Genomic DNA, 72,089 nt, shown 5'->3' on the forward strand with positions numbered 1-72,089 from the left:
TCAATCCTATATTGAGGTAAAATTTAATGTACAAAAATTTTATTTCTTATATAGCGTGCGTGTATTTACAACATAGTCTATTTTAACTTCAGTCTGATATATTTCATGTTCTTAATATACCATCAACTAACAACTACTTTTCCTCATCTAAATCGCATATTTGTATAAAACTTTATATCAATCAGTTGAAAATAAATGTTTTAAAATTAATTCAAAAGTTTGTTCCGTATCTTTGTAAGCATATAATATTGAGAATGATATAAAAATTTGCGAAATAATTTACTGCTGTCAAGCGATATCAAATAACTATTTGCCATAGTAATTTGTAGACAAAAAGTATTTAAACTTAATGTATGTATATATCATTACAAATAACATGACTTAAGCTATGGTCCAAATTATAATATGATATAATCTGTAAACTATATAGGTTCATGCAAAGAATAAACTGTTAATATTCCAAGAACAGAATATTACAAAACTCTAGAAAATAATAATATGTAAACGTAACACGTGCGAGTATAATATGCTACCTTCATACCATCCGAGTAACTTGAAGCGAGTTGGTAAACTCTCATTCGATAGACGCTCTAAGCTTCAATTATCGTGTTCTCATATACCAATATAATTCATATTCTTCACAAATTATTTAAGATTTCGTACAATAATCGATACGTTTTAAGATTTTTGATGCTATACAAATTTTCTGGTACTAGAACTTGGCGTTAACTGCAAGAGTGGAGTCAAGTAGATGGTAATTCTTTTGTTTTGAATGCATCATTTAAGGTTCTTGCAGTTTATGTACATCGTCCCACTCTCTTGAGGCTACGAAAGAGATCCCTGCTTCGGTTTTTATCTACTGTGTTCGTTTATTGTTCTCGGTTATTGTCTTTGTTTCTTCAATAATTTTGATTAAACTCCACTTAAAGTTTGTTTCGTTATACAATTCACCTGTAACAGACCGATTTAACTTTGGTTATAATTTTCTTAGTGACTGTGATAAAAGTTTAAATAGCTTTTGCTAGAGTATTTATCCTTTGGTTAAGTTTAACTTGATACTAGTTTTTATTAACGATGTCGTAATGATGATAATTAAAAAAAAAAGAATCGTACACATATTTTAGAAAAAAATATTGAAATAGAATTAATATAACTAATAAATTAAAAATATATTTCGTTAAATATTACTTAAACATGATAGTTTTATTGAAGGGTTCTTAAAGTATTTATATAAGTAGTGTAAATTTTGAGTCTTCGACTTTTTTAATTATTTATCAAAACAGAAATACTTTAAGAAAATTAAAATATATTTTGTTTTTAATACTTTCAACTTTTAGTACTGATTAAGAAATTATATTTATGTAAACTGATCAGAGGTTTTTGAACATATAATTTAACCTAATTTTTCTACATCATAAGAATGGTAAAGTATATATATATACAAAGATGTGTTTCAAAATCATTCAGTGTCTTTAAATATTTGGCTCAACAAACCCATCCCGTTAAAATAATACCTGCAAATGTAAAAGAAATGTCATCTGAATAAAAATATGAAATAAACTCACCTGCGAATTTGCTTCTAAAAGTTTTATTTCAATACTGTGTGCGGTATTTCTGCGATGTATTTCCATTATTTCGAGGCCAATGTATTGCATTTTAAGCTCGTACGATAGAACGCGACCTTTTGCCTTTGGTGTGCACTAAGCACAATAGGACGACAGGACTTTTCCAACGATACAAACGGAATGCGAAATTCACATTAGGTACTAACTTCATTCAATATTCATACATTGGCACTACAATATCAAATATATATTGAACCCTATTTCTTTAAAGTAAGAATACAATTTTAAATGTTACTCGAAGGAAGTTCAATGTTTAGACGAATTCTAACAGGCTAGCTGGAGGCTGTAGTAAGGCATACGCAAGAAGTCGCTTTTACGTTTCGGTACCAAGTTGTTTTCCTTTTATTACAATTTTAAACGCGAGATGTTATGTAATGTCGGTTTTTCTCGCGATTCAAAGGCAAAATGGGATGGTTATGTCAATGTAACCATTCCGTTTTATGGAGCATGTTGTTTTATTGAATGAACGAGGTTATTTTATTTTCGTACACATTACAGTATTTAATTCAATTTTACTTCATTTTTTATTTTCAATGAAATATCTATTATGAATATTGTTCGTTCATCCAATAATATATATTTTTGATAATGAAAGTTATAAAAAAATATTTGTGTTATAAATTGGACTCGAATCTATTCATCCGTCTTTACCTTAATGAGTAATTGATCCTTACGTTTAAATTTATTATACTTTACACTTTGCTAAAAATACCATTTGTTTAAAATATCATTTTTCTCAATTAAAATGTACTTTATACAGAATACTTTTATAAGATCGTAGAACTTTTTGGACTCTAGAGTAGTGAGTAAAATTTGTATTAAATATCCTTTGTTGTTTTCAATATTAAGTTTAAACAATAATCAGACAAAGAGTTTTGGCAATCTTTGTATTTCTACTTAACATTGAATTTTTTAGTCATTAAAATAAAATGAAAATTAAGAGCCAGTAACAATAGAATTTATAAAAATAAAAAATAAGAAGAAAAGAGTCATTATGAAAGTGTTTAGTTTAAAAGAAAGTATATTAATTGCTTCAAAACCAGAGTCGAAACTTCTTAGCATTTAATGAATTCCCCGTGCGGGTGCCGGGTCCATCGCGTTGCAGGAAGAGGAGCTGGCTGGCTGGCTGGAACAGTGCCTGGGACTTGCGATCCAGGTGTAGGTTTAAGGGACCCCTAACCCAATTTGAAAAGAACCTACTAGGGCAGCCCTCGAAGTACGTTCCAAGAATGAATTGATGTGAGTTCTGGACAGGCCCAAGTCTTTTAGTAGGTTGTAGAGAGATTTAGCCCTTATACCTCTCGCTCCTGCCTCTACCGCGTAAAAATCCACGACGAACCTATTTCGAGTGAGCTCGTTAGTGAGTAATATTTGTAATATTTGTTGACCTTGATGGTATGGTCTTTGGGGATGTTAGTTTCCCAAGGAACCGTAAGGTCTATCATGACAACGCGCTTTAAAATTCGCGAATACATAAATATGTCTAGTCTGGAGGCCGACGCACAAATATCCTCTGGGGTTTTGTATTGTTTCTCATACGTACCCATCATTATAGTCCAATCCGAGGCCGCTTAAAGGATAGAATAAGACTTGATGGTTTATTTCTAGCCCTAGTGCCTTCTTTCACAAAACCTACCGATCGCTCGTTTGTTATTATTTCCCTTTGCGCTCTGGCTACCGAAAGACTAACGGCTAATCAAATATCTCGAAGATCCTAACCCTACTAATCAAATATCTCGAATAGGCTAGCACATGGTTAATTGATTTCATTTATATTTTGAATGTTGCAGATACAACTTTGACTTGTGTCGAAGAATTTACTTATTGTATATCTTCCAAAAAAAAAAAATTCGTTAGAGTATTTTTTTGACTTACGTATTTATGTAGTCAGCCAAAAATCTTGCGATAAGCTATTAATATTTAAAATCATTGTTCTCCAATGACTATCGTAGGACTTAAAAGCCGAAGTCGGATGTCGAAAAATGTATTATAAATGTATGAAATATTACGGTTTGAGGGAAACTGTTAATCAAGTTTGAACACACAAGAGTAATGAGACCATATAAATTAATTATCAATGTATACTGTACTTGTAAACAAAAGGTTCCATTAGAATAACGGTCATTAATCGTTAATAATTTATAAATACTTAAATTCTTCATTTTTTTATTTTTTTGTACTAAGGTATATAATTAAATTGCATTTGTAGTTAATATGTTTGATAATTTATCATTAAAGCAATAAAAATATGTACTGCAACTGTATTATCTCTTAGTTTTTCGAATAATTTCAAATTATATAGAATAGAATGGGAATTTAATTGTATTTTTAATGTCTAGATATACAAAACTAGCATATTTTTTTTGGTATAAACTTAGTTAACTTCATGAGCTCAAATAATGTGATTTATTCTCATCAAGCCGATGTTAATTATGATCGTAATCTGATTTAGTAAGCCGGTCAGGGCTAAGTACTCAAAACAGCTTCTAAGACGCTATGTAAACAGCTGGAGGTGGTTTGGCGTACACACAAATAGGGAGAGACAAACTGAAAAGCGTTCCGGGAACATACAGTGGCTTTAGACGAAACATATTCACAGAACCTGAAATGACTTACGTATATTACCAACAATGTAAATTGAACTTAAAACCATTCTATCAAAGTACTGTTTTCGATGCGTTTAAATAGTCTTAAGACGTTTTGACGTTGTAACACTTAACCCATTGTTTCAAAATCACCAGCGCCTACTTAAGTTCTTAAATGTACTGAAATGTTAAGTACTTTAAAGGTACATTTACTTTGACACATTTTAAAAGATTCTATTAGAAGTATTTTACCTATCAGTACTAAATTTATGTAAATGAAATAATTCTTTTTTTTTCGCTTTCATGTCTTTTAAAGGATTACACTTGTACGCTTCAAGCCCTACCCCAAATATACCTTTTATAATTTTTTAAAACCAACTAATAGTCTTTCACTATTATCCAAACCTAACTAAAAATTATCGCTAGAAAACTGGCTTTAAAATAAAAAAAGCACATCGAAATCGAATGATCTGTTTGAGAGTCATGATGCTACAAACACATACACACACGTACACACTTACACCGATACCTATTGCGTCGGAGGTTAAAATGTACCATAGCTTAGTATGGAGAACCACCAGAAAATTTGTCTATTAAATAAATTTGTAATTGTAAAAACACTCCATATAAATTTATACACTGAGGTAATTTCTGAATGTATAATTTATAATTAATCAGATGTTTAATAAAACCAGACATAAAAAATTAAAATGGCTTTACGATATTGATTAAATCTAAAAAAAAACATAAAGACAATACAGCCGATTTAATACTTTCAATAATTAAGTAAGAAAATATAATTATATATAAATAAAACTTTGTAATAATCTTCACTAAGAATTATTCTCAGAAAATTACACTACTGAATTATATTTAAAGCTATCTCTTATAAAAATTTATTAAAATAACATCTTTGAAATCATTTTGATGAAGGCTACGTATCGTAAAGTATGTGATGTTAAATTCATAAATACAACAATTCCTTTATAGCAAAAAGTCTCAAGGCGAACTATAACTGCACTTCCATTCTATATATAACTTAGACAAATCTTCAAAAGGAAATTGCGTATGTATTTTCAATTTGACTCCCTTTGTGCAGATAGCGCAAGGAGCCGGTATTATTGCCTGATCAGCCAATAAGAAACGTGTATTGTGTTCTTGATGTACGTCTTCTTATGCTGAACCTTAAAGACTTTTGTAAAATTGTATTTAAAACGTGACATTAAATATATGGAAAAGCATAAATCATCTTTTTTATTAATAAATTATACATTTTTCATTCGGTTTTTGAGAAATACATTAGTAATGCTTTTTATTATAATTATAAAATTCTTAATAGAAAAGTTGAACGTGCGTTCTGGTTTGATATTGTGGTGGTAAGTTCTGGCGTGAAATTCAAATTAATTTTCGTTAACAAGATAACAATTGATAAAGCCGAGGTGTTTAAGTCGTTCAAATTCTCCTTCAAACCAGACAAACACTATTAAGGTTCCCAAAATTTAATCGGACAAACGTCGTCGCCTATCATTAAGCGTTAAAACCACTTATCTGGTCTCAAGGGTACAGTAAAATTAATTTTACACGAGATTTAACTACCGACGATGTTGTATGAACTATAGTCATTTGATTTAGCCTGTTTTATCATTGTCCCTGATACTTGTTGAAGTTAAATAACGTATGTTCTAAAATATTTAATTACAATTAGTTCAAAGTATGGAATAAATATATAAAATACTTGAATTATACATGGAAATATTATTCATTTCAAAAAGAAAGGGCAATTAACTGCTCAGGTAAATATTTTTATTGATATTAATTCGCTGTGCAATCATGTTTTAAATTACTTACTAACATGCATTGTTCACAGTTAAACAAAAGAACCTTTGATAGATAAAGTATAATATTTCTGATAAAAGTAAATGCTAGGACCATAACCAGTCATACGAGATGAAATCCATTATGGCCACGTTTTTTATGAGTATGGTAAGTGGTGCAGCAATTTTATGGGACTTTACCTGCATTGTTTCCTCGTTAACGATGGGTTGATGGAAAGTTCTGGAATAAGCTGGAATGGAAGCGTTAAAAAAAAGTTCACAAGTCATTTTTATATTCTGCGAGTTAAATCAACATTAAGACACAAAGAAATTTAATAACATAGAACAAAACATGAAAACAAATCAAATGGAATCACGACATTCTAAGTTATTATGGCGCTAAAATAAAGACAAAATATTCCTGAATTATATTTAGAAACAGCAAATTATGACAATGGACTTTTGAAATAGCAATGGTGCAACAAACTATTTTTATCTAAAACGATAAAAACACTCGACGAACTATTAAGAGTAACACAAGTGAAATATAATAATCTCATAACGTTTTTAAGAAATACATACAAATGAACAAGAAGAATCACCCGAATGACATATCTAGTTACCGTCATCAGTGTAAATCCCTTATAAAGGTTATGTATTAGTGAATAAAATCTGCCTCTGGAGCCCCCGGAGAGGAGGCTTAACGTCCAATTTATTATAAATTCATATGCTTTCGGACCCTTTTGTCCCGCCCCGTATATTATCCTGACCGAATAATGACGGATTTGTTGAAAACCTTTGGGTAACAATTGATGGGATCTAACTTATCATATATTATCATATTGTTTTTATTTTATTTCGTTTTCAATTCGATAAGAATTCGATTAAACTCAGTAACAATATACGCATTCAGATATGTTGTAAAATTTTACATCTATCGCCTCCAGTAGCCTATTAAATGACAAGGTATGGAAACATAACGAGATTTTGAAAAATATTTAAGTACTATCACAATTACAACATCTTTTATATCATTATATTTTATAGCCTTTTCAATTTACTAATAATAAAATCAGCTATTAACGTCAAAACAAAACATTAAAGTCTGAGATTATCAAAATAACAAAATATTTTCAGATTTTCGCCGCGAAATAAAAATCATTACAATATATTCATTACTTTCAGCTTTTATGAGGTTATTTTGATTTAATGATATTATAAGCAACGCACTGGAAGATAAGCTCAGTAAAGACGCGATAACTTCTCGTGCAGCCGACGGCTTAGGCGTTTAACCGGGTTTTACAATTTTACACCCAGCTTAATATAATTTTAAAATATACGATAGTTAAGCTGCTTTCAACTTTGTTACTCGCTAGACTTTATGCATTTCACTAGTTATTCCGTAAAAACTATGTAAGATGATAAATGTAAAAATTCTGTAGTTTTCTTTTTAGTAAAATTAAAGAAAATAATATTTAAAAAGAGACAATATAACAAATAATGAAGTGCTTCATTTAAAATTTAATTCGTTTAATGACCTGCATTTTTTAACATGTTTTAGATAAAATATTTTTCTTTGGCCAGCGCGCTCATAAAAAAAAGTTCAGTTTTAGTGCTATCTGTGAGTAGCAGAAAATCTCAGTGACGTGCAATTGGAGAGGCCTATGTTTAGCTGTGGACCAATATAGGCTCATGATGATAATGATGATAGTGTGTGAACCTAAATTCAACATTATCTTTCTGTAACCAGTCTTGCATCTCATTCCAGTATTTATTTCATTTTAATGGTATAACCAAATACTACAATACTACAAATATATACTTATAATAAATACTACAATATACTTATATACATATTCTATATAATTCTTGTCAGTTTTTAGTTTGAACAAACATTTTTAAAATTCTAATAAGCATTTTTAACTTGATGAGATATCGGCGGATCTATAACAGTATGTTATCGGAACGTTGGTAGACCGCTCCATAAGTCAGTGTGAGTTTACTACTCCTGTCTTGCCATTTAGCTGCTATAAAATTCAATGTATAACAATAACATGAAATTCACTCACGGCGCACAAACCGGAGTGGCGGCCAAATCCATCCACCTACAGAATTCTAAAGATGCATATGGAAATTATCTCTACCTTCTACCTGGCTAAGAGACTTCATTTGGCGTTAAATGTCGCCTGTTTCTTCCATCCATGCTATGACATACTTCCGACACCAATCTGCCAATCCACCAATGTGCTTCCTTTTTAAGGCACCTCTTACACGACTACATTCGTCCTACAGTAAGTAATGTGTGGAAACTTAATGGTTGTTACAGGGGCGGCCCATAAAGGTAGGAACCTGGAGGTCAACGGGATTATACTTTTAAAGATCACCATTCGTGGCCTTTTAGAGCAAGACTATAACGCAGAAGAAAACCCCGACATTCCAAACCATACACTTACTGGACTTGTAATGGAGACAAATACGGGAAAATATATTAGTGATGTAGCTACCCCTCCTTTTTTAGCGGCTTAGCCTTCCCTGGCAAACTAAAATTAGAATTATTAATTTTATTTTATTTTTTATTGTGTTCATCAAAATGGCGTAGACATTCCATAAATTTTATATGATCTAAAAATTTACAGCAGTATACGTACTACTGATTTTTTTTATTTTGTTTTGTTACACACAAAAATAAAACTAATATTTTCGGATTACTACGCATAGTAATCCGAAAATATTATTTTTATTTAAATCAAAACTCTTAAAAGTCTTAGATCTTTAAGCGTTATACATGACTATATACAAATAATGTGCTGAAGAGAACAATATTACATAAGAGTAAAATAATATATAATGATGTTTTTCTTTATAAAAAAATTCAAATCGGCAAAATAATTTTATTTATACAAAGAGCGATACGCCGTCTGGATATGTTATGAGAAAAAACAGATGAATCAAAAAATAATCGGTGAAATATACATTACTCTATTATTGAACCAACAATATTTTTCGAACCCTTGCAAGAGTACGAGATGTTTATTCAGACAAAGGCCTTCTTTCATGTAAATCATTATATTTCTTACATATAAAGGAAATTTTGAAGGCCTATTGAGTCAGATATTTAAAATATCTCACGAGACTGGGGAAAAAAAATATTAACGAAAGAAAAATACTATTCTCCCTTACGACCAAACGGTATAAAAAATAAATCTTTAGAAAGCAATCTTATATAAACTAAATTTTTAATCATATCAAGAATCACATAATTCGACTTGATAATTCAATTACAAAAACTTGTTTTCTTTTAAAATAAAATCATCATACATAAATGTATTGTCAGTAATAAAAGCCTTATCCATTGTTTGTTATGCATTCTAATACTTTTCCGTATCATTTTATTCAAATTGCGGATCAATAGATTAACAAATATAAACAAACCCGAAACAAATGATTGCCTTTGGTATTTGTTAACAATTCAATTTTACTCGGAATAAATAATTTAACACATCTAAATCCCGATTTTGATAAGATAAACTTAAAATTCTGGAATGATAGAATCTTCGTCAAGTTTTTATCCATGAAATAGGTTTTTTACCTATTGTTATGGGTGAAAAAAATAACATTCGCTTAAATATATATGTATATAATATATTATTTCTGGCACAATTCACATATTTCATGGATTACTTAAGTTCACATCAGATAAAGCTTTGAAAAATCTGGACCTAAAATGTTTAAACAAATGTGCTCTTAATTAAAGCCTTTTCGAAATTTCCTCTCTGTTGAAACAATTTTTACACCTAGTTAATTAATTGCTGGCAAAATTACTAACTGTTTGTAACGTCATTGTTGATTTACAGGTTTGTTTATTCATTTTATTAATGCTTTAAATATTGTTTTCTCGCTATTAATATAAAAATAAATAATTTGATTCAATTTTTTATTCTTAACTTTTGTAAAAACTTAATATAATTTTGTAGGTTTCAAAGAGAGCAACAAGGATAAGCCTTTATTTATGGTATTTTTTATCATATATTTGTTAGGTTGTTTTACGTAAAATTTTTATTGTAGATTTATAATAAAGTACATCATGTTTTTGAAATACGCAGCTTATCAAATAAAAATGTCAACTGTTTATCTTAAATCTACAATCTCCTTGAAAAGTCACTTAAAACAGTTTCTCATACATTTTAATGCAATCGAAAAATATACTTAGTGACTTCTAGCTACAACAATATATGACTAAACAATTATCTCTACCCGAATAATCAATATAAACTAATAGCAGCAAAATATTAAAAAAAAAAAAAACAATAAAATGAATTAATTTACTGTTTATTTTTTTAAATAAACCATCACTCCTTAAAAAATATTCGTGTAAGCGAATATTATACAAATACTACAATATTTTATTATAAATAAAAAAATATATATATTTGTAAGGATTATACTTGATAGTCCATACAGGAGAAACGATTTTAGTCTTAATATTTACAACTCTTTAAAATAACACAGTTGATACAAAGCGTATTTATAAGAACATTAATTCTAAAGGAATAATTCAGTTTCAGTTTATTATAAATAAACGGTCAGAATGAATATTTTTTTTTTCTTAGAGGCATTTTTCGAACAAAGTATCAAAATATAAATCGCTACATAATATGAAATTATATTAATTAAATATATTATAATATATTATTAAATTATTGAGGGAGGCTAAAAAAAGTCTCACTTTTAGTTTGTGTTAATACTATCGATGCATTCAACAATTTTTTTAGAAATCGAAATACCCTCATAGTTCGATCTTTATGTCGTAGAAACGATTCAGAATTTTAGTTATTATATATTCCCTGAAGGGTGTAAGGCTGAAACTAATGCCTACTAAAATTACTTTTACTAAAATAACACTTACAATTATAGCCATACTGAATTCTTTAAAAAGGGCAAATATTGTGAGTGGAGATTCATTCTATCTAGTGCATTAAGTGAGAGAACATTGTGAACTAAGTTGTGAAGTTTAAAGATATTTTTTTTAATGTGAAAGTCTGTGTTTATTTAAGGAATCAAAAGAAATGGATCACAGACATAGTCCCGACCTCGCTCCTCCAACATATACGATGTAAGTGTGAACAATATAATAGTTAGCGAAATTATAATACTGGCTTTAAATAATTTATGAGTTATGATTGCTCCTTTCCGTTAAATGTACAGTGTTGGTTGGTTTTATGGAATTCTACATTAGTTAACGTATCGGCTTACGGCGAGTAGCAATTATAAGAATTAAATTACTGGGAGCTAATTAATGATTATTTATAAATTTACACATTTGTTTTTTTCCAAGGGAACGTTACATCGACTGATTTCTTGTATTTCGGTGAGGAAAATCATAATAAAGAATACAATTCCTAAGTAGTAATTTAGCACTATTAACAAATGTGCATTATTGCTTATTTTAGAAATCAGCTTTTAAAGAGTACGTATGCATATAACTTTGATTTATATGTAAATAATAACAAATAGCTAATACATTATTAACAGTACATAAATACTTTCATAAAAGTATTTTATTTGCAAAGCTCCATCTACATTCCATGAGAACATGGTAATTCGATTCGTATTAAAATTAACATGAAATTTAAATTCAACAAATAATGTTAGGAAATATGTTTTGAATAAACCAGTTTGTTTGTGAAATAGGTACGTGTGCTTTGTAAAATGATGCCACGTTTTAGTTTATGATGCTGCATATTTCGGTTGTCCTCGTGTAGATATGTAGGAATATTAAATAAATATAAAACAGAGATTTATTGCAAATGATAAGTTTTTTAAATTCAGCAATAAAAAATAAGTTTTACAAAATATTATTCTGAGATTTATGACGCTTAGCTTTAAGCTTTTCAGAATAATCATCATTCGCCTTGTGGTGGGCATTTCCTCTATTTATTTTGGTCATGCTAGACTTGTGTGAACTTCAGCCTAGACTAGTCACTAACTTTACAATGCCTATGACCCGTCAAATAAGCTACATCATCAATGACTTCCGACTGGTATATTTTATTGTATCAACTAAGTAAATACTAATAATATGAACGATTGTATAAAAAAATATGATAAATTTTATAACTCAATAAAAAAATAAAGAAAAAAGGTTAGAATTTCCTTCGTTATAGAAGAAATATTGAATGGAGTATTTCTTGTTCTGCGCCTTTGATCATGTCGACATAGGACCTAGACAGATTCCGGATACCATACATACAATGCAAGAGACATACATAGCTATAGTAACAAGCGAGCAATCACGTTGACTTATAATCTGACTGTAATGGCAAAAGTATTAAACATTTAGTAATTCGTAACTGTTTTGTCATTAAAAATAAATAAAACTTCCACATTACATACTATACCAAGACATTACTGAGTATTGTTTTTTTCTTAAAATCAGTATTTAATACCTTTTCATTTAATACAATAATTTACCTTTATATTTCAACGAAGAGAAAACAATCCTTCATAATCCTTTTAAAGATTATTAATTTTTTAAGTATTTTTAAAAATGTTTTTGTCAAATAAGATATTAATGGAAATCTAATATATAACTACTATAAAATAACTCGTGAATTTTTCAGTTTTAATGGCTTCATATATTATTATATTTTATTGCAAGAAAAAAAAATCAAGTTCACTTTTCGTTACTGCCTTCAAATTAAAAAAATAACTAATATTACTTCATTCATGTGACAAAATTTCTTATTAGACTAAATATAAAACGATATTTGTTTAAAAATAGAAATTAGGATATCATGTTTTTTTTTTAAATAAAGCACATCTTTCCTAAATATGTTCTCATTTACTTAACAGGCTTTTATGTCATGTTATATGGTTCAGCGTTTCAAACACTCATAAATAATAGTTATAATTTTTTTAACACTGAATTTACTAACAGGTAATAATTAAATAATAGTAAAATAATTAAATTAAAGTATATTCAAATCGGATTGGATTTTATATATTCAAAGTAGTCTTCACCTCTTACTACTTCGCTGTAGTCAATTAGTTCCCACGGTTGTTGATTGTAATAATTAGCGGGAGGAGTAATTAGGACGTTGGTTCGTCAGCATGAGTCAACATATCGTCCATTATAACCCTTACTATAATAGGTTACCTAATTCTGAGCATATATATACTAGCTGGGTCAGATATGTCATGTGACATACGAAGTAATTTATTTAATTGTAAGTCGGCTTATAGTTTTTTATTCGGCAAAATTTTTACGTGAAAACTTTAGTTTTATATTGATATAAAATATTTGTATGTTTTGAATAACAATATACATATGTCAGAAAAACTCTTTTATATTTCATTAATGCGACGGAGTTGAAGAAGAAATGTTGATGGCGATAAATAAGTTAACACATTGTATGTTTCTTCGAAAAGATAAGAGGAGATAAAACACAATCCTATCAAGCGGGACCCTTATATAAGGTAGGCTTTTAGCGTTTTCCGTGAAGTTATATAGTTTGGACGGTGACAAACATATAAATTGTTTCGTAACAGCTATCCCTTAGTGACCGTGGATAACTTTAGTTAAGGTTCGGGTTAATATTTTTATGTATTTGTTAAAGACCGAACAAGTCATGTCAGTCAAGTCACATTAGAACAGAAATTGAATTTGAATCTCATTTATAATAATTCATATGAAAATAACCATATATATATGAATCAATATTTCCATTGGTCACGCCAGCAACAGCTTGATCTATTTAATTTTTTTATTGTTGTGTATGTTATGGTCAGGAGAAGGTTCTTAAGAAAGAAAAAAATTGAGCTGGAATTATATAATTTACGAAAATATTACAATTATCTGTACTATAAACTTTTTTGACTTTTTGCTTATAATAATTTAAATAACTGTCAGTTGTTTGACAGTTGTCTGATAGTTGTTCAAACAGAACGCACACGGCCAATATCGTTTACGAAGACCTTATAATTCTAAAGTAACGTTGTATTCATTTTTTCTTTAGTAACTATTATATTCGTCATCCGTATATCTCTCACCCATCTCCTTAGTCTGAATGACATCTTTGACATGAAAGGACAAGTTCTGTCGGGTCTCCTAGTAAGACATATTTTGGGAGTAATATGTCTATTAAAACATCAAAAGGTACAAAAAATATATTTGACTCTATTGTCGTAACTCGGAATAATACTAATAAGAAAGTTGACCTTAAATATGTTTATAAAGCGTAACAAAACCATTGCATAGTGAATAAAGATTCATTTCTTATTCACTTAACGTAACGCAACGTAAACACAAAGGTACAAATATGACACTTGATTTTTCTCATTAAACTTATATAGATTTATATATTTTATTCTACATTGTTTAAATCGGGTTAGTTTCTGAATGTGTTATAAGTCATCAGATATGTTTTTCAACCAGAAATCTCATAAGGAATAATTAATACTAACTTATTACACGTATTACAGCAGTGAAAGGTATTTTGTTTTTTATTGCTTTAAATGTCGACAAATCCCATTTTGTCTCTACATGATTACCCTAATTATGACTTTCTTCGTATCACGTATTATATTTACATTTTACATATTGTTTAAAGATTTTATTTCAAGATAGGATTATTATAAAGAACAACAAAATACTTATCATAATAAGATCTAAGACTTTCGCGAGTATTTATTTAAATGAAACTAATATTTTTAGGATTAGTACGCGTATTTTATTATTTTAAAAAGTACATAATCCCGTGTTCGGTTACTTTGTAGCAACCTTGATAACGGACAGGCGAGATGTGAATGTCTGTCAGTTGGTCTTGTTATTTATCATCTACCGCCAACGATTTTTTAATTTTCTGGCGTAACACTCTGGATGCCGGCAGAATGCGCTTACGGTGTCATGAGATCCTGCGGTGTGGTCACAGATATGGGATTTTATATTTTTAACAAGAGGGTTCCAGGTGATGGATACATTCCAGCCATCTTCTCTATTGAAATTGTTATGTTTTTTAATTTCAATAGCCTCGCGCATTAACTTCGCTATATATCTGTCTTCGCGAACGAGGATCTCTAGTTTATTAAACCGAATGTAGTGCCCTCGTTTGTCCTTTGTGTGTTCACACACTGCTGACTTCGAAGCGCGCCCATTATAAGTTTTAATTGTATAATGAGATCTCAGACTTTCGCGAATTTTATTCATTTAAATGAAACTAATATTTTTCGGATATATTATGCGTGCTTTATTTTTTGTTAAAACTACATACTCCCTATGTTTCGGTTACTTTTCAGCAACCGTGATCACGGGCAGACGAGATGTTTAATTATATGTTTTGACTTCATATTGAGTATCGCGAAGTTAAAATTTTTTTTTATATGGGGTTTTCCAATAGGGACGCTTGAACTTTGACAGCTGATTGCGGCCATGTTGTTTGAGTGACAGCTGTCAAATGCAGTGTGTTATATTCATTCCGTCCTCCCAAACCACCATGGCAGGTTACAGTGTCGAGTAGCACGTGCAAATCATAAAATTGTTTTATGAAAATGGGTCTTCAGTTCGAGCAACGTTCCGCGCACTTCGCCCGTTTTACGGTCGCGATGATCGTCCTGCCGAGTCGACTATCCGTCGATTGGTGGACAAATTCGAGTCAACCGGGTCAGTTAACAATCAGCCGGTTCCCGTGCGTCAACGTAACGCGAGATCTGCCGAGAATATCGCCGCTGTGCGCGACAGTGTCCTCGAAAACCCGCGGCAGTCAATTCCGCGTCGCGCACAGGAACTCGGCCTTTCGCAGACGACAACTTGGCGAATTTTGCGTTGTGACTTGAGCCTGCACCCGTACAAGATCCAGCTGACCCAAGAGCTCAAGGTTAATGACCATAGACAGCGCCGTGTGTTCGCTGACTGGGCATTAGAGCAGTTGGAAGTTGACGCCGATTTTGGCAAAAAAATCATCTTCAGCGACGAGGCGCATTTTTGGATGAATGGCTATGTCAACAAGCAAAATTGCCGTATTTGGGACGAGACCAATCCACACGAGGTTCACCAAGTGGCAATGCACCCGCAGAAAGTGACTGTTTGGTGCGGATTTTGGGCCGGAGGCGTGATTGGTCCGTATTTTTTCGAAAACGATAATGGTGTGGCCGTCACCGTCAATGGTGAGCGATACCGGTCGATGATAACCAACTTCTTTTGGCCTGAAATCGAGAATATGGATCTGGACAACATGTGGTTTCAACAGGACGGCGCTACGTGCCACACAGCACACGCTACGATGGAAGTTCTGCACGAGCAATTTCTGGACATGGTCATCTCGCGCGGAGGCGACGTGAACTGGCCACCGAGATCGTGCGATTTGACCCCGCTGGACTTTTTCTTGTGGGGTTTTCTTAAGTCGCAGGTCTATGCCAACAAGCCGCAAACCACCGATGCCCTCAAAGTCAACATACGCCACGCCATCGATCAAATACAGCCCGATTTGTGCGCCAGAGTCATCGAAAATTGGACCTTTCGTGTGCGCGCCACCAACCGAAGCCGTGGCGGTCATTTGAATGATGTCATATTCCATACATAATGGGGTTGATAGACCTTCCAAATAAAAAAAAAATTTCGCAAATATCTTTCCTACATGTATTTTTTTTTGCATTTCAAAGATCAAGCGCCTTTAATGGAAAACCCTATAGCAAAGGTGGCTTACGAGCAGACGACTTACCTGGTGGAATGTAGTCACCGTTGTCCATGGATGTCTGGAACATAAAGGATGTTGGGGATGCCTTGCCGATCTTGATTTGGAAGACGGAAAGGAAAAGGTTGACATAGGAAAGGGCAATCAGCTCTCTCACTCATCGGACGAAACGCAGCTATTTGAGGCTACTTCACGCCGATCTTCTGTGAAAGGGTGGCTCTTCTCCGGTCGAGCAAGCCCATATTTAATATGTAGCAACTGTCCACAGCTGGGCTTTACCACCTTAAAAAAAATTTATTTCATTTATCATTATTTGATAAAAGAAAGAAGAAAAACTATACGTCAAAGACGTTAAATATTCGATATAGATAATTTATCGGTTAAGATGAAAATCGGAGCTTTAGGTATGCATTTTTATTCACTCGATAGTAATTTTAATTTACTCACCCAAGCTGTTTTATTAATACCTACTATCAGATAGCTGCAATGCCGTTAACAACAAAAAGCTAATAAAACAGCAAGGAGTGGCAATTAAACGTGAATTCCTTATCGAAATTAGTTCATAAAGCACTAGAAAGCAATCAATGACCTAACTGAAATTGCCTCAATAAAGACAAAACTTAATTGCAAATACAATTGACATTATGTACCTATTAAAACTTTAATGAGATGCTTTTGTTTAACTCTATCTCAGTATCTAACGGTTTCAAAAACTTTTAAACCCGCATATACTTTAAGATTTCTGAATCAGGAATGATGAAGATTATTTGTCATCAGAAAAAATAATAAAATTTGCTGTAGTGCGATTTTTAACTATAGTCTCTACTTAGAGTAGAAACCTATTTCCTTTAACTTCATATCATATTTTCCGAAGTCAAAAACACGAATCACTTAAAATATGTAAACCTTTTAAAGCACTTAATGTTATTGCAAAGTGATTGCATAAAGCTGGGAACACTAAGGCCATTATCGCTATTGAAATGGTGCGCTCAACGCTACATAATTAATTGCTCGTCTCTTGACCCCCCTGTCCTTCTGCAAGGACCTACAAACATTTAGATAAAGTATATAATAAATAATAATTATTTAGTTATTTACGTGACAATTAAAAATGTGATGTGTGAATACCACATGTACTATGTAGAATTATAACTGAAAACTTTTGTCTACGTCTACTTGTTATTCTGTGATATTGCAGAATTCACAATAAAATTTCAAATAAAAGATACAAATCTCGAACTTTTACCGAAAATACGATAGTATTCTCGCCCATGAGGGCGGTACTTCTATGACATTCGTATCTCTACAAATGTTTTACCTGTGCGGCACTTTAGCTATCTTGATTTAGCTAGTTGTGCTCCTTTGTTGTGATGGGACATTTTACATACCATTGTGCTACTGGAATTTTTGAAATCTCATAAGGGCGTGCCAGGTGAAAATATTTACCGTAATCATAAAAAAATACATTTTAATTGATGACTTTTTTTATTGAAAGTTGGTTAAAAATATTTCAAACCACGTCCGTTTGAACTATTTTTACATTTTTGTTATTTTGGGATATATTTGCTTAATCTTTGGGTTAAGCTTTGCTGTAAATAATTTGAATTCATGTTGTCACCGCATGTTCCGAAATTCTTGAGTGAATCGTATACTCTATGTCTGAATTCTATGTAAATTTTGTGAAAACCACAGTAATTTCTGATAATTTCATGAGTTTGAATATACAAGTAGAGTCTTGGCTAGAACCTATTTAGGCTGTAATATAATTCATAGGGCAAAACCGTTTATAAACCTAACAAACTACTATTATTAGAAAGCATTGTTCTCTTAATTCATGTAAAATAGAGGAATATAATATATAAAATATTAGTAATAAACTGCAATATACAAAAAGATAAATAGATTTACACATTATTTTCTCGGAATAAATAAAATATTAATTTAAAGTTCATTACTGATTCTTGGTAATGCTATGATATTTCGTTTCGTTAATGGGAATGATTGAAAGAGAATTGTTATTAAATCCGCCCAACTAACTTTATTTTTAAGAAACGTGAGGATATATCAGAATGAAATTACAGATTGTTATAATGTCCTTTCTGCTATCACTTCAAGAACTGGTAAAAGATAACTTTTGCAAATTGAATTCTTCTCGATCTTACGATAACGGTGTTCACGCTCGTTTATTTTGCATATTCTACGCCCTCAAAGGATTCAATACCTATAACTCATTTTATGGAAATCTAAAATTAAAACCTGCCTAGAAATTGTCTGTTCTTAAATCAAACAATAATCATTTCTTTGGAATAGGAAATAATGGTTTTTAGACACAACATTTTTCCATGGTTCTGTCTGTCCTTCAGACAGTAAATTTTTTAATGTTATTACTGATCATTTATCAAATTATCTTTATATCCATTGAATTAAAACTTTTGATATGTTTTTTCCCTGAACTCTCAAATAACTAGCCACTATGAACTTATTTTTCATAAAAAAAGTCAAAAGATCATATCCAGCGTCCACAAAAAAGCTTGAAATTTTTGCAAAAATAAATAAAACTTATTAAAAACAAATCTTCAAATTAAGTACTTATTCTAGAGCATCATTATCAGAACTTCACGGTCTTGTTTAATACCTTTATGTTATTAGTATTCATAAACTTTTGAAATCCCACATCCATTGGTTATTCAAGTATTCACAACTCTTAATCTTCGCGTTGTATCTTAATACTAATATAATTTGTGTTACACAAAGAGGCTACATTTGACTTTCAATGACCTTGAATAATATTATTTTAGACACGCTTAAACCCTAAAACCATAATACTTTATTCAGAGCATGTATTTTTGTTGCTTGAAGCCATTTTATTTAAATAAAGGAAAGTTCTAACTTATGAAGGGATACGAGTTCCTTAAGATATCACAAGGAGATGTTTTTAATGTCGTGACCGCATTACTTGGTAGAATGACAGATGAATTGTGATTATTTTTGCGAAAATCTAGTTACAGCTAGTGCTTTTAAATTATCTGGATGATTTATGACTTCTTTCTAAAATTATTACACAAAATGATGTCCAAAATTGTATTATGGGATTAAACAGACACTTAATAACGAGTTATAAATTTTAGGTACTTAGTCTCTGCTGTAGGATATACAGTTTCTAGGTTAGTATATTGAATCTCAACATTAATTTTGATAACAAAATTTTACTAGCAAACTACAAAAAATCTATGATAATTAAATAAAACTTTCACTTTTGAAGTCTTTATCAATTTTTTTTATTTCATCTCACAATCAGATCTTTTTTATTTATGTAATAGGCTTTTCTCTTATTTTTTAGGTCTTATTTTTTTGCTAAGGTATTTATTCATTAGTTTATTTGACCTATAAAGAACATAATCATTAGGAGTATTCAAAAGGATTTAAAGACATTGTCTTTCATTGGTCAATGAGTTGAGTATCCATACATATTCAAGATAAAACTTTCTTTACTCTAAAGTTTTTTCATAAAACTTCAAATAATTTTGGATTGTAGTTCAATAATCTCCTTTAACGTTAAAAAGATTTCCTAATATTGACACTGGTAATCAGATTGTAATAAAAAAATACCAGCATTATTACATATTTCATTTAAATTGCCTATCAAAGAAAATTAAAACAAATTACGTTCAATATATCACACACAGACATCAGTGTCTCATTCTGTGCCGGTGACACAGAAATATATATACACACATTGAAATGTACACGATAGTCATCCACAATTCAGTTGAAGATGTCTACAGGCGAGGGTAACTCTATAACATCTGTTGGAACATTTATTCACATGCAATCATTTATTGTCATTGAAATAGTATGACATCTATCTTTTTATTTTAAATCATAAAAATGACAACAAATATGTACATATATTTTCAGCCTTAAATATATAAATCTGATTATTCTATACTTACAGCCAACGCGATTATGTGACTAATATATTTTTTGTACTTTACATTAATATGTCCAAAAACGAAGAACATCAATTACACTGTCCAATTGAAGTACAATTTAACAAAATATCATGCTACCATTATTATTTTCTGTTTTTAGTATTTTCAAGTAAAATCCCAATTTTCTGGCATGTCCTCAATTTGATTTTTTTGGCTCCGCCAATGGAATACACATGTGAAGGTGGGGATACGAGTAATTCATCCAAAAACTTGTGTCCATGCGATAAGCCTCAATGGAACAGAAGTAAGTTTACGGAAACAATGCAGACCAAATTCCACTTACTATGTGGAAACGCCTGGAATATTAGCTTCTCACATATTATGATGTATACCGGATTTTTAGCTGGAGCCATGTTATTTGGCTATTTATCAGATAGGTAAGTAAAGTTCCCATTCTTTTTAAAACTGTTTTTATATCTCATGGTAATAAAACGTTATAGAATATTTATTTAAAAAGTGGGAAGCAAATTGTTAGTTTAAAGGAAATATTATAAGAATTCTTCTTTTTCTCAGGAACGGTCGGTTATTATCTTTTTCGTCGTCTTGCTTGCTAATGGCCCTATCTGGTTCTTTTGTTAGTATAATGCCAACGACTACAACCTATACCCTCATGCGCACAATAGAAGGCATCGGAACCGGCGGTGCTATCATTACTTCTTACGTTCTTTGCATCGAGTATATTGGAACGAAATATAGAGAAATAATAACAGCACTGTTCAACATTCCTGTCAACATAGGTCATATGACTTTACCACTAATTTCATACTTACTGCCGCATTGTGACCAGTTCCAATTGGCAATTTCAATCCCGATATTCTTCTATGCGTTCCTACCATGGATGGTTATGGAATCGCCGAGATGGTTACTGGATAGCGGTCGACATAATAAAGCTATTATTGTTATGGAAAATGTTGCCAAATTGTAAGTAAAGCTTTGAAGTATATGAGAGTGTCGGATATACATATATATTAATTTATAAAATTAGATTTTTTGCTAAGTGGAGTATTTAGTTTTAACACAAATAATATTCATATGTATATGAAAGGTTTCTGGTTTTTATCAATTAATACTTATTTTATTGACAAACTGCCAGGATTCTTAACAAATAAACTTATTATAAATAGATCTTTGAAGTGGCATTAACGACACGAGTTGTTATATTGATCACGAAAGATATTTTAATTTTCAGTTCTAAATTCAAAATAAATAAATTTTAGGTAATAACATCAAAAATTTATATTAACTTATAAAATATTTAAAATTTTTAAATCGTAATGAGATCTAAGACTTTCGCGAGTATTCGTTGAAATAAAACTAATATTTTTCGGTGACAAGTTTGCTGCAAAGTAACTGAAACGTTGAGAGTTTGTAGTTAAAGTAATTAAAATCGCGGAGTAAATCCGAAAAATATTAATTTTATTTTAAATTTTAACTCACTTAAAATAAAATAAAAGTTAGACTAATAAAAAAGATATTTAAAAAACTACCAAAACCTTACTTAAAATAACGAGTAGTTGAAAATTTATAGAGGCCCACAACTAACTGTTGCTTGCTAGGAAATATAACTGTAATGCACGAAATTTTGGGGAGAAACAGTTTATTCGGCGGCTTAACAAATTCGACACTCTATTAAATATTTCTGTAATTTTCCTCCTTCTTTTCCAGCAATAAACAACCGTATGAAGACATAAGAGACCAAATTGAAGAATACCTTACTAAGCGTCCACCTGGAACAAAAACGAATTTAAAGTTCTATCAAATCTTTAGGCACAAAACAATGTCTCTAATACTAATATACCTATCAATAATATATTTTTTATGTGGAATGGGATATTATGGAGTGTCACAATTGATCGGAAAAATGAGTGGAGACATTCATATAAATGTAGCGATTTCAGGCGCTTTATTGTTGCCAGGAACGATTTCTTCAATATTTCTGTTAAAAATTTTAAACCGCAAAACAATGCTCATGTTTTCTATATTTCTGTCTGGGTTGTTCATGATCATTTCGGTTTGCATTCCATTCACCTACAACTGGATAAGAGTGATTATTGCGTGCATCTGCAATTGTTTCTTCTTTATTTCATTCATTGTTGTTTTTCTTTATGGCGTCGAATTATTTCCCACATCAGTAAGAAATTCAGTTTTAGGTTTTTTATCGGTTTTGTCGAGAATCGGACAAATCGTTGCTCCTCTTGTAAATACTTTGTCAGAAAATGTGGCAGGGGCGGTGTTCGGAGGTTTTGCTTTAATTGGATCTCTATTTTGTTTTTTACTGCCAGAAACAAAAGACACTGAATTACCATCTTCTCTAGAGGACACTAAACGTCTCACTAAAAAGGTAAAACAACGAGGTAGTATTCAAATAAATTCCGAAAATAATACCTGATGGAGTATTTATATTTTCTATATGTATTTTAATTTCTGGATTGATTATTACACACTTTACTAAATACAAAATACTTTTAATCTATGCTATCGACCTTTTTTTTATTAAAATCATTTTCATGTTTTAGAAAACAAATAGTTTAGTTAATCAAAATTGTTATTGAAATCATATTACTCTTTGAATTTGTAAATACTAATCTGGATACTTCAGAAAAATTGCAAAATCGCATAAAATATGCTCTCTTGTGACATTGTTATTTTCAATAAGCTCTTGTAATGAAAAAAGTTTTTATTACCGCAACACCGCCTTTGCTGTTCCGAAGTTGGAACAATAAGTGGCAAATAAGAAACTGCTTTGTTCTAACTTTTGTTACGGACATTTAAAAGCTGGGTGTCACGTCCATAAATGATCAATTGCTTAACTTTGGATAAATTCTCCATAACTAATTTAAGTTTGTGTATTAATTGTAAGCCATAAATTCTTGATATAAATAGTTCATCAAATCAAATAAGTAAGTAATCATCTCTACTATACTTAAGTTCTATATAAAGCAACTCCAAATCTTACCTCGAAAATAATTTACGTTTACTGCTATTTAAGCATCCGAGTTTAAAATTAAAGCATTATACGCGGATGAAACCACAAACTTTGTTCAGTACCTACTTAAGCGATTAATGGGGGAAGGTATCTAGAATTATAATAAAAGATATATATGTAGGTGGAAGTACAAAGGAATTCGAGTCTAAAGTTCTTAAAATTAAGTCTTGAACGCATCTAAATCAATTTCCATGGCCATTATAAACAAAGCTAGGGAGAATCCTATGTAATCCACGTTTGTGGGCGGTCCAAGCCCCAAGGGTTAAACGGTAAATTTACTCTACTTGACCCAACTTGTAATAATAGATGGAGCTGTAACCACACCCAGAGCTGATACAACTTCAGACGTCAGTATTTGGTATCTTTCCCACTAAAATTTGTTGTAATTCTTCAGGGATTTGAAACGGGCTCTAATTTAAAAGTTTTGATGAATTTTGTAGATTAAGATGGATACTGTTTGTCCTAATTTAGACAGTAATGTTTGCGCTGCTTTAAAACTTGTAGCATATATTATAAACAATTCACAATACCGACTTTATAGTATGAGGTATGTATTTTTTATAAATGTCATCTATTGATGACATTTGACTGGTTGTTTGATATTAAGTTACAAATAAAGTAATCTATATATTTTATGTTCGTCTTCCAAACTCTTAAAGATTATGTTTAGAAATTGAACCTGATAAAATATACTAGGAATATATATGAATAAAATATTAGTAATTTTTTGTGGGCTACAAAATACATCTATATTCGAGCATATATGACGTAAACAGTAATACTAACAATATATCCTTCTCAAGAAAATCACCTTAACCTTAAAATGCAACTAAATATAATAAAACTCATCTTAATGTTGTACAATTTATTAAAACGTTCCCATCAACATACTAGTCTTATCTAATTTAATTCAATAATGCGATCACCACGAATGCTATACAAACAAACAAATTATATGTAAAACAAATCATATTACTCAAATCCCTTAATTAGTCATGCAATAACGTAGCTAATTCAACAAATATGCTTCAAGTAGTGATTTTAATAAGTACAATATATAAATGTAGCTGATAGTGACATTTAATAAAGTAAAATTTATTTAACGGGAGTCAAAAGCAGCCCTGTAATAGAATTAATTCAATCTAACTGATTTTGATAGTTAATGAAGAATTTGACATTTGGACGTATTTATTCATTAAAACGTTAGCTTTAAAATTTAAAAGTATAACGTAAAACCACATTCCCAGCATCATCGAGCGTTAGATTATTTCTACAATTTTGTTTTAGGCAAAACTCTTATTGTAAAACAACCAAGTTAATGGGCCAAATGCGCATAATTTTTCGATTTTTCATCTCATGTTACTTTTAAGCCAATTACTTTCTAATAACACTCTTAGTGACTAGCATAAACAAATTATTCTAACGTAAAGTTTTTATTATGTTATTCGAATAAATAAAAAAAATATACATACATCAATATAAACATTACTATTTAAAAATTTTGTTGGAGAGTGATCTAAAATTAAAAAAAAATTATGCTAAAAATCAAAGTGACCTCAAAGTCCTGTGATGAGACCACATTCACGTACCACTTGTTCCGTAGAAACAGGATTTAGGAACACTGAAATAAAAACAAGGAATATTTGAAAACGATATTTATATATTAACTAAATAATCTAGTTATTATAACACAATATATTAAAAATAAAAGTTTTTTTTAATATTTTTGTTGCATATAAATGAAATTAAATTTACATAGTAAGGGAAGTGCCTTTTTTAAATCTTTCAATTACTCTCATAGTGAATGTATAAAGCTTTACCTGTTTGCGTTATTTTTCCTCAAACAATTAATTTTTCTCTAATACCGTATTTCAAATTTAAAAGAATAATACTGGCATAAACAAAATTATCAAACTAGATTATAAAAAAAACTTAAATGAAAATCGATATTAATCGAGACAAAATAGAGAACAGATAACAAAGCAGTGTACTGGGAAACATTGCTTGGACTTCTTACGAAGCATACGTAAAAACCGAGGTACAAGAAATTCCACAAATTACTTTATTAGAAAAATAGCTACGGCTCCTAGCATAACCGCTTAATTGCAAGCATCAATTTCCAGTCTCAAAACCTCAAATACTTTAATCCAACTTAGCTGGTTTACACTTAAATTGATATGATGGTGCTTGGGGAAAATAGTTTATTGAATAATTCAAATTCTAAGAAACGCCAAAGTATGAACTCGCTGCGAGGAACAATATGAGGAACAATATGGTCACAGCAAAATTTTCAGGTCCAGATAATAAGAAATTTAGTGATATTGTTTTTTCGGTATTAGTTTCAAAGTTACGTCTACTTTAGTCTAAAAAATATTTCCGACTGCTTTAAGATAAGTGAAAGATCTTCAGAACATATCAGACCATGGTAAATATTGTGTCGATGATCTTTTAAGATTTATTTCCATGCATAATAATGGCCGACCGGATATTGTGTTCATAGTTTCGTATATTAATTGGTTTAGAAATCCTGTTTTGGGAAAGTCAATACACTCGTTAAACCAAAATCCGTTACAAAATGTTTTATCGACAAGCCAAACTAAATTAATTAAATCCAACAACATCCTAACTTTTCAAAAATGCATTAGTACCTTAAAAAAATTGTTTGAAATGAGATGAAATGTTCCAACTTAATAAAAAAAAAACAAATATATGTAGACCCTTTTGATAGTAAGAACAACTAGCCCCCAAATACTGATAGTGTAAGTTTTTAAATGACCTATTTACAACTATATTAAAAATTTGTAAGATTTAAACGTTTGTTGTGAGAAGGTTTACAATAATCACAATGAGAGTAAAAATCGGCTATAATTTCGACCCTATGATTTATGATTTTGTGTTTTAGGTGTAATTTTATTTTTTTATTGTTATAACATTAATATATATTTTTTACCTTATGGTTTTAAAAAATATATATTTTTTTATTTTTCATTCTTTAAACATGATCATACATCATGTGATAAGAGGGGAACACAGTGTCCTAAAAATACATAAGTATCATTTAAATACTTGTTTCTCATAATAAGGACACTTACTTGTACCGCCGGTGAATAAGTCCTGATCCGGCATTATGCTCGCTGCGGCTATTGCGGCCTCATCCAAAACTATTACCTGGAAATATCAAATATGTTTTCCTTATAAAATATATGTTGTTAACGCGTTTTTAACCATATGAAGTTTTTTCGGTTAAAATTTGATACAGGCTATGTTTGAAGGTAAACAACTTTTTTTGAAACTCAAAATACGTACGGTCTTGAGAGAAGTGTTAAAATAAGAGCCATAATAAGAAATTGTCGTCCCCTCGTGTGATATTTAGACTGCTATTTTACAAAACAAATTTTACACTATTTTCATTTACTTTTAATGTCTAATAAAATTTACAAATACTTTCATACACTGTTTATTCTTATGTCACGTTTAATGATTAAAGATGATATTTATATTTCAACAGATTTTCAAACTAAATAAGTATAATTAATATAGAATTATTTACAAGACGCGAGTTAAACTTAAACTCATAAAATACATTATATTTGTGTAAAGTCTAATCTGAATTTGAAGAGTTATGTTCTTTAAAAATGCAAGCAATTAATATAAGGGACATCATAGTTTTCTACCTTGGGACATTCAATTATTTGGGTTTCTTGGACGTCAGTCTTTTCATATGTCTGGTTTCGTAACGGTAGTAGATCTATTGCATTAGCTGCAAGAGACCAGAGGTGACCGGCGCCCTGGGACGCCCTGGCACCCTTACGGAAATGTGGATTGATAGATAAATTGTGCCTCACGGAGTTCTTCCAGCGCTCATCGTTCGCCTTATAGAACGGAAATCGATCCCTGAAAAAGTTAAATCATTAAATATCTATCACTACCTTTGAACTTCGTTTTTTACCAAGCTAAATGTGCCTGAATTTATCATTATTTGTGATGCTATTCTAAGTTATCATTCACTCGTTAATTATAATTTAACTAATCGCAGTTACAAACACGATAAAATTACCAAATACACTTATAGTACATCATTGGAATATATAATTATGCTTATCATTATTTATTTTGTACAAATATTTATCTCTGTTTTAATGATGTCAAGTTAATTTGATAAGTTGTATTAAATTGATAATCCCTAATTTATATCAAATACCGAACTGATTAACAATCAATATGTTTTAAATGTACATAAATTGATCGACCCAAATAGTAAACGGTATTTGGTATTGCAATTATAATCAAAGACTGTTAAATTAAATAGATGTCAATGAATTTCATCGGACTCGTTATTTAAATTGATGTCTTAAAAATACTAGTTTCATCACTTCACGCTATCTTAAGGTACAACTATTTCTTCTCTTTACAATTTAATAATAATAAAAAGTCAAAAACTTATTTACAAACCTTAATTTGAAGCTAACTTTTACAACCATTATTAAAGAATAAAACAATTATTTATCACATTGTGAAAGGTACAGAAAATTTCTACGCAGTCATTAAAATTATCATGACATAAAAATGCCGCACACAAATCCCGAATAAATGTATTGTAATTATTTAAATTTAAACTTTATTTTCGTGATATATGGTTCAGTATTAGCTGGGGGAGTCATGTTTGTATGACATACCGCACTAACCCTCGCACCGTCGCGGGCTGGCACGGGTCGATTGTGCCTAACCGAGGCGATCACCCCCAGCATTGATATTAGCATTGCATCCTGTATCAAACTTTCCACGAGGGAAACGCACCTGCCCCCTTTTAAAACTTGTTTACTATTTACAAGATTCATTCACATACATAAATGCACTAGTGATTGTAAATTTTGCCACAACTTACGTACCTAAAATCTTTTAAAGTTTTTATTTGTTTGTATATAAATACATATAATAGTTTCTTACTTATGATCGGTTGCCGATAATTTCTTTGTTATTTTTAATTTTTTTAACTTAAAAACGTATATCACGTTACCTGAAATTACGCACATCATTATAAAATACATATAATTTAATCTGTTCATGTCATCGTTTATTACGTTGATTATATACTCATTACCTAATAAATTATATTTACTGTCAATATATTTGGGAGCTCTAGTAAATTTGTTCTGTAATACAGGTTCACTAATTAACATGGCCTGCGATCAGATTAACTACAATAGCGACGTTCACGTTTATACAGATTCAGCGATAAACGAGCAACATAATCTATTTTGTATAATAATTCACAGTCATTTCATGAAGTTTTTAAGATATATTTATTTAATAATTAAACTTGCTCATAACGTTTTTAAATCTTAAAAGATTTCGAACATTATCGCTTTATTCAACGTTCTTGCATCAGAATGTATGATTTTTAAAATCATTTCATTGTTTGACATAAATTGATGTGCCTTTTTATGTTTTTTTACAATTGATCATTGGTGTGGAGGTATTTGTTGGTCCTCGAAGTACAAGTACCAAACGGCTTCTATGGAATTTTACACTTTTCTAAGACGTCACTTTAGAATTCGTCTCGGCGTGAGGGGTGAAGCTTATTTCCCTTAGTTAAAACATTCTTGCACATTATCCTTAAACAAGTGAGGTTGGAAGGTATTGTATTATTCTCTGCCAAGTTTTTCTACCTCTCTAAAACTTCTCCATTCTGTTGCATTGTTACTCAATTTGATGCTTTTATGGTTCTTTCGTTCTTGTATAATCCATTCCCTCCTACCCTCACTAATCCAATTTTACTTCATAAATTTAAATTGGACTTAAGAATTGAAATTCTGTATTCAACCCGATGTGTCTGTGCCGTAAAACAGATTAAACGGTGGAACTTAAACAAGTAAATCTGAGAATATATATTACGAACGCAAAAACGTAATTTTGTTTTCAGAAATTTATATGTATTATAGATTCATACGTATGTACATACATATGTATTAGTTGTATATACATATATACATTATAATTACTTTATCAACTGGAAATAACTTTGTTATTAATTGTACAGTAAATATTCAATTATATAATCATCCACATGCCTTTGGTTTACGAACTCTTTCCTACACTTTTGCGATATAATATTGCTTCTGGTAATAGTTTATAATGGTACGCTAACGAAAGTCAGAGCTTTTGATCCCCTTATAGATTTCAGTCTCTTGCTATTCGAAGATAACATATAATAACCAGACATAAGGACAAAAAGGTTCATGAGGCTGTGGTTTCGTACTATGGAATTCATAATAACTAAAATTCCATTTTCTAATATTTTTTTCCTTTTTATCATGTGAAAAATTAATTATATGTCACTTACATTGTTTACAGCGCACCATTAAATATAAATATAATCTATAACTAAACACACATTGAGATTGTTAACTAAATTAATAAAAGTCACAACGCTCTGATAACCCTAAATCCCATCACACTGATAAGTGATAACAGGATGGCTATTATCAGTGATTACAGGTGTTATAGTAATAAGAGGGTTGTAACGGTTGACTGGGGGGAATAGGAGACGATGTTTCACCGATTGTTTGGGGTAACCACGATTTATAAATATTAAATTTTATATTAAAAGCAGAAAATGTTATATTAACATTACTTACAGATGTTTAATTGTATTCACAAAAAGCATCACATAAAATTGTTACGATTATAATAATACTCGTAACAACATTAGAAATAAATATTTTTTCTGTGAAATAGTATAATATAAATAGGCAATTACTTATCGTGAATAATAAACACAATCGTAGTAAATTACGCTGATATTTCTTTTCGCATTTGCGAGGAAAAATCATGAGACCAAAGCATAATGGGAGAGGAAAACAATGCCGCTTAAGACTACTTTTAGAATTATTTCTTATTTTTCCTGATTAAAAGCGTAATTCAAAAAATATTGTAGGTACTTAGTAAATTACATGAATATTAAAAACTAAGGTAGAACATGAAATAAAGAGTCAATATTTATTAGTAACGAAGGTAACCAGTTTAACTAACTAATTATATTTAAACTAATGTGTGCCTTTTCATTTCATGTCTTTCATGACTTCAATTCACGCCTTTGCTTCCTAATAACTGAAACACAAAGATTTTTCTGCGTTTCGAGCCAAAGTGCTGTTGTATAATTGTAGTACATAAACATATATATAACATAAAGTAAGTTACAACAAATAAAGTCGTTTAGATTGTGAAAAAATCTAAAGCAAAATGAAAAAGGTGAACACAGAATGCAAATCGCGGATTCGTTGCAAGTACAAATAAATTATATTTCACAATTACAACTAACTAATTTACTGTTAGATGACGTTACATTCCGTTACAAAGGCATCAACAATAAAAGGACCTCGGAGTTGATTAAGTAACAATGGATCAAAACACCACTAATGTTACATTACATTTCTTTGTGAAGAATAATTCGATATGAACAGTGACTTGTCATTTCCTTATATGGGCCGACGTGTTACTAAAACAAAATGCCATTTCTTATTTATTAAATCAAGGTTCAGTAATAAAGAAATATTACGTAATATTCACACAAATCAATCAAGGTGTCGATGTGTGAATGAGTTATGAGTAAACTGATTATTAGAAACAGCTCAAACTATTTGTAAAAAAATTAATTATATAGCGAAGTATAGTTTAATGACCAGATATATACATATTTGTTTTACTTCAAAATCCGATAAATATTCATTGTGTATTATTATAAGATCAATTATTAATTAAAATCATAACTTTAATTTTATAATACAAAAAAAATAAACGTTTAAATCTCTTAGCCTACTAGAAAACCCTAAAAAAATGTCCCAGATAATAATAATTAAATATTACTACATACAGTAACTATAATGAAGTCATTTTCATAAAATAAAATACACTTAAGTTAATGTTATAAAGACTAATGTGTATTGCTACAAGTTATTCTGCCGGTACATTTCCCTGGGGGGAGGTAAAAGTGTCAACGTGCAATATCGTATGAAAACAAGATTGGAGCAATAAATCAATGCAGCGCCGAGATCATGTCGGATATACAAGCCCATATATAATAAAAATACACGTAACAGACTCCACTGCTGCTATCCAATACTCAAATTAAGTTTAATATTTCTCATTATTCTCCTCATCCGTATAAAGTATGTAAAAAAGTTTTCTAAGTTTTAAATATATTCAAAAGAATGACTATTAAGGAAATACTTTATATAAAAATTTCAAATGTTTACTTAAAAATAAGCAAAATATTATTTGTTTTTATTAAAACTTCGATATATTTCATTTGAATTTATACATCAGGAATGAACCACATCAGTTTTACCGGACAGAAAACTCTTATACGTCATTCGATTAAAAACCGGTTCACGTCCAATGATATTAAAAAATATAAATTTATAGTTTAATTACTTTTTATGCGAAAAAAAGAAGAACAGAATTCATTGTAGTTGTACAAATACAGAGTCATTTTATAAATATAAAGTCAAAACATACTTACGAAATCCATTGATAAATAGCAGACACGGTCAATTCACCCTTTTCTCGCAATGCTCTTTCTATCAGCTCGGGATATGTATATGGAGGTTTCTTGGCCGCTGGTGGTGAATCTTCTATGACTTCTCTCAGCGCTTCCACGGGCTCGTCATCTGGCACCTTGACGTTTACAAATTCATCCAAACGAAAGTTCAGAAGCCAAGCAAGACTCGCGCAGTCGTTATCTTCATCGACAGTTTTAGGAAATTTTCTTCTGCGCCATTTTGCTTTATCGCTTACCGTTTTGCTTGCCATGTCTGACAGACGGAGCCAACTAGACTGGGGTTCTTGTTACGAACATTCTGACGTGCCAGGCCGCGCTATCTCCGCTCGCACAGATATTAAAACGTATACCACCTACATGGTTTTTAAGCTCATTGAAAGGAGGTTTCACGCTCTGTGATTTTGATATCGTTTAAGCGATAACTACCAATTAGGTGCGCATTATTAATATTATTATTATTTTGTGTTATTTTTATTTTTACCTTTAAAACGTCTATTCTTAAATAATAATGTGTTACTATATATACGTAATATAACAAGTAAGTTATTGTCGAGTAATGATTGTATTCAGATATATTGTTTCGGACTCTTATGGTATTTTTAAGACGTTATAACGCAGTGAAAATGTCAATTTTCAGTAATTTTTAATTAATACGCTTATGTTACGAAAAATATTATAACATGTAAATATATTTTTTCAACGTTTAAAATATTAATACACAACCAATATTTATCCAAGTCATTAGTAATATGAATATATATATCTGGTCATTGAACCGTCCTTCGCTTTTACTCATAACTCATTCACACATCGACACCTTGATTGATTTTTGTGAATATTACGCAATATTTCTTTATTACTGAACCTTGATTTAATAAATTAGAAATGGCATTTTGTTTTAGTAACACATCGGCCCATATAAGGAAATGACAAGTTACTGTTAATATCGAATTATTCTTCACAAAGAAATGTAATGTAACATTAGTGGTGTTTTGATCCATTGTTACTTAATCAACTCCGAGGTCCTTTTATTGCTGATGCCTTTGTAACGGAATGTAACGTCATCTAACAGTAAATTATAATTTGTTCATGTATTAAAACTCCATTGTTTAATTATAGCGATATATTGTAATTTTTCAGTCTCCCGCCTCAGGACCCTAAGTATACATCATGAAAAAATATGTACGCCTCTACACGCTGAGCGTTGATGTCGGGGAATTATGTAGGATTTTATTTTTATTTGTTTACATATTAACAAAACCAACGTATTTATAAAAAAGTATTTATAAAGTATATCACAGGGCTTCTTCTATTATAAAAATTTATCACCAGTTTAAATATATAGAATAAAGTGTTTCTGAAATCAAGACTTAATGTTGCCGCTTGTAAAAGTTACACAATGCACATGTTAAATGTTTTCTTAAGTATCTAAATACAATTATACAAGAAATTAAATAGTTGCGCTTAAATATTTCAATAAAAGTAAAGAAATAAATTTTGGTCATAATTAATTATACAAATTATTACTTAACTATTAACAGGGGCTTTATTTCAATAATTTGATCGTTGTTTCAAAAGAAAATAAACTAGCATTACTCCAATATAAAAATAGAAGGAAAATTGTTTGACTAGTATTATTATATTTATTTATTTTTTATCTCTTTATTAATTTTTTTTTCCTTCTCTGTTTTCTTTGTACCTACACCACGCTTTCTTATCTAGTTTCCTCTATCAAAAGGGTTTCTGGTAGAGATCTATTTGAAGGGATAAATTATTCTTTGTGCATCACATTTCTTTTATAATATAATTATATAACTATTTATACTCTTGGTTCATAAATAAATAAATAATTATAAAACATTATTTGTAACTGCAATGTACTGAAAACTTTAATTTTGCATGTAAATAATGCTTAGAAACGAGTAAAATAATATGCCAGACATAAAAACTTCATGGATGATAATTCTGGCTGATTATGAAAAAAGTAAAAAAGTAAACCATTATATTAAAAGAGAATTTTATTAAAAACAAAAATTATACTCTTGTATATTCTATCTGTATTAACTTACACAATTATTTTAAAAGCATCGCCAGCATAACCTTCCTCACGCTTTGACGCTTAAAAGCGGACTTGAATTATTTAAAGTTGCTTTCAAATTAATAAATTGTCATTCATAAAATGTTATATTTTATCTTCTCTCAGATATTTACTTTATAATTAAGATTAAAATAGTTTTAAATACTGCGTAAAGTGAATTGACGTAAGTGGAACAAATGGAAATACACAAGATTACGTCGGTGGCCGCAAGTTCGGTGTGCGGACCCTCGTCACTCGTATTGGTATCCGCACCTATTCTCGCCGCTAATATTTACTCTGAGGTATGTTGTGTTCTTACTCTGCTTATAAATTGTTTGTAATAAATATTTAGTGCATACCTATAGAATTAATAAAATGCTACCTTTTGTTTCCTTAAAAAGTTTCTAGGCATATTTATGTCCTGAGTTGTGCATAATTGAGACTGAGGAAAAGAAAAATTTACGAATTTACAAAAAAAGAAAAATATAATTTATGATAATGCCAAAATTTTATTAAATGTATTCGAAAGTTCTATATTTCAGTATGGGCCAAAAATGCTTTCAAAGGTTTCTCCCTCGGACATCCGGCTTCTCATAGAATTTTGTTAGTAAGTTAGATTATAGTAAATGATGTACACTTTGCCTCTATTAGTTTCTTTAACAATGTAAATATTTGGGTTAAAAAACCTCAATTTTTATTAGTAACCACTAACCAGAATTAAAAGAATGTTATAAAAGTTTTTGCTGCATACATTGGCATTGGGAAGTGATTATTGTTTACCTTGAATGTATATAAACACTATATACAATAAATTAAAAAATACCATGGCGTAATTTACATGTAAATTACTGCCTATGATTGAACCTATAGCAACTCCTCTTCCCTAATCCGGAATACTCTCTTAGAGATAATGCAACTATCAGTATTATCATAGAGTAATCAATCGAATTAGATGTAGATCTTCGCTACAAGGAATTTCTCTTTATTCGATCAAATATCCTGTGTGAATGTTATAGAAATAGTTTGAATTATGAACTGAAGGTAAGGATAAAGAGTGTTATTTAATAATAAATTTATATGTGTTATGAGAAACAGTCTGTTAAACTGTAGGTAGTTACACCGAAAAAAACAGTTTCATTGCATTTTATAACAATATTATTATCATTACGTTTAAACTTATTATTGAACAATTACTTAAATAAAATAATGCTAATGAGGATATCGGTATCTGGGTCCAGAACAGAACAAAATACTTGATGTCAACGGAATCCGTTTTTAATTCGATAACACGCTTTGTTCCGAATGGCTTTTGTGATATTGATGACTGAAATTCCAATGAAATTGAAAATTTAAATTTGGACGCTTATTCGGTAGTAATTATTTACCATAAACAGCACGAGCGGATTATTTGTTTTCAGCCTGTGGTGTTTTATAATTATGAAAAGACTTTTTAAATATTTATTTTTTGGATTTTATTCTTGATCATAGGTTGCTTGTGTTCAATACCATCCAATCGACTACATCGTGTTTTGGAGTGTGAAGCCTTCGATTTTCTAGGAGTGCAGAACAAATACATACGTCACTGGTGTACGACTATTTCGAAAACCACGATATATTTGACTTTGAGTTGAATTTAGTTCGAACTCAATAATTTACCCATTTCTACGATTATTGGAACACGCTTTTATTAGATTTAAAATGTTCATATCTAGAACAAATCTAGATTAAGGACTAATCAAAAATTGTATAACATACAGTGCCACTTTAGTCTATTTTATAAAAGAAATAATCGTCATACAGATATAAAGGCCATTTGGAAGGAACAAAATGAACGTACTGTTTTTATTATATAGTGATGTAGAAACATAAAGTCTATTTACAACGAGCACTTTTATGGAAACACATGATCAAGTTGCACAATAGCTAGATGCAATTTACCTAAACGCTCACGTTAACAGGATGTAAAGTTAACCAAAATTTTACTACGTAGTAAATAACTTGTTAATAAACTTAAATTTTCATGATAACGAATTGGGAATCTAAAACCAAATTTCCTTAAACTATAATTAAAGCGTATATAGGAATAATAAAAAAAAACAAATTTGTAATTGGTTTTTCGAATTGACTGGCCATGGTAGCCCTATTGGATTGTGACAGCATCACCGAGGAAGGACCTAACCAATAGAACTTGAGGAGTACGCCCGTTCTAAGAGTGCGTCTAAGAGGGCTGACCTGACCTTTGGACATCATTTTAAACAGGATGCCATCGGGGGATATGACTACAAGACATTCTATGAAGGCAGAACGCTCAAGCAACGTGTATGAAGTGGAACCTCATCATCGCGAAGGCGGTGTGTGTAAACATAGTTTTGGTTTATTTAGTTAGCTCAGTCAGGTTTCTCTTGTCAGTCGTAATTTGGTTGTCAGATCTAAAATCAACGTATTTAAGGCGTCACTTACATATCGGGTTATTGGGAGACGAGAAGACTGCTCTTTGATTACTCTGATGACATTCAGACGCGCTCCGGTCTGAACGTCAAATTACGGTCTTGTAAATCTTTTTTAAATCGTCTCAAATTTCGTTGTTATCGTAGAAAGTTCGAGATCCTGAAGTTTCTCATGTACCAAGATGCACTTGTGGTAATGAAGATTAATTTATTTCCAATTCGTGAACTGCTGAAGGGCGAGTGTTGGCGAAGCACACGCTTGCGTACGATATGATTGGAAGTATGTAGGTCTTGTAAAGTGTCATTCTTGTAAGCGGCATTTTACTTTTATTGAAAAATAAGAGGTATAGGCAACCTAAGCAGTAGGCAGCCCTAATTTTTAATATCTGAATATGTGGGTTGAAAGTGAGATAAATATCCATGGTTACTCTTAGATACTTGATCCTTTTTACGCAAAGGAATGGGACGGTCGTACAATTTAATTTATTTATTTGGAATACCGAAATGGCTATTTCTAGCGAAAATTATTCCGGTGCTCTTTTCGGGATTTATCTCTATCCTCCATCGGTGTAACTATTTTTCTAAGGCATTGGCTGTTTTTTAAGGCGAGTAATTTAGTAGTCCGGAGACCTACATGATATTTAAACAACGGCGTCATTTATAAATAGGAATAGGTGTGTTCGTATTTTCGGTACCGGGATATCGGTTGTGAATAATAAATATAGTAGAAGAAGTAGGAGGGAGGCCTGGGGGACTCCAATTTTTTGTCTAACTCTTTTGGGCTATCTAAATAACACAAAATTTCATTGCAGGAAAGTGTATATAGGATATATTTATAGGAAATAAAGTCTATAAACATCGCAGAGATTTTACATTATCCGGCAGAGACTTTGACGGTTTAATTAAAACACGAAAACCGCTTATCTATTCCATTGTACGACCTACCTATAGCTAAAATTTCTTAATTTATAACTAAAACTAATCTACTGATATCCATATCCAGTTGGTTAATTATCTATATCTTATAGATATATAGATACTTAACAGTAATAAATGGTATAAAGTATAAGTCGGTCTTGAAAAAATTACAAGTGAAAAGAGTTAAGATGTAACAGATAAATCATTAATAAAAAAATCTGTAGAGTTAAAAGTCTAACATACATTTTTTGTAATATTTTTATCAATTATTTGAGTTATAAGACTTTTCATTTCTTTTTTATAAGCAGATTGTTGCCTCTAAAAGTTTTTCATAAGCGATTTCAATTCAAATATCGCAGTTATCGTGATCATTCCAGGGAACCTTTTAAAGATGTTTTAAATTTCTAGATTCAAAACTTCAAAGCACACAACAACTGGTCTATATTTCTCCTTTTCATTTGATAAATTATAATACATAGTACAACACTCCGGATTTTTTTCTTTTAATAAAATACTATTTTACAGCGTTCTGCATCTGACTCATACTTACTAATATACAAGCCTCTTTAATCTCCGTTTCGTACGTATAGAGTACAGGTACATGTAGTAATTTCTTATTTGGCGCTATTTTCAAATAAAAGTGATAGAAATAGTAAATGAAAACTGCTACTTTTATCAGCTCTACTATCATCTTAATCTTGCTTATAAAAAGCTATATTACTTCTTCAATGTCATATTAATTATAAGATTTGCCTCACAACATATTACGATTATACGAAATTTAACTGGGAAATGATAAAGATATATCTATTGAGTACATAGTACATTTAATCTGAACTACAGCTATTAATTCCATACTATAGATTCCTAGTACCACGGTTAACCCTTAAAAGTACACATCGGGGTCTCAGTTGCTGAGGTCAGGGGTACACTCTCAATGCTGACGTAAGGTCTAAAGGGAATAACACATTTCACGCTCGTAGAGAGAAACTTCGAAATCGAAGGGTTGATAAATTATGTTTAATATGAAAGTAAATTAAAGATTAATTCAATTAACATGTTTTTTTTTGTGTTTTAAACATTTAGCGTTTGTGAATTAATATTATATGAAAATAACATAACTTTGCAGTAGTTTTCTTTTTATAAAGATTTTCAATATCGTAAAATGTTTCCAGTATAAGCTTACGTATCGGTATAAGGAGTAATTTTCAACTCAAATACTTACCAGATTTTATTCATTATTGGTTACAAACATATTATGCGCTATTCATATGCAGATTTACTTCTTTATAATCTAAATGCCTAATGTAATAAATACCAATAATATTCAATCTAACCTTACTACGTATTAAACATCAAAAATAAATTGATTAGGTTTGAACACAGCTTCCTATAATTTATCAACAATAACCATTATACCTGTGTATCGTACAATACAGTATAGTGAAAGCAAAGCTACTGTGATCGGATATTTCGAGAGTTTGAGTTTCGAATACTGTTTGTGTGAATGAAACTTAGTCTGTGTTATTTATTTACGTAGTCTGTATTTATATCAATTCTTTTTTTTTTTAATAACATGAAAAATCATCATAACTGAATAGTTGAATGTGGATTGCTGAGATATTTCCAGCATGATTTAGTGATTTAAATTCTTTTCCTGCTCATATACCTCCTCTTTTATATTAATGAATCCATCGATCGATTTGGTCGCTTAAGTTGAATACAAAATTTTCATTTGCATGTACACCTATAGGTGCTAATAATTGAATCTTGGTCGAATGGAGTCCCGCACTCAGCCTTGAGTGCAGCTATCGATATTTTAATGAAAGGGGTTCCATCAAGTTAGGTACTTAATACAAAGAAATTCTCTTTATTGGTATGTATTATAAAGATCGTAGAAATATTATGCTTAACTAAATTAGCGTTGTAAATTTTAAAGTAAAACTTTTTTATTTTATATCTAAGTCAACAAAAATACAAAAAAATTATAGCAACGACATCCGAGAATAATAAGTTACAAAGGTAAAGAAAGTTAGTACTTAATTAAGTAAGGTAGTCAATTTTGACATGACGTTATGGGTATATTTTTTTTTCTTTAAAATTTTTATTATAATAGTTGGGTATAAATAACCAGATATAAAAACAATATTTGATTGCTTTTTATCCGATTATCATGATTGCCTGTTTATGTGGAATAATATTATAGTAACATTAATTGCACACCACATTTATAGTATGAAAAACAATATAAACAAAGTTTAAAATGCATTCACCTTGACCAATATCGATATATTTAGAAAACCACTTTCAAAGGCCAAGGCTGTTTGTCCATTCGCTCTTATGTCTGGTACTATTTTTAGTATCTTATATTACCTTAATAGATTAACGGTAATTTAACAACCACCGATTGCCTCGGAACACAAATCGGACCTTTATTTGTCGAGTTACATTCAATTACAGATAACATATTTCATCGTCACCAATCTCCTTATCTTTTAAACTTTCAAAAGGGCAAAAGGCAGTTACATTGCTTTACGTTTTAGTGTGAAACTTAGTTATCACGAAACGTTTAAAATTAATCAACTTTCGTCAACGAACCGAATCAGAACTGGCAAAAATCAACATCAAATAGTTTTAGTGCGAAGGCACAAAAACTTAAAACTTCATTACACTGATTTTTTATTGGACAACGTATTCACTGAAGATGTAAAGTTAAAACTAAAAATAAAGACAACCAGAGCAAAATTATCTACTAGCATATATTTATAGCGATATAAAAATTATTTTTTATTGCTATCATAGCTACGATAATCATAATAATGAATGTCTTTGTTTTTAAAAGGCATATGTTACTAAAACAATTATATTTAAATTTATTTTATAACATGGAAGGGTCAGAGGCTTTATTCAAATTGTCACGTCACCCCTCGGATTTGGCCAGCAATGTTAAATTCAATCACTTTTTCAATTTGCAACTCGAATGCGGATCTCGCGGATTTTCATGATAAAAACAGCTCGTGTTATGCAATAAACGAGTAATGAATGTATTGGAAATTAAAAAGCATTTTAACATTTCGTTACAACAGAACCTTTGTGTAGTTTTTTCGTTAATTTGTTTTTCGTTTTTAGTTTTTCGTTTTGTTCGTCTTTCGTTCTGCATATCTTTTCGGTAGTCAACAGCAAAAGATAAGTAAAGATAAATGATATACATAATTGTACCTGAATCTATTTAGTCTAACCAGTTCACAAGCTGAAAATTAGCTTGAATCAGTACTATGTCTCGAAAATTTATTTAAGTAAAGTCTTTACAAAAATATATAATATATATATACAATTGATTTATTTATCCTCAAACATGAAAAATTTATCTCTATACTTAAATCAGATGAAAAAGAAAAGGACAAGAAATGATTGAGCAATTTTTAAACAATCATTACTCTTAAAAGTTTTGAACGCAAGGCTTTCTCAGGATATAATATGGCTTATCGAAGCTGTAATTACAACGTCATCTATGTTGGTATATGATGTTGGCAGTTTTTATAAGAAAATGGACCATAATTATTTAATTAATTATATTTATATAGAATTTGCTAAAATAGAAAATATAAATATTGAATTACAAAATTTAGAAAATCATTACGTTTAATAAAGTTTGTAGAATTATTAATTAAATGTTTGTAGAATTATTAAACAATTACAATACTTAATGCACGATGCATTAAGTATTGTAATTGCTGGTTTGTACCTAACACGTTTATTTCCAGTTCGGGTATCTCATAGTCGCATGTTAGCTTTTCACAGCATATTCTATATTCTGAAGAATTGTTACAAGTGTCGTAGTTGAATGTTTTAAATATATAAACTCTAAATTTATAAAAAAGTTTGGAACAAAAATTATATTGATATTTCAAAAATATTTAGTGAACACGTAAATCATACAGTTGTAATCTGATCAATATTTTAAATTTAGTTTATTAAGTTGTTGTAAGTGAAAGGTTTTAATTTGCAATATTTGCTTCTGGTTAAGGAATTGTTATTACAAATTAGTGAGATATTAGCAGACCAAACAGAAAATGCTCTTATATTTCAAAAATATCGTTGTGTTCAGGAAGCAGGGCAAGGGTTATTATTGATTTTAATCTCTTCTTTGGTTTTCTATCATAAAAAAAATGATTTCGACCGACACCAACCGCTTAAGCAAAAATAATAATAGCGTCAGGTAAGAATTATTATATAACTTTTTTTATATATGCCATGGCTTGATTAACACTGGAATAATGGAGGATTTTGTCAATGCAAACGTTTTTATTGAATGACCTCATTATAATATAATTTTAAAAATAAGAAAAATATGTTCAAAATACGAAAGAGTTGGCGTATTATAATAATGGCAATATTTTATAGACTCTAGTTATATTTATATATCTTTGTAAATTATATTGGCTGTGTTAGAACTTTCCGAACAACTAACAAGTAACTGTCAAACAACTGACAGTTATTTCATACGTGCGGAGCAGTTTATATAAAAAAAATATAACAAAGTTAATAGTAAAATTTTCTTAATTTTTATAATATTCTGCGCAGTAAATATTTATTTATAGAGGAGCGCTAGCAAAATATTATGACATCGGTAAAGCCGTTATAGAAGCATAATTTTTATTTAGGTATAAATTTGTGTGCTTATTTCTGTCAAGTTTATATATTTTAAGAGTCCGAATATTTTTAAGTTTCCTTAAGTTTGTCTTTGAGTGGAGAATTTAACATTTGAATTTATTTTTTAATAGACTTTAAAAAAGCTGCAGGTTCTCTATTTGTCTGTATACTTTTTTATATTTGTTAGCTCATTACTTTCGACAGGGTGAAGCGATTTTAATGATTTTTTTTATTTGAAGGCTGGTTTTTCCATTTGGTTCCATCTCAATTTGCTCCAGTTCTGCCCAAAGCAACCACGAGAAAACCATATAAGTCTAAAATTAGCATAACGTATGTGTGCGACTAATGAACGAGTAAATTCAACGCCAACCGATTTCTATTGATTTATTTATAAGGGTAGACTTCATTGTCAGAAGACAGTTTTTGTAATCTTATTATTAACTGACTTTAAAAGAGGAGGAGGTTCTTAATTTATCGGAATCTTTTTTTTATGTATGTTCCCTCGAATACTACCGGACCGACTTAAGAAATTCTCTTTTTATCTGAAAGGTTGCAATCTCCAGAAGGTTTTATGGTCACCAAGCCAGATTTTTTATGGCATGATCTCAAAATTGAGGAAAATCTAATAAAAAATTAGGGAAATCAAAAATCGTGGTAAATCAATTCTTTTTATATAAATGCACATTTGAAACAGTTTTGGTTCACGTTTTTTGAATGACTATTGAAGATATCGTGACATATTTCTTTCCGTACTAGGCTTTAGGTGCTCATTTTTACAATTTCAGACTCCTGAGCTTGACTCCTTTTTATAGGAAATGCACGTAAGGAATGTCTCTCCATCTTGAAATAGTTACTATGTCCTACAAACTTATTTTATAATTACACTATAAAACAAAAACTAACTTTACACTTAACTACTATTTCCTAACTTAACCTATCTAATTATATATTTTAAAAATCTGCACAAAATCTACTATAAACAACCTAATGCAGACCTTATTTTTACTTATATCCCAGGAATCTAATTGAGTACCTAACTAAATCTAAAAAAATATCTCGTCTGCCCGTGATCACGGTTGCTGAAAAGTAACCGAAACGTCAGGAGTATGTAGTTTTAACAAAAAATAAAGCACGCATAATATATCCGAAAAATATTAGTTTCATTTAAATGAATAAACCTCATTAATTTCTTAATTTTTTAAGGTTTTAATTAAAGGTAAATTTAAGGTTGTCAGCTAAATGGGTAATATTTCTTGGTAGATACAAAAATTGCATGTTAAAATCACTGTTTGTGACCAAATCGCGCTGCCTGTATTATGAAAGTTATTTGTTTTGAACCTGAGTGCAGTCTCTATCTTCACCGCTCTGTAGAAGGTTTTTATACTGCAATATCATTATTTCACTAAGGAATATTCAATCTTGTATCTTTCGGTCTTACTTGTGTTAACAATAAACGATATTCAAGTCTAGTTGCATACCGATTACTTGCTGTTTACTGAATTTTTCAAGATATATGTGATTGGGTGCAGGTTAATTTAGGTTAAGGTTACTTGTTTGTAATTATAAACGTACTTAGATAATCTGAAACATTCTGAAATATTTAGGCATACATGAACATAGCAAACATTGCTTTGTCGTCTTATTCTAAGTAAATTTAACGAATAAACTTTATATTGTTACGTAGGGGCACCATATCAATCATCAATTACATATTATAAAACAAAGTCCCTCGCCACGTCTGTCTGTCTGTCTGTTCGCGATAAACGGAAAAACTACAGCACCGATAATCAAACACTTATTAACACTTAATAGCGTGATTTTCGAGGAAGGTTTTAATATATAATTTGCTAAGTTTTTGTATTTACTTGTGTGTACATTAACGATATTTGTTGAAGATGTCGGAAAAACATGAGCCGTCTGAGAGCTTTTCACGAAAATGCTGCCTAAAGTCTTTGAGATATAACAAAATAATATATGGTGGAATTGTGTATCTTACATACGTCTATAGAAAAGTCCGCGGTGGCATATATCTATACCTAAAGGATAACATACTATATCCATTTAACAACTTTTAATAATTGTCATTTCTAAAGCGTTTATCGGAAAGTTATTTAAATAAATACGGTATTAAATCTTATCAAAATAAATTACTTCGTTTTCAAAGCCTACAACAATATCTGTAAATTACTTTTTAAATCATTTAAATCGGCATACCATTTGAAAATTACATAATGTAAGTTTATAATTCTCAAAATTAAATATGCTTTTCTATATTTTCTGTAAAGAGACCGTGCGAAGCCGGGGCTGGATCCTAGTTAAAAATAAATGAACATCGTCGGGGACACATCGTTGTATAGATAAAATATCATATAAAGTGTGATATGGCTGATTCCGCGGAAAGACCACCAAGCCGTGTGAACCAGAAGATTCCTGAATCACACTAGCTATGGAAATCTTAACATTGGGGCAACCATGTTGTTTTAGTTAAAGGTTATAAGTTTTAATATGTAATTCTTATTATAATATACATATAAGTAAATTTCATAGTTTTCCTGGAACCTCTGGTTGCCACTTTATATAATAATATGCTTAACATAATAGACTTTGTTAGTTCTTTTTTAATCCAGTATTTATATATTCTATATACCCATGTATGCATGTAAATATGTCTGTGCTTGTTTTAAAATTTATTACTTTGTTCCGCCATATGTTCTTATTTCTGACTACTTATTTTCTGATACATTCAAGGTTAACTTAAAGAAAACTCTCTTAAGTTGTAAGTTATTGTAAGTACGTTTGTCATATTTACATAATGTATAGTTGTTTACATTGTTTTGACATAAATCTCTGTACCACAGACTCTTAGTAAGTTAGATTCTTTGTAAATTTTAATTGCATCGATACATATTCTAAAAACGATTAAAGTTACAAGATATGCAAATCGGAGTTCCTACACGTATTGTGCTATTACTTATTATAATCTCATTCGTAATTGTAGCTTTATTTAGCTTCCCCTGTTCATTGATATACTTTTTATTCTATAACAATACTATTAAAACAAAATTGTCTTTCATCAATATATGAACTACAGCGATGTAATACAACGAGAAGTTGTGTTTTAGAATTTAACGAATTAAATTTATTTAAAAAGTCTTTTCATAATTATAAAACACCACAAGCTGAAAACAAATAATCCGCTCGTGCTGTTTATGGTAAATAATTACCACCGAATAAGCGTCCAAATTTAAATTTTCAATTTCATTGGAATTTCAGTCATCAATATCACAAAAGCCATTCGGAACAAAGCGTGTTATCGAATTAAAAACGGATTCCGTTGATATCAAGTATTTTGTTCTGTTCTGGACCCAGATACCGATATCCTCATTAGCATTATTTTATTTAAGTAATTGTTCAATAATAAGTTTAAACGAATGATAATAATATTGTTATAAAATGCAATGAAACTGTTTTGTTCGCTGTAACTACCTACAGTTTAACAGACTGTTTCTCATAACACATATAAATTTATTATTAAAAAACACTCTTTATCCTTACCTTCACTTCGTAATTCAAACTATTTCTATAACATTCACACAGGATATTTGATCGAATAAAGAGAAGTTCCTTGTAGCGAAGATCTACATCTAATTCGATTGATTACTCTATGATAATACTGATAGTTGCACTCGGGCTGAGAGAGGTCTCCTTCCGATCAAGATTCAATTATTAGGAGTAAAGTACACGTAAATGACTATTTACTGACATATATCTACTACTATCCTATTTTATACATTTTAAATTTTTATTACATGCACAGATTCTTAATTACGTATTTTGTAGTTGACCTTGAAAAAATAACTTTTAATTGTAAGAAGGTCAGTATCAGATTCGATGGAATATTCTTATTAAAACACTGATAACTCCCCTCAGAACTCTTAGAGAAGGATTCCAGCCCATCGAGATTCAATTACAGGTACTAATGAAAATGCAAAATACGATATGATATAAAATATCATATATTTACTTATTTGTATAGCTACTAACGTAATACTATCACCCATCGGAACACCTCTACTCCCTTGAAACGTATGATGAACAATGAAAACAGTAAAACGAAAATTTCAATTTTAATTTATCCCGAAAATATCTTTATGACGTTCTTCAAAGTGGTGATAAAAAAAAATTACTTCAAAAACTACAATACTTAGAAAATTTCATATAAGTTTAAAAATATACTTATCGGTAGTCAGAGTGAGCTAGAGGTCATTCAATTTTACTATGTACGACAGAAAACCTTCGTGGAGTAATTGCCCAAAGTTAAATATATATTTCAACGACAAATTTAAGTCAAATCTAGAAAACTAAAAGTTATTATATTTTTTGTGTTTTTGTGGATTTTTAGTTTATGATTCAAGTGTTAAAAAAGTTTATTTGTCAATTTCAATCGTGCACAACTGGAAATATGAATATTTGCTGAGACATGTAAAAAAACGAAAGCAATCACACTATTAATATATGTATGTGTGGACACTAAAGTTATGCACTAAATATTTATTACAAGCAATTTATAAGCAGAGTAAGAACACAACATACCTCAGAGTAAATATTAGCGGCGAGAATAGGTCCGGATACCAATACGAGTGACGAGGGTCCGCACACCGAACTTGCGGCCACCGACGTAATCTTGTGTAGTTCCATTTGTTCCACTTACGACAATTCACTTTACGCAGTATTTAAAACTATTTTAATCTTAATTATAAAGTAAATATCTGAGAGAAGATAAAATATAACATTTTATGAATGACAATTTATTAATTTGAAAGCAACTTTAAATAATTCAAGTCCGCTTTTAAGCGTCAAAGCGTGAGGAAGGTTATGCTGGCGATGCTTTTAAAATAATTGTGTAAGCTAACATAAAATTCATAGGACTATAATTATTATTAAAAATATACAGTAATATATAGATATTTTTATTTTTATTTTACCATATATAATAATTAATCGGTCGGTCATCATGCTGAAATTCATAAATAGTAAGGATAAGTATGTATACATAATGGTATAATTTTGTTTAGTGTCTTAAAGGATACTTAAATATATAATTTTCTGTTCACTGCACATATGACTGATATGAATCAAAAACGAAAAGCTTTTAACAAACAAGCTCATTAATTTAGAAGGAGAGCTGTCTCACATCAAATCGCTCAACAAATTTTAAATAAAGGTGATTTATATATTGAAAAAATGGTAAATTTCAAGCAGGAATCTTTTAAGTAAAATTAAATCACTCATTACAAATAAATATATATTTTGGTTAAGTTAACCTTACATTATAGATATCTTAGACTATCGAGAATACATTTTTAAATGAAATCATGTTTTGGTACTTATTTAAAGTTTTGTTATTATTCCAAATTTTACCTGAAGTTTCGATCTTGTCTGTCCACGATTACGTTTACTATAAATTATTCGGAACGTAGTGTAAGATGTATCATAATAGGGATTAGCAAAGTAAATTCATGAAACAAAATTTAATAAATCTTTTAGTTGTGAAATCTACACATAAAGCAGATTGATATATAATTGGCGCAACGCGGGGATTTAATGAATATATATATTTTAACAAATTGTATGCATGTAAGCAAACACAAATAAAAATAAAATCCTGTAGAATTTCCCTACATCGGCGCTCAGCGTGTAGAGGCGTGCATATTTTTTCATAACTTGTACTTAGGGTCCTGAAACGGGAACGGGAGACTGAAAAATTAAAATATATTAATATAACAAAAGAAAGTGGATTCGATACAAATATTATAAGGTTTTTTTTATCCATACAACTTATGAGTTGATCTGAACTGAATAACATTGAGATGAAATGGAATATTTATATTAAACGTAATTAATACAGTTTCAAATTACATCATTATAACCAAATATATTTTCACTCGAACGTTCCTTACAAAATAAATGTTCATATCTTCAAAGTTCAGGCAATTCTCAGTCAAATACTTAAATTTAGTTAGAATGCCATAAAAATACCTAATAGAAATACTTTCTCCACATATCACGGTTTCAATGAGTAACATGTGCAAGTCACCAGCTCGAGTTAGCCTATAATAGTTTGATTAGCGTCTGCGGAATTAAAAGTTCGAATTCTTTTAGCTGCATTTTCGTTAGTCTTTCTGGTATTAAAATTATACAACTTACCTAACACATATTGATAAATATTAGAGGCAAATAATCCTTTCCTAACATAATTATTATTAATTATATGTCTATCTTTACTTAACGTTGAGTAACTTTAACCTGAAAACATCTGTTAATATCAATGAGATAACAATTATTTATATACCACAAAAGCCAGAAGGTAATAAAAATAAAAAATACATATAAATATTTCAATGATAAAGTTATAATGAATACATTGATCGTCCAATGTAAATACTTCGACAGCTTTGTTCGGCCAATACGATCTGACAGAACAAACTTCAATATTATATTGTTATCCCATTTATAATTTTAGCTTCAGTACAATTTCCCTGCACAATGGGATAGTATTGTCAAATTAAACAATACCTTTATAAATTTTAACTATTCATAACTATGTGTACAATACAGATGTCAATTTTTATACAAAATTACATTCACCTTTCATCCGTTCGACCATCCATCCATCCGTCTGTCCGTTCGTCCATCAGTTCACTGCCTTCTGACACTTTTGTTTCAAAATTTCTTTATGGCCTTTGTGGAATATCTGGCACTACATGCCAAAGGCATGCTTAAACTGATAAAAAAAAATATTTAGTCACTATTATAGGTCTATGATTTGAATAAAGATTATGACAGATTGATCACTGACATTTAGATTTACTTTTATATGTAATAATTCACTTAAACTTTAATCAGAATATTAATAAAATCAGCGAGTAGATTAACTTCTCTTAAAATTTTAGTATTCAAACTAAAACTAAATCAAATTGTACCTATTTAGACTTTAGTGAGACCAAAACAAAAAAATGAAAGCTGGGAAATTCGATTTTAATTCAATTCCAAGCTTCGGAATGGCTTTGGTGAAATTGATGTCTAAAAGTTTAAATTAAATCGAAAATAGGAATTCACTCTCGTATTCCATCGCAATTATTTACTATTCGTGGGACTCGACCGACTCATTACTATCAACGAAAACAAATCAATGATATTATATGATTTCATAGACCACTTTTAAAGTATTTATTTTGATTCCAGCTGCAAATCCTACTAAACTATAAATTTGAATAAGCATATACTATCTTAACATAAATTTTGATTATTATTTCAAGAAATATTCTATTAAAAAAATAGAAATATGAAGCTTGGACTTCATATTTGAAAAGCGATGAAATTACCCTTAACTATGCAACTGTACTTTTTCTTACAATATTCCTAAAAACATCTTGAGCACTCTTTTGACGGCAAATGTATGATTTCCATACAGACAATAAATAAAATCTTTTCGCATTTTGAGTAATTTGTGGAATTTCTAATTCTTGTATGCCTTGAGGCAAGTCTTAGTTATGACGAGTGGATACAAACCAATAGATGAAGGTTTACTCAATTAAATTTAAGTTGGATGCCAATCCGAGACGAATGTAACGAGCACCTTCCGTCAACTGTTCAACTGCCTTCAAATGGTACGAATAATTACCTTAAATATATTTCATTATACGTGTGTAGGTGCAATGTAATACATGATTATTTCAATGTAATTGTGTAGGTGCCATAAACGAGGACACGTCGCAGCAATATAAAAAATCTGTACGTACATACGATATTTCTTTGAAATAGTTTTATATAATTATCTTGCCATGTCATCTCTTAAGTGTTAAAACGATATGTAATATTTATACGTAAATTTAATTGCATGATTTGCCAGTGAGTGACGCAGTGAATCATTTAACATTATAAGATTCTATTTGATTTGTTCATCACCGTCGTAAAAAATGAGGGTAAGTACGGCTTCATAAAATATCGTATTTAAAAAAAGAGACACGGGGTTAACAAAAGTTATAATTCAACGGAATAACCATCAAAGTGAAGCTCATAATGGTAGAATTTGTAAATAACGACACAAATCTGTGACATAAATATTAATTTTGGACCTAATAAGATGCAAACAAAAAGTGAACTCGGTTATTAATTTTGCGAGGACAATAAGCTCCAAAATCCCGTGTAATAAATGCTTCACGAACTTGCCACCTGAGTCCTAAACCTTTGGTCGTTGTTATTAATTTAATTCACTAAATTTTGCTACCTGAATGGACTACGATAATTTCACTAAGCACTTTCCACATGACTTGGGACGCTTAACCTTGTTTGTAAATCAGTTTTAGTTGTAAATAATGTTGTTAGTTTGTTATTATAAGTTTCGCAGACCTATTCTCGCTTAAAATTAAATTACACAATGGTAGATAGTTTCATTTTAGCATGAAACAAATATATAAATATGTAATGAACTTAATTATTAATGGTCAAGGATAAAATATCATACAAATAAAATTATAATAACAGTACATGAATTAAAATGTTAGCATTAAGTAGCATTACTTACAAATGATTATTGAGTTTATTCTGACGGAGTAATTAAAATAAAAACGAATCGGAGGAATGAACTACTCTAAGAAAATCAACCCCTTGATTTAAGTTTGTGTACAGTTTTATGTATCCGTTAATGAGATTTCTGTTAATAATTATAAGATAGAAATATTTTTATTAATAAAAACGTATCATATTTAAGAATATATGTATTAAGTTGGACGAACCTGTATATTTAACGTATGTAAATAAGAAAATAATTTGACCCTTTAGGAATTGTTTAACATTTTATATTCAAAACTATATTCTATGAACAAGCATTGAAACACACACAAATTCACATTTCAAATTCACATTTTCGAATACAATATAAATCAAAAATGAAGAGATGTATAAACAATGTTTTGTAATAATAATAAATTGTAATTTTACAGTCTCCCGCACCCGGCCCTAAGTACACATCGTGAAAAAATGTACAAGATTCTATAGACGTTGAGTTGCGAAAGGAAAATAAAATTGAACAGATTTTTATTATGAATTATTAAAACATTCGCTCATAAAACTCATATTTATTAGTTTGAACAAAATGTCGCAAAAATTTTATGGGGTGTTAAATACTGAGTTCATTCTAATATGGAAAATTTTAATTGAATAAAGTCGAACTATTTTATGTTGGGAGATTTCAAAGAGGTATAAAGTATAAAAGCTTTTAAATTCAATCTGGGAAGAAGGCAAGTTTTTTAAAGATGTACTTAATGTAAAACTTTAAAATAAAAAATTTTAGTAGATTTACTTAATTAGATTTTCAGCTGTTTTTATATGCTCTAATTTAAAATTCTTGATATTAGGAAAATTACGGACCTCTTTCAGACTGAAAAGTAGATTTTGAACTGTTTTAAAAAAATGGGTTACACTGTGACCCCACAAAGGTGTAAGGCAGGTATAGATGGCAGACATATTGCCACCTCCTCCTGACAAGCTTTCTTTGGTAAGCACAAACCTTACGGATTATTCCTTCCTTATGGTTTCAGTGTCCTCATAGGTCTGTTCTCAGAAGGAGTCCAGTAAAGTGCACACCGTAGATGCAACTAAGCACTGCTTACCCTACCCATATAAAAACTAAACCTACATTGTTTAATTCTTACTTACATACTTTTAATCATACAATACGCAATACGAATATTTAAATGGAACTAATATTTTCTCATTATTACTTGTATTTAATTATTTTTAAAAACTATTTACTTCCGACATTTCGGTTACATTGCAGCAACCGTGATCGCGGCACACAACTCGTCTGGCCGTTAGAAATAATAGTTTAATTTAAATGAATACTCGCGAAAGTATTAGATCTTATTATTATCAATGATCGAAAAGAGGAAATTACGATGAAAATTGGTATTTTTTTTTCGAACAAATTCTACTTACCCGATCCCAAATCTCTGTGCACATCCCTGAAGGAGTCCATCACAAACAAACATTCGCCACTGTTGACTATAGCGTCTATTATCCTTGATAGGGAAAATTTTCCGTTTACAACAGCCTTGAGGAGCCTGCTCTAGCTGCTTTATGCTGGACACTCTTCAAGACTCTGACGTGTTTTGTCAACGGAGTCAATCAAATCATTACAAAAACTCTCTCTCCTAGTTTTCTGGAGCAGGTATTTGATAAAACAGCCGTGATCAGAGAGTACCTGGATCCGCTGAAATACAAGAGCTCGATACAACTTCTTGAAACAACCATCACCCTCGCCGTTGACCGGTCAGTCCTCCTTTCGGATCAGGACTCTGAAAGTGAGAAATCTCATCAGATCAACGCATCCCGCGGGGTTGACGTATCTATCTCTGACACCAGTCTGTTAGTGGTGTAATTTGGATTGTACTTCTGTCTGAACCGATGGGTCACCACCGATGGGTAACCGATGGGTCACCACCGATTAAAAGCGCAGCCATTTGAGAAACTTTATGGTTAGTCGTTATTCTTTTCGTCACGACACTGCAGTTTACGCAGGGGTTTTTTTTCGTCTTGGCCTATATGGGAGGTCCTTGCGGTGCCATGTTCTTATGTCGCCGGAGTATAGACATCTGAAAGACACTTATATGCCACCAATATTACATCATCGATACGAAAATAACAGCCCAAATATTTCTGAAATGGTTTAGAACTTAATTCAAACCGTTTATCGTGATGGGCGCCAAAAAATACTTCTTCATCGAGCCTACTAAAGAAGTAAGGTTTATTTATATACCGTCAAAAATCACATCAATTACACATCAATTACACATCAAATCTTTTCCTAACTTTTAAATAATAGTGACCAAGTTTAAATAAAATATAGAAAATAGATAGACTCTCTATTTTTTTATATCATCTGTTTTAATCCGTGACACAACGGGAGTATAAAAATAGTAAAAAGCTTTACTATATCTAACACTACGGTTATTTAGGACGGATCGTGTTTGAAATAGAAAAATTTTTGACGGTGCTTCTATTATAAATTTTTTAACACAATGAGAATATGGAGCAGGATAAAATTTATTTCATAGAAAGGTTATTTTTTAGTTTTAAACGACGATGTAACAAAATTTAATGATTTGAACACAAAACGTTTTCTGTTAAAGTGATACTAAAACCATAACCAATAAAATGGAATAGTTTTACAGAAATTTTTGCAGAGTTCCAATAATTTGTTAATTTTATGTTATAGTACATTTCTTTTAATTACGTTTATAAAACTTTCACACTTTACGATTCGAACAAACACTGCGATTGTATAAAAATAAATTTAAATTAATCTTTCTCCTCCGAATATAGTGTTTATTTCAACAAACTAGCAAACTCTTATGACCTAAATAAACAGGATCATGACATTGACGTATTCTAAAAATGTAATATTGGAAGTACAAAGAAAGTGTATTACTAAGCACCTTTCTAAGATAGATGGTCTCCGTCAACCCTCGCTCAGTCAATCCGCTGTCCAACAAACACCTGGATGGAATTCTGCACATTATATGGTAACACATAAATATCAAAAATTTTATAAGCTCTTTAAAATAAGCTGATTTTATGGAAATTTTATAACAATCACTTTCTGTATCTTTGTTTAAGTTTTTTTGATCATTAGAAAGAATCTATCAAAATAGGATATATTAATATAGTCAGTATTACTCAATTTTACTATTTTCACTTTAATTTATCTTCATATACTAAATTCTTGAACGATATACTATTTATTATATATGGTTATTGTAAAGGAATAGATCGTAGCGGATAGATTCTAGCATGTATTTTGTAGAGGAGCAATATCTCTCCAACGTTTATCACATTACGACTGTTTGTAACAGCCACTTACAGGAAAACCCTCACGTGAAATGTACACTTGCTTACTTTATTAAAATACTAATATTTAATAGTTCGACTATATTTAATGCAAATAAAAAAATACTATAATTAAAGTAAAAAATCTATGACAAATAATAAATAAAATAGAATAATGCAAAGGCATATAATTTAAACGCAAAATTTATGAAACAATACACCGATAAAATACATTGTATCGGCGTATTCCTGTACACAACACTATAATCTTCATTTTTCTTATTAGTCGAAAGTTAAAAAAACCATTTAAATGTGCTGTTGTAAAATTATTCAAAGGAAAATCATTTATAACTTTCACACTCCATCACTTATCCACAAACAGCTAGTCCACATCCTCATCACTCGGGCTGTCAGTATTGTGTTAACACAGCTTATATTTATCTGAGGTGTGCCATGCTTACACTATTTTAATTAGTCTGTGGCACTCTACTTCTGTATGAACACTGTCCCGGACTATTTAATTATCTAGTCACGTAGTTTCTTTGCTAACATCAAATTATTGTATCCGTTATTAAACTGATAAATATAATATAGTATTAGTTTAGTATACAATAGTTGCCAACTCAAACTAAAATAAGCAACACTTACTAAGAAACAAAAATATACGACGATTCGCATTTACACAATTAACGTACAAATATTGATCCCAATTGTTTAAAAAAATAACGACATACGTGTTTGTTGAAAGTAATAAAAAAGAATAATTAATATGATTATATTCAGCACATTTTTCACTTTAAATTATTGTGTTAGTGTTAATAATAACTAATATTTTAATTACTACTATAAAATTAAATAATAAAACAATTTGTAAAATGTGATTTCTGTGCGGACTGACATCGCTTACGGCTTTTCTTAGTAATTCTAAAGTAATGGAAAAATTTACTGAAATCTAAAATTCGAGCTATATACGATAATTTAATCTTCAAATTTTATATTTTATTTATCACGATTATCACGTGATATTTAACAATACTAGCAATGTTTTTTTCTATACGAGGTTCCATTATATTATTTTTAACATATTAATACAAAGTAAAGCTGATAACCTACCTAGCATTGTATAACAGCGGAAGCCACAAAATATATGAAATCTTAGAAAATTAAAGTTTTATAATGTACCTACTGTATAATTAATTAATGGCTCAGCAGCTAATTAGTATGTAGCGTTAAGTTTCCCGTCTGCAACGTAAAGAAGCTCTTAATAAAACTTAGTCTTACCAAAACATTCACTTGTTTATAACTTTCAGCAGCAATTTATAAGAATACATTACTATTGAGATGTTTTTAATGAGGCGTTTATATTCTATTTAAACTGAACTTTCTACCGTGAGAGAGCATATTTATCTTATTTGTATAATATACCAGTCAAAGGAATTTTTAATTCATAATAGATAATAAATTTTACAGTAGTATTTAATAAATTTTAATCATTCTCATCGTGAATCAAATACAGCTAAGCCACTAGAACCGTTATATTAATATCATAAATCAGACTTGTCACTTTAATGATACTATATAAATTCAATGGAAGAGGGGTCAAAGTGCATTTGACAAATGTTGACAACTAAACACATGATTGGACGTATTAATCCTGTTTTGCTTACATGAAGTAATATCGCTATAATTTACTTCTGTAACAATTATTATCATGTCGCCGACTAATAATAAACATGAACTAATAAATAATTCCACCAGGGACAATGTGCAGTAATGAGTATGCAAAATAATTTAAAATGGGAAGATCACAAAGAGAATTCCCTTCATGAAATATACTTTTGAAATTCCTTATGACAAAATTATCCGGGACGTCCTTTCCGATAGCTCAAGACCGGGAAGGCTTGAATAATGAAAACTTATTATTTCCACGGACATTATGAATATGAATTACCTTATTTTTCCCAGACTATAAACGAAGCTAGCAAAGTGATCTCCGACAATATTGTCCTCGGGGATAACGAGAATAGATCTTTTTCCTCTTCACCCACTTTAATTACTCCAATGTTAGGTATCATACACACTGTATGTTATATAGATATGTATGTATGATAACAAAGTGTGACTGGAATCATGAAAACATTGAAAAATAACCGTTATTCTTAAGCATAACTATTTCTCTTTTAATTTTAAAAAATATTTTCCTTACATTAATCTCGTTAAGTTGTGTTTATATAACACGTCGTAAATATCGACACGTCATCTAAACTCTAAAACGATAAGTTAGAGTTATCGCTGCCATAGTGTATGTACGTCTTTATAATTGAGCGAAAAGCAATTTCGTGTCTTGTTTGTCTCAACAGAGTTCCATTAAAATAATGTAAAACTAATAACTGTATCAACAACCCGTGACATGAATTCTAAGTATTACACACATCAAATGTTTGTGCTATGGAGATCAAACGTGGACAAATAAATGAGATGTTTAAGATATAAAATAGTTTGAGTTAAATTAACAATGTTAATGGAGCTCTTGTAAACATAGCTTTATAAATGAATTTCATATTCTATAAAAAAGTTCGTTGAAGGATTTTTCCAGTTATTAACGTTTCGTATACGCATATTTTCCAAATGTTATTCCGTGTTGACTTTAAAAAGTATTTTTAATTTATACACACAGACTTGGTCTACTGAGATTTCTGAATTAGGTATATGCAAACGAAACAGTTTTTCCCTTAACACATTAGTCAAACATATGAGTACTAGGTTTTAATTGCTATATGAATGACTATATTTTCACTGGCATTTCACAAAAAATGTGTAAGTTTATGTTTTTTAACTAAAGTTACAAAAAACCATACGATATTAATTTTATAATTACGTTTCAAGAATATCACAAACTACACTAGTAGATGAACTGTTCTCATCAATTTCAGAAAGTAAATGAAGGTGCAACTTTTACTTATATTCCTAATCTACTCTTTTTAGATTCCGACATTTATTTAATTACTAAATCATTAGGTGAACTAAGTTGAAATACTATTGATACAAAAATAGTTTATTTAAATGGTTAACTTACACCTTTCCTTAATTAACTCATGGACCATATAATAATAATGAAGGTTACCTTTTTAAAATATATGTCTTTATATTGGCTTGAATAAATTTACATTTCTGATTGAAAAACATAGTAACCAAGTTTTCAGTTTGGATTGGTCTTGATGGTAACAATGGCCCAATTGATAAAAATTTATACATTTAAAAAAATACATGTAGAACGATGCATTGGCAGTCAAAATCATGATTTTAATCATACTGTAGAGGTTTATAAAGACCAAAATATTTTTTGAATTACTTACACCAATAAATGTCCAAATAAATAGTGATGCAAAATTAAAATAAATGCATTCCGATTGTATTATTCACATGAACATTTATAAAATTCTGAACAAAATGGCGGAAAAGTTATACATTTAAATAAACTAAATTTGAAACATCAAATGTAAGGCATCAAATATTTTATTCATGAGATCCTGATGCAATTTCCGTTGGCAGTGTTTATTTCGAGTTTGATTGTTTAGGAGTGTTTGCCTTGTCGCAAGTTTTACAGAGTTCATCGCAGACCTGCTAACCAGCCTGTTTTTTTTTATTTCTAAAAGCATAAACACTTAGAAGAATGTGGCAGCCTTTATTAATAAAAGATATTTAATAACAAATTACTAAGTATAACAACTTGACGATAAGTTATGTGGGACAAATTTAAAAGAGTTAAGAAGCTAGATTTAGAAAAGAATGTAATTCAAACTATCACATTCAAAAATGATTGAATTTTTCTGCAAAATCTGCACGAAGGTAATTTTCAATAACACATTTCATTGCTTAAATTTTTGAAAGGAAAAGTGTTTAGTTTTTATGTGGTAATAATAATTTTTTTCTAAAGTAACCAAAATTATATAAAACATTATTTGAAAGTGACAGAGGCTGAATAAAAAATGTATAATATTGGATATAAAGAAGGTCATTTCATATATTATATATGGCCATGATTTATTTTAAGGCTGATTTATTTTTTAAGGGTTTCATTAAAATAGATGGGTAGAGTCGTAAATGTTAGACACACTTTACCTTACTGTAAAGGAAAATAGTTGAAGATGGAACCTTTAACCAGTGTTCATTACACACTATCAAAATGTTCTGTTTAAAATTCTTTTGATACGTTCTTTAATAACAAATTGAATCAATTTTTTTTACAATTCCGGACCATTACTTCGCTATATTAATAATTGATTAAAATGAGCTTCTCAAGAAATTTTCATTTAATTTCCCACTTCACTAAACATTTGATACACTTAATTTTGGCCGCTAATTAACTAATTATCCGAACGATCTCGAAGACGCTTAACAGAAATCGCTTGCCTGGACCTAATGGTCTGCGAAATTGGTGCCCTGTAGTGCTTGACGTTTTTCTATTAGCTTCAGATATTAATAACTCTAATTGCCTGATTTCTCACTCGGAAAAACTCTTATAAACTTTATTTTTATCTTTTAATTGGGTTTGATTAGTTAATATTACTTACTAATGGGTAAAGCCAACCTTATAAGGAATGAATTTTATGTGTGTCAGTTACGATTATTAACATAGACTGGACCGGAAATGTGGAATCGTTCTTGGAAACTTTTTATGAAATCTTTTATTACTTATTAAAAACTTAAACGTAGAGAATGAATTAATAAGCATATAACATTTTATTATTCTTTAAACCTCAACCCTGTCGTACCGACAAAAACAGCAGATATTAAAAGCAAACATAATATATTAGTATAAAATTGTCTGTTTTTAAAGATTCTTCAATATGCAAATGCTATCGTGTTTCAGCGAACAGCTTCTGCCATGTAGTGGAATAAATTATAACAATAATTACTAAAATATATTATTCAGCAGTTAAATTAGATTCACCTCGATTTAGAATACTGTACTTAGTGTATATTGAAACAAAATTAATTTTTGAAAAATATATGAATAAAAAACTGAAAATATTTAGAATTTCTAAAAAAATGTTCTGAAGAAAATAATGAAATATGTAAAAATATTTTTATGATCGTTAATTTCTCCTTAAAAATGTTAGAAGAAATTAGAATCAAAATTATTTAATCCCTAAGATCCAATTTCTAATTTTATTTTTGTGTTTACGTATGTCAATAAAAAAAATTTATGTACCAAAGTCTTAATTTCAAAGGTTAATTTTAACAGCCTTAATTCCTTTAACGAGTTTGATTTTAAGGACTTTAATGTAAAATTTGTTTAGCGAGTCCGTAATGACATTAACTTAATCGCCTTTGTACCCTTATTTGATGGGTCAGTATTCTTAAAGACAACAACATTTAAAAGAACAAAAATATAATCTTTATTTCGTGGAATATTATTGTTCTTTTCACTAAGAAAGCGAGGATTATGAATTAGCATTATTAAAATGAATTGTAAGGTATGGGTCGCAAAAATATATACTCAATTTAATTTTATACTAAGTTTGTTATTTCTTTTTGTAGCAAATGTGGCAAACGAACAGGCGGCCTACTTGACGGAAGGTAGTCACCGTCGCCCATGGACATCTGCAACATAAGGTATGTTATGGATACGTTGTCGACCTTAGTTGTGGAAAACGGAGAGGAAAAGAAGGGAAAAGGGAAAGGGCAGGAAAGGGTGGGAAAAAAGAAAGGGCAACCCGCGCCCTCGCTCATCTGACGAAACGCTGCCATACAAGGCTACTTCAAGCCGACATTCTGTGAAAGAGTGGTGCTTCCCTGGCCGAGCCAGCCAATGTTCGAACTGTAATAACTGACCATAGTTAGGCTCTACCAGTTACTTAGGACTAACTTAAAACATGACATATTTACTTGGTAATCAGAAAAAAACTTAATGGTATAAATTATTTCCCCACCTCTTTGCTCTTAATTACCCTCGTTTTTACAAATTTATGCTGTATTGAGATATTTTAATATAAAATTCACTATTAATATTAGACAAACTTGGTTCAAATCGAAAAATATTTCAAGAGATAGGTCTAACTACAGCTTATGCAAATAGATAATCGTTTTAAATAGAAAGTTGCGCAAAATTTTGCATGAATAAAGCGAGGAATAAAACAAACGAAAGTCTCCCAACGTCACAAGTGAGCGTAATTAATATAAGTCTGCTACCATTAATTCAGTTTTTGTTGTGTCATAATTCATACCATCCGTACTTGACGTTGCAAAAACTCCTCCGAAATTTGTATAAAAGAGCTTCGAAATCTATTCATCTTGAGGACTCGTGCTCGTGCATATGACGAAATGACCAGCTTTCACATTTCACGTTCAAAACATCATTTAGACCCAGTATTACATGATACCGCTACCTTAATACATGTATAATACTTTATGGCAAACGAAAATTATTCTTGTTTTTTCTAATATATTCCTTTTATTGGTTAGAATAATAAAGGCAATTATTCATAATAGCGAGTACTTTTTGTTAATTACTCGATATTTACAAAGGGAAATCAATTTCCTTTTCCCTGTTGCTAGGACTCGCTGGCACAGATAATGAATTTTTATAGTAAATTAATGATATAACAAAAATATTTTGAATTAAGGTTTGTAAAATAATTTAAATAAACCATAAATTCTCCATAATAAGATACCTCAGTCCGCACCTGACCAACGTGTAAAATATCCAAAGGGGTATCGGAATTCAACCATAAATCCTTGCTCTTATCAACTCGATGTACGTTTGGGAGTGTTCCCTGTCTGATATTGTTGAAATGGATATAATGCGATCTATTTATCAAATGTTCAACGAAATGTACAAATATTTTAACATAGTGTTAATAAACTTATACTGCTTTATAGGTTGTACCCGCGACTTTGTCCACTTGGGACAGTGAATTTTGATAGCATTTTTTGAAATATGTTATGTTTTAGTATTGAACAATATTTTATTATAATGCTATTTTATTATACACGATATTAGACTTACAGTCATTGGCATAAAAGTTTATAGGCTGCTATCACGGGACAGAGCACATAAAAATATAGTCATATATTTTTTCCGTTACAAATTATAAGACGTATTGATGTACTTTTAAAAATGTAACCTTACTTGAAAACAAATCAACATATCCTAAATAGATATAATGTACGAATATCTAAAATCTATAGGATAGTTTCGCTTGTCTCGACTCGCTTTACAAATAATTCTTTGTGAACACCTAGTAATGTCAAGCCTAAGCTGATCCCTATTTCGTGTTATGAAGTATATAGATCTTGGCTCAACGTACATTGGTTACTAACATTTTCCAAATTATATGTCTTTTATAATCAAAACTTTATATATAACAATATTTAAGTCCGAGGCAATGAACCGAGAAAAAATATGTATGCGTAGATAAATAAATTAATTTATTAAATGTTCGACTTAACTTTAAATTAAAATTATTTTATTTAAGAGCTGATTGATATGAAAGAAATTATAAATATTAAGTGAAACCTACCTCACTATATTATTGAAAAATATCTTCATCAAAAAAGCCGTTGCTGAGTTAAGCGTGCACAGGCGCACAGAAAATAAAATCTAAAAATCATTTGCTTTGATAAAAGTCCGAATAATATTTTTTATAATATATCATCCATGTACGTAACGTTATATTTTAATGTTATGTATAGACAAATAAGTATTATTTAAAAACGTCACTTACTTTAATGCAAGAAAATTGTATATAGTCTTTTTAGCACATCGTATATAAATAGCATATAAAACATTTAAATTATTAGATTTTTCAATTCTAACGAAACTTTATGGGAACAAATAGTTTATTCTTAATTCAATAAATAAAATCAATTTGACTCATAAATAATGACTTCATGTATAATATATAATAAAGAAATAAATAAAACCTAATAAAAAAGCCTAATTAATGATTTAAATATATCTATAAACAGTGACTCTTTTGTAACATTAACAATGATTGTGGTTCCTTTCAAGCCTCGAATATTTTAATTTAAAAGTTTCATTCAATGTTAAGCATTTTTAATATGCCAAATGAGATATCTGCAAATACATCCTTTGTCACTAAGCCTTTTTATGAAGCACTAATGACGTTGTAATGCGATACAAACAAATTACCTCCGCACCGACTCCAGCTCTGATTACTCGGTTATTATTAATTTCGTTTAATTAAACATTATTCGGGACGCTATGAAGAGTTAAGATGGAACGTGCATTTTACATCGCAACGCAAAATCTGTTTGGGATGTTAATTTGTTGGAATAAATTATCCATTTGTGTAAATATTCTTGTCTTCGTCTTTTGGCGACTGAATATTATTTAGTTTTTTTTTTTTTTTATAAACGACCAGTTTTTCCTTGGGACTAAGCTTGTGTTTTGCATTAACAGTATAAAAATCCCATGATTAAATAATCGCGTCATCCTCATTTTCAAAAATTCAAAACTACTACCTTCCTGACAATATCTCTAATAAAATTATAAACAATTTGGATCATTATATATTTCATGTGCACCATTTCTGCTGGAAGACAAAATTGATCACCTTAAATTTATTATTTTAATCTATATTTGAGCGAGAATTGACGAAAAAATTTAAAAGTAGTAATGTATATATGGAATAATAACTTGATGTTATCTGATACAAAACGTCAAATTTAAATTGAGCTAAATATATTAAAGCATCTCCCAGTGTGATATTATCTTCTGAAGGAAAACAATCAATACTGCTAGAGGTGTTAGGAAAGAAATGTACAAAATTATAGTTTTTTTAAACATAACGTTGCAGTACTTTATTATTTATAAATCATAAGGATTTATTGAGTCTTCAAAAAGTGTAATAACCTTTCAAATATCAGCGAGCTCGTAATCCCCGAGGTGTAATTAATTATTTTGAATGTTCCGTGTCTTTCACGTTTTAATGGGGAAGATAGTCATTTAAAATTAATGGGCGGCCATCTTGCTTCTCATCAAAATAAGCCGTTAAATAAACGTAGGAGGCATTGTAGAGATAATAACAGAGAAAGTAGATTTATTACAAAACGCTGTTGTGTATTTGCTTCGGATATTAAAATGAATTTTATGATCGCTATGAACAGAATAAAGCTTTTACTCTGTTCATAGCAATGGAAGGATACCTTAGAAAATACCAAAACTAGCTATTAAAAACAAACAATCATATTGTTTTTTGTATTTAAGTATTTTCTTTCTTTCAATATTTTAAAGAACAAGTAATTTCCATATTTTTTTTTGTAGTAACAAGACATTATTTTCTAAGCGAAAAAACCGGGCGTTTATTGTGCTTATCAAAATAATTCCAAATATTTTTTTAGCCTCACAGAAAGCGAATTTCATATAGTCGTAAATCAACTGTCTTCTTTCACCTTCTCAACATTAAGACGAGTAACACCTATAGCTTCAGCTTGGTGCACATTATCAGGTAGAGGTTCATTATCCAAATCAGGTACCAGTAAAGTTGTGAGACCGGCAGCGATTGATATACTCCCAAATAACAAAGTCGGAAGACTTTCCATATACTGAGTCTAAAATAAAATATTTTAGAACAAATATCCATATAAAATAAAATTTATAAAATATAAAGTTTAATTCGACGTAGTGGCAATTACACTTACGAGTAGTGGTGTCATTGGCGCCAAAATGGATCCGATACGGCCGATAGCTGAACACAAAGCGTGCATAGAATTTCTCGAATAAGTTGGAAACAATTCCGAAGTGTAAATATATACGGTACCGAAAGTGAATGTTGATACAAATCTTCCCAGAAAGTACATGCCCGTTGACATCCATACATATTCTGGAAACGATAATTTAATTCTACATTTAATGAAAAGTTAACTATATCAAAGATTTTTCCCAGTACACATTTTTATGAAACTATGGTTTCCATATATACATACGACTTCTTGTGTTAATTTTACCTGACGTATCGGTTACTTCACAGCAACCGTGATCACTGACAGATGACTGTCGATTAGTTTTGCTTTTGGTCATCAGATAAAAAATATATGATTAATCACGTAGTATATAAGAAAACTATAGGTTAATTTAAACATTTAAGGTTAATTTGCATAAAAATAATAAAAATAAGTAATAATATTACTTTTCGGCACGAAGGGTTGAGTTAAACATAAGAGTCCTGCTGTTATAAATGAAACAAGAAGTGGCTTCTTCCTTCTAAATCGTTTTAGTACATAAAACATCGCAATACTGGCTGGGATATCAGATAAGGACATGATGGCAAAATTAAAATATTTGTTCCCTGCGAGCGACCCCACATTCACTATTAAGCCAAAACAGATGAACGTACAAGAAGTCCACCATAATAAACATATTAAAAATCGTTTCGCAACAATCCTTGATCGGAATGTCTCCCTCAAGGCAGAATTCTTTGTCCCCTCTTCACACTGTATATTAAGAAGCATTTTTCTATCCAGAGAGATTTTATTTATCTTCGCCATTTTTAATAATAACTTTGTTGCTTGTTTCCTCTTTCCTTTACTTAATAACCATCGCACGCTCTCATCCATGATGAAATATATTATGATGTACAGGAAAGCTGGAGCGTAAATAACTCGAACAAAGTCTCTCCAGTATGGCACTAAATATGCTGCAATGGCAAATGTTACTCCACCCATGGCAGCAATGACGCACAAAAATATTTGTTGGTGCAATCTGTAATCGCTGTGAACCAGTTCAACGGCTAAAACAATAAAAAAATTCTGATTAGTTTTTCCTTTATCCGTCCTACATGTAATGACAAAAAAATGTTTTACCTAAAATAAAAGCAGGTGAACAGTTATCTCCTATAGTGGCTTCGAGCCACTCTAAAATTACGTATAATGTATAGGTATTTGAAAAACTCTTTGCAATGCCTAGCACTCCGGCAGCTAAACCTGATATTACTGTTGCGGCTTTCCGTCCAATCCTGAAAATGAGCGTACAGAGTTAATTAAATTAATAACTTAAAAACTTTTAAGGGAAGCTATACGTATGCTGAGACAAAATCTCGACTCATACAAGTTTAATCAAATTAAATTTCGATGTCCATCCTCAGACACAGTTCTAATTTCGGAGTGAAAAATATTTATTTAACACTATAGAAACTATAAAATTAGAATCAATGGTGGTAATTATCAAAAATAAATACAGAATTTTCCTTAATAACAAAATTATAATAACCAAATACGTTGCTTTCAATACATACTTATCGGATAGCTGTCCTTGAAAAAATAATCCACACATGAGTCCAATACTATGAACGGTTCCAACAAAAGTTCTCTTCCAATTCTGACACGCTAACTGAAACTAACAAAAGAATGGATTTTAAATTAAAAGAATAGAAAATGTTTCTTCCAGAAAATTAAAATTTAACGTTCATTATTTTTATGGTTTGTATTAAACTTTTCTAGTTCCGATATTATTAAAAGGCATCTTGAGAAGAAATATCCTTTGTTATAGGATGAAATTATAATTGAATAAAAAGTCTTAAATTGTGCATTAATAAAAAATATATATCAATGTATATTATATAAGAACATAAAGATTTAACAATACAAGAAGAGCCTAATATAAAAGCTTTCCAATGCGAATAAAATAATACCTCGGCGACAAAGCTATCGTTTTTCTTGTAAACCCATTCATCACAAGTTTCTACAATTGATGTGTTGAAGCTGAATGGATCACATTCTTTGAGATCGAATCGGTATCTCTTACATCCTCGTGAGTCTGGCGGAACACTGAAATTGTACCACGAAGACTCGAAAACATTGCTTTGCATTTCACACGGTTCTATTTTGCATCTAAAACAGATAAAGTTCATTTAAACTCCTTTAGCTTCAAAGGACTTAGTTTACTTAAAAAATACAAAATTGTTCATAAACTTTACTATATATATATCGTCTTACAAACTAAATGTTTAAACAATAAATAATTTAGTTGTCAGTTAAATGTTTCATAATATAACTGTTCTAATACAAAACTAATACTACATTTATTAATAATGCTTGTAAATTATCACACACTGACTGTTTCATATTCCTTTTGTCAATTCCCATTTATTTTAACTAATGTGTTCTTGAAATTGTATATTATTTTTTATTAAACAATTTTACCTGTATGGTGTTTCCTCTGCAACTATAACGTAATTAATGCAATGCATGCCATTGTTGAAAAAAGCAAAACTGATCAAAATAATCGCTTGAACGTGATAGCGATTAATAGCACCAAATTTTTTCAACACCTCATCTAAATGCACACTTTTCTCATCGAGTGCTACCATGTTGGAGTTATTTCGTAGAAGCCATTAGGTTTAAATAAAATGGCTAATGTTACTTAAAAGCGTTGAATTTCCGTGAGACATCTTATCTCTGTTCCTCTGTACCGTGAACTATTATTTAGGAACTACTTTTTATAACGGAACACCATATCCCCAATAGACGTTAGTCTCAATAATATAATCGACAACGTCCGTTCAATTCGAACCACTAATAATATAAGTGTTTGTGATCATCCATCTCCTTGGACGACACAATTTATTGTGTCTTAGTGAAATACAACAACAGCATTAAAATAAGTCATTTTTTTCACTACACTAATAAATCTGAAAACTAAAAAGAATTTTCTATTCCCAGAAGATGTGGGGTTTATACCATTTGATGGCAGCTTGAACGAGCTAAATTGTATCATTATATTACTCTAAATTTTAAATTTCGGGACTCATTATTGAAAATTATCGTGAAGGATGGATTTCAAATTCGTACAACGAGCAGGAAGATCTATTTTAAAGATAATAAGAGAAATATATATCTGCTAAAATACCCAAAACTATGATTGCTATCGATGAACAGCTTAGCATAGCGGGCAGGCAAGTAGAATACCTAGCAAGAGGAAATAGTTTCTGAAAGCGCTCTGGCTTGTAATCTACTAATCAAAGGCATTGTTAGGAGATAGAGCCTCTGTCTAGATTTACCTAATTACGTACTCGACTCACCAACGTTTGAAACACGCGGCTATTTTATTTGGAAAGACTCAATTATAATTCATATTTTATATTTATTACTGCATCTGTCCATCATATTGTTAAAATTTTAAAAAGATAATTATTTATAGTAACTGCAGTCATGATCAATAAAATCTTATGTATTTTATTTTCTTTTAAATTATAATTTCTATCTTACATTCAGAAACATTGTATCGAAATGTACTTAACGTAGTTAAAGTTGTTAAAATTATACAAATTCGAACCTCATTCCATACTTCACTGATAACATATAAGAATTAGCAAATATTTATTTAAAAGCAAGGATCAAACAGTAATGAAAACAAATTGAAGAGTTTAATATTCTTCACAACTGTGTGTATCGTTACTAGAATTAAATCCCCGAATTGAGTGTTATGCCTAGAGAGTTTTTCATTTGGAGACACCAAGAGTAAAGTCAACTGTCGATGATACGTCATTATGGAGATGAACGTGTCTTAATGAGTGATTTAAATATACATTCTTTTGTGGTAAGACTTATTTTAGAAGCATAACTATGTTACCTATATACAGATTATTTTATAAGAGAAAAAAAATGGATTTTTTTCATGTGTGTAAATCTATATATACTAAATCTTGAATCAAAGTTAATATTTTTGTCTTTATCTGGATAACTTTAAAAATAATCATGTTAACCAAAAGTCTCATAATAATAAATATTATTCTGTTGTATTAAAAACTAACAAAATATCATACTCTACATATTTATAATTATCGGAACGTTGTCAGTAATTATACTGTCGTTGAAATGTGTTCAACAAATTTAATCAAGAGAATATTTAAACAAGTGATATTGTAAAATAAATTCAAAGATAATATAAAACAGGTTCGAAAGTAATTCTTCATAGTCACCTTAGTAGTGCATTATCGGGCTAGTAATTAATGTAAACTTTTTTATATATAGGTAGTTTAGAAAATTGTATAACATTGTTTTTTGTTTTACGAACGACGAATGAGCTAAAAAACCTGAGGCGTAATAATTATCCAAAGCCATTTTCAAAGAAGGGGGGTCTAACCAACATATAACCGGCCTTGATTTTGCAATAAAAACCTACAGACTCCCTTTTTATGGGGGCGTTGTAGATCATGGGTAAAACTTTTGATGAGAAATAATTCTCCCCTGCTTCCTTCTCCTTCCCTGTAAGTGATATTTGCTCGCTCAGTGAAAAAAATCCCACTTATGCTGTTACCTGAGCTACAACTCGTTCTAAGTTGATATGTGAATTCACAGCATCGGCAAAAGTACTTACATCTGTTAATGAAACTGAAGTTACGTTATAGTTAAGTTATAGTTGTACTTTCTGGCCAACCAACGATAATAAATCGAGCAGCTCGTATAGCATGCTTACTTTGTTTAAATTACACATTTCTAGACTTAATCACAGTTTTTTGGTGGATTTATGAATTGCCCAAATTAAAGGTGAAGTGCATAGAAATCAATGTTCACAGAAACCGGAAATCTTTCTCCAAGGCTATTTGAATAGTTTTTGTCGGTAGTGCGCAACTCAACTTCAATAATAAGATTGTCTTAAAATCTTAAACAGAGTATTTTAACATCTAGCTTCGGTTATAGAATATGTAAAACTGTTGAATTAAAAAAATATTGTTCAAAACTATTCTTCAGAAAGGTCACTAAGTTAGTTTATATCTTTGGAAGTAAAATTTTGTACATGTGCTTCTTCACTTAGGGCATATACAATAATAATTGCAAAAATATTTTTACTCAAATAACACTCAGACGTACCTAATACACATATGTGTATGTTCGTGTTATCAAATATGTTACACAAAGGACTGGTTATTTTTGAACAAAATGTAAGCTAGTTTCTACGACAGTTCAAAGTGGTCTTACACTTATATTACGTGTAACGAGGAATTTTATATTTTCCATTGTATTTCGTCATTAGACAATCGAATCTAAAAAAATGAAATATCCGTTTTTGAGGCAGGTGAGATAATTTATTATTATTATGTTTTTTTTCAGTAATGTTTTATATAAACTCATACTTATAAATAGTACAAACTCACGAATTTTGTCTCTTTAGATATTTAAAGTATTATTAATTTATGTCTTACGGTATGTGTGACTATATTATATTTGTCAGTAGTTGAATTGTTTTTTTTTATCTTCTTTATTTCGTCACCGGTTGGTAAAAAGTTTATTTGAAATTGACAACAAAGCAGATGGTCATAATAATATAACAAGATAAAGATAACAAATATTTTATGATTCTAATTGTCATCTTAAGCAATAATTGAAGTCAACAATAGGTCACAAAAAAAAATTATTATAATTTATAACCTAATTAATATAAAATTAGGCAACTTTATATTAATTTGTAACAAAATTAAAATACGCAGAAGATTACACAACTTTTTTATTTCTAGTTGTTCGTTGTAACTTCAGCGCAACTAGCTGTGGTTACATGTGGAGGTGTGATCGGGTTCCCGAGCATCTTACTCCAACAATTCAAACAAAGCGATAGCCTCATAAAAGTAGATTTTCATACGGAATCATGGATAGGTAATATGAATTTTGCTATAAAATTAAATTTATAACAAAAATAAAATTTTGCTTGTTTGTTACTTTAACATACTTTTGAGCGTTAATTCAGTATTAGAACAGTACTAATTTACTTAATTTAGTTTTATTCAACTTTTTAGTCAACGTTTTACCTTACTCATATTACATGCATATAATTGAAGCCGTTCGGTATTTTCAGCTGCAGTTCCAGGGATGGCAGGAGTAGCTGGCATATTTATACCGCACCTAATGCAAAAGTACGGAAGAAAATTTGGGTTTCGTTTGATTTCCTTGCTCATGATAATCGGTTGCGTCATAATATACTTTGCAAAAAGTAGCTTAGTTATTATTATCGGTGAGCTATTTCAAGGTGTCGGAAGTAAGTCTATGACAGTCATAACGTTTACAACTCTGAGTGAAATGACGAGTCCTAAATTTCGAAATAAAACTTTAGCTCTGTATGGAATCGCTCAAGTTATTGGTATCACACTAGTGCATGTGTTAGGATGGATTTTTACATATAAGACATTGTGCATTTACTTAAGTGGACCCATTTTAGTTGCATATTTATTAAGTTTTATTTGGCCTGAATCACCTTTTTGGTTGGCCTACGTTGGCAAGTTTGAAGAAAGTAAAAAATCTTTTATTTGGCTTCGAGGAAAGGATGAAGAAGCACAAAGAGAGATGAACGAGCTTTTAAACAGTCAAAGGGTCTTTCTTTCCTCAAGAACATCTGGCAATCAATCGAGATATTCTAAAAAATCTATCACTGACATTTGGACAAATGTGTTTCGACGAGATTTTTACTTACCAACACTTCATATACTAATACTTATATCCTGTTATTATTTTAGTGGTAACTTGACTGTAATTGTGTATGCTATTAATCTCATAGAAAAAGTAACAATAGATGGGGACACGGCTTTTTTAGGTACTGTTTTTATAGATATTTTTGTTATCATAGGAAACATTGCATGCCCGTTATTTTTAAAATACTTTGATAACAAATCAGTTCTGTTAGCAGGAGGTATTGGTTCCTCAATATTTTTAGTAGGCTCCTCTACTGTTTCTTATTTACAAACTTTAGGCGTTATATCAAATGATTCCTTACTATGCTTAATTTTTTTAACTTTTTGTATGATGTTTTCAAGTTTTGGATTATACTGTGTACCGTTTTGTTTAGCGACAGAAATAATTCCTTTAAGGCACAGGGGGTTTTTGAATTCTTTGTATATTCTATTCATCTGTATCTTTTACTTTACAACAATAAAAATTGCACCTTATTTAATACTGTACTTATCTGTACACGGATTACTTTTGACGTATGCCATTTTGCTAAGTATTTCCTTGTTTCATGTTTGGAAATACGTACCAGAAACTAATAATAAGACATTGCAAAGCATAGAATTATATTACATTAATAAAAAAGAAGCAAATAAGAATTATGAAACGGAGATAATGGACACTAAAACAATGTTACCTCTAACTATCACTGGGAAAGATGCTGAAGAATAAACCGTACGATTTTTAGTACATATATTCTGAGGCAAATATTTATTACACTAAAGGATTACCAAGCTTATTTATTATTGTAAAAATGTATTGCGATAATACTAGTGTCATATTAGGTAATAATATTATAATGATTAAAAATAAATTGTTATAGAATAAATGTTTGAAGGGAAACGATATATTTTATTAAAGGTGAAATTATATTTTGCGATCGAGTCAAAATTATTTAGTTTTCATTTTCAGTTTAATTCCCTTTCACTTCAGGTCCTGTTGATATATATATATAGATATATATATATATATATATATATAACGGAGGATCAGAAGATAGCTCTAACGGAGGATCACAAGATAGCTCATTATCAGACATAGTGAACGATGGAACAAGATTTAGGTGGTAACGCAGCGAGTTCATCCACTCCAAAAAATGTCGGTGACATTCCCTTTTTTTCTCTGTCAGTTGTTCAACGTCAAAACCGACACCGGGGTGACCTCACTCAAGCTAACTGCTTGACGTTGCCAGCTAATTCGTAATAATTTGTAAAATAAAATGGAAATAAAATCATAATTAATTCTGACGCTCCGATACGGCCATCGTGACATCTCACACGTCCTCGTGTGAAAATAGAAAAGGTTCTGCAGTAGATAAAAATTTCCACTCGGCCAACCTGGCACAAATAAAGAACTCGGAATAGTCTTAATTATTTTATGGCAAACAGAAAACA

General features: G+C 30.1%; 4 protein-coding genes across 4 annotated transcripts; 2 read left to right on the plus strand and 2 right to left on the minus strand.

Moving 5' to 3' along the window:
- The first annotated feature begins 20,653 nt into the window (after positions 1-20,653).
- Positions 20,654-23,188, plus strand: LOC116766335 (organic cation transporter protein-like). The gene is made up of 3 exons (XM_032656164.2): positions 20,654-21,081; positions 21,218-21,625; positions 22,370-23,188. Exons 1-3 carry the CDS (start codon positions 20,714-20,716, stop codon positions 23,091-23,093), a joined length of 1,500 nt encoding a protein of 499 aa, XP_032512055.2. The 5' UTR covers positions 20,654-20,713; the 3' UTR covers positions 23,094-23,188.
- Positions 23,189-24,540: 1,352 nt separating this feature from the next.
- LOC116766225 (hepatocyte nuclear factor 3-beta-like) lies at positions 24,541-32,533 on the minus strand. Its single transcript, XM_032656008.2, has 4 exons — positions 32,212-32,533; positions 27,365-27,584; positions 26,783-26,858; positions 24,541-25,311 (listed from the first exon to the last, which is right to left on the minus strand). The coding sequence occupies exons 1-4, from the start codon at positions 32,499-32,501 to the stop codon at positions 25,247-25,249; spliced, it is 651 nt and encodes a 216-aa protein (XP_032511899.1). The 5' UTR covers positions 32,502-32,533; the 3' UTR covers positions 24,541-25,246.
- A 30,913-nt stretch (positions 32,534-63,446) lies between these two features.
- Positions 63,447-66,693, minus strand: LOC116766223 (solute carrier family 22 member 3-like). Its single transcript, XM_032656006.2, has 7 exons — positions 66,403-66,693; positions 65,892-66,090; positions 65,496-65,596; positions 65,065-65,216; positions 64,392-64,991; positions 63,904-64,085; positions 63,447-63,813 (listed from the first exon to the last, which is right to left on the minus strand). The coding sequence occupies exons 1-7, from the start codon at positions 66,567-66,569 to the stop codon at positions 63,637-63,639; spliced, it is 1,578 nt and encodes a 525-aa protein (XP_032511897.1). The 5' UTR covers positions 66,570-66,693; the 3' UTR covers positions 63,447-63,636.
- A 1,934-nt stretch (positions 66,694-68,627) lies between these two features.
- LOC116766224 (uncharacterized) lies at positions 68,628-71,553 on the plus strand. Its single transcript, XM_032656007.2, has 3 exons — positions 68,628-69,277; positions 69,717-69,852; positions 70,052-71,553. Exons 1-3 carry the CDS (start codon positions 69,254-69,256, stop codon positions 71,365-71,367), a joined length of 1,476 nt encoding a protein of 491 aa, XP_032511898.2. The 5' UTR covers positions 68,628-69,253; the 3' UTR covers positions 71,368-71,553.
- The last annotated feature ends 536 nt before the right edge of the window (positions 71,554-72,089 follow it).

This window comes from Danaus plexippus, chromosome 15 (assembly GCF_018135715.1).
Source record: "Danaus plexippus chromosome 15, MEX_DaPlex, whole genome shotgun sequence".
Taxonomy (NCBI): domain Eukaryota; kingdom Metazoa; phylum Arthropoda; class Insecta; order Lepidoptera; family Nymphalidae; genus Danaus; species Danaus plexippus.

Coding starts and splice junctions, on each gene's coding strand:
- LOC116766335 (XM_032656164.2), top strand. CDS start 20,714: ATGTCCAAAAACGAAGAACATCAATTACACTGTCCAATTGAAGTACAA. Junction 21,082..21,217: donor TTTGGCTATTTATCAGATAG/GTAAGTAAAGTT, acceptor TCTTTTTCTCAG/GAACGGTCGGTTATTATCTT. Junction 21,626..22,369: donor ATGGAAAATGTTGCCAAATT/GTAAGTAAAGCT, acceptor CTTCTTTTCCAG/CAATAAACAACCGTATGAAG.
- LOC116766225 (XM_032656008.2), bottom strand. CDS start 32,501: ATGGCAAGCAAAACGGTAAGCGATAAAGCAAAATGGCGCAGAAGAAAA. Junction 26,859..27,364: donor AAATAATTGAATGTCCCAAG/GTAGAAAACTAT, acceptor TGATATTTCCAG/GTAATAGTTTTGGATGAGGC. Junction 25,312..26,782: donor CTTATTCACCGGCGGTACAA/GTAAGTGTCCTT, acceptor TTTTTATTTCAG/TGTTCCTAAATCCTGTTTCT.
- LOC116766223 (XM_032656006.2), bottom strand. CDS start 66,569: ATGGTAGCACTCGATGAGAAAAGTGTGCATTTAGATGAGGTGTTGAAA. Junction 64,992..65,064: donor TTCACCTGCTTTTATTTTAG/GTAAAACATTTT, acceptor TTATTGTTTTAG/CCGTTGAACTGGTTCACAGC. Junction 63,814..63,903: donor CGCCAATGACACCACTACTC/GTAAGTGTAATT, acceptor ATTTTATTTTAG/ACTCAGTATATGGAAAGTCT.
- LOC116766224 (XM_032656007.2), top strand. CDS start 69,254: ATGAAATATCCGTTTTTGAGGCAG. Junction 69,278..69,716: donor AATATCCGTTTTTGAGGCAG/GTGAGATAATTT, acceptor TTTTATTTCTAG/TTGTTCGTTGTAACTTCAGC. Junction 69,853..70,051: donor TCATACGGAATCATGGATAG/GTAATATGAATT, acceptor CGGTATTTTCAG/CTGCAGTTCCAGGGATGGCA.